The sequence below is a fragment of the Lygodium microphyllum genome, chromosome 30 (genome assembly GCF_053477565.2).
Source record: "Lygodium microphyllum isolate KBCC chromosome 30, Lygodium_microphyllum_v1.1.10, whole genome shotgun sequence".
NCBI classification, from domain to species: domain Eukaryota; kingdom Viridiplantae; phylum Streptophyta; class Polypodiopsida; order Schizaeales; family Lygodiaceae; genus Lygodium; species Lygodium microphyllum.
In genome coordinates, this window is record NC_141164.1 from 9,285,782 (window position 1) to 9,357,870 (window position 72,089).

The window sequence follows — 72,089 nt, forward strand, 5'->3', positions numbered from 1 at the left end:
TCTTTTGAAGTTCCTCCTGAAGAAGATGTACCACCATTTCTCTGCTCCTCAGAAATTAGAAGAGCAATCAACTCCTCAAAATTAGAAAATCTTTCACGGACGGAAATGGATGTTCGGAACTATGCATAATCCTTTCCTATACCATTCAAGGTCACAAAAACTAAATCATCATCTTCCACTAGCGACCCAATGGAAGCAAGTGCATCTGCAATCTTCTTCACCTTCATATGGTAGTCATTGATGCTCATACTTTCTCTTTGCACATTGTGCAACTCTTGCTTGAGCTGCATTTTCCTGGCTTGCGTATTTGTGCTATACATTTTTGACAAAGTATCCCATGCCTCCTTTGGCGTACTTGCATCTTGAATATGCACAATCATAGAGTCTGAAATGCTGATAGACAACCAGTACATAACTTTCCTGGCTCTCTCATGCCATGCTTTAAATGCCTGCATTTGCTGTTGATTGGGAACATCAGGAAGAACTGGTTCTTCTTCATTTCCTACAACGAATTCCCAATATCCTTTTCCCATAAGGAAATTCGTCATTCTGAACTTCCATGCTTAGAAGTTGTTTTTGTCAAGCTTTTCAGTAACAATCTGTGAAAGAGAATCAGACGCCATTACAGAACCCTGCAAAGAATTCTATCACTGCAAAGAACACAACTTCAGCCTCACAAGGGCAAATCTGCAAAACGGACAAAGTAGTATTTGACCACACAGTCACTTCCTAGTGACGATTTTGCATCAACAGGCAACAAGGATGATTTTGTAACTCCCAATGTCTCTGCGCATAGGCATACGATGCAATTTCTACAATAACTTTTCACCGACCTGTAGAACAGTGGTCGCATAACATAAAACATGGCCTTTTTCTGAGTGCATGCAGAAAACTTCCGCCTCCAAAACAAGCCCCGAAATGGCCTCAAATCAAAAAAACAGAGCAACCAGGGGCTAAAGCCTTTTCCCGCAGCATATATTGCCCTCTTGCTACACTGCGAAGGGCGTCTCAATCTGAGACAATGCACTCTTGCACTTTCTGGCTGTGCTACCTGCAGAGATTTGCTTCCAAAACAGAAAAATGAAAGCAACACTGGTCCTCTTACCAGAACACTGCGAACTTGGCTTGCTTTCTTGAGCTCCTTACCATGAATAAGGCTCTAATACCATGTCAAGATTATGGGAGAGAAGGAAGAAGTCTCACTTGTAGCTTTCCTGCTTGCACAATGGGGGAATACACACAAAGGTAGAGGCTAAAAACAGTTTTCCTCTTCTTAGTTGTGTAAGCCAAAAGAACTCAAGTACATAGAAATAGAAGAACCCTATATATGGGTCTCAAACCAAACTCAACTAACTAAGGTGGCATACTAACTGAGCCACGAACTAGAGTAGATAAGGATAGCTGTCGTCTAACTATTATTCATGGGCGGTGTACCAACCGCATTTGCAACAATTGACAAGTCGGTGACATAAATGCACAACGGTCACCCTGGCATATCACGAGTGGAGCTCGATATCTCAACACAACTTGACATGGATTTGTACCAGATGGATGTCAAGATGTCCTTTTTACATGGGGACTTGCATGATGAGATTTACATGGAGCAGCCTAAGGGCTTTGCAGACCCTGGCAGGGAACACCTAGTGTGTAAGCTAAAGAAGAGTCTATATGGCTTGAAGTAGGCATCTAGGGAATGGTACCATAATTTTGATGCATTCATGCAGCCACAGGGCTACAACCACAATGTTATGGATCCGTGCTTGTACACGAAGAAAACCCGTGACGGTTCTTAACTGATTTTGGTACTCTATGTGGATGACATGCTTTTAGCAAGGACAGCTCATGAGGAGTTAGATGCTCTTAAGTCTCAGCTCAAGAAGAGCTTTGAGATGAAAGATCTGGGACATGCCTCTCATATACTTGGCATGCGTATTACGTGCGATAGATATCAGGGACTACTCTATCTGTCACAGAGGGAGTACATTCATAAAGTCCTTGAGTGCTTCCGTATGCAGGATGTTAAGCCTATTGGTTATCCATTACCTTCTCATGTGAAGGCTTCATAGGCCGACTATCCACAAACAAATGAGCAGAGGGCTGAGATGGCCAAGATTCCCTATGCATCAGGTGTGGGTAGTCTTATGTATGCCATGATAGCCACCTGTCCATATATTGCTTTTGCAGTTGGGGTTGTGGCACGATATATGGCTACACCTGGCAAGAAACATTGGGATACTGTAAAGGGTATCATGAGGTACCTGAAGGGCACAACAAATATGTATATTTTCTATGGCAGTCAGGATACAAGAGTCATGGGGTACACTGACTCTGATTATGCAGGACATGCAGATAGTAGGAAGTCCACTTCTGGCTATGTGTTCACTTATGTTGGAGGGGCTATCTCTTAGATGTCTAGGGTACAGAAGTGTATGGCTCTTTCTACTACAAAGGCTGAGTATATTGCAGCCACAGAGGCTTGCAAGGAAGCTACCTAGTTAGGCCGTTTGATTGCAGACCTTGGTATGACAGATGCTATGCCTACATTGCATTCGGATTCTATGAGTGCCATTCAGTTGGCCAAGAATCCAATCTTCCATGCGAACAAGAAACATATTGAGGTGAGGTATCACTTCATTCGCGAGGTCATTGAGGAGAGGTTTGTTGACCTTGTCAAGATTACGATTGAGCAGAATCCTATAAACTTGCTCATGAAGAGTCTCACTATAGAGCGCTTTGCCTTCTTCAGGAGATTGATGGGCGTTGGATGAGATAACGTCTTTTTCCTCATCCTGTTATACATGTGTACATGTTGTACTATCTTTTCTTTTCTTTTCTCTCTCGATGGGGCATATTTGTCTTTAAATGGGAGGTTATTGGGAGTAAAGGCGCCTCCGCCTAGTCGCCCATGTATTACTACACTTTACTACACTGACAGTACCCACCACTGCACACTGTAGGTGGTTGGTGCTCGTCACAGTCACTTATTCTTTATTCTTTTGGTGACAGTTTGAATAAAGGAAGGCCAGGCCACACATTGTGGTTGTTGGAGTTCCCACTTTTGAGTCTCTCTCTCTCTCTCTCTCTCTTGCTCTTGCTCTCCATCTGCCATAGCTCTCACCACCATAGTCTCTCTCTCTCTCTTGCTCTTGCTCTCCATCCGCCATAGCTCTCAACAACAAGCTTTTTTCTCCTGGGTTCTACTTCCCTTTCAAAGTCCTCTACTATTCTAACATTGTGTTATCATAGCACCATATTTTCACCTTGAGCTTCACTATTGAGTCGTAGATGTGCAATTGTGGACCTAGTTGTTGCATTAGTTCTAACAATAGAAAAATAGTCATCCATACTTTCAAATCAAACTTTTGTATCTATCTCAACTTGGATTCTTTTTCCATTGAAGTCTAGTGGCTTAATTTCCTGAATAAGAAATTTATTCTCTTGGAGATCAATGTTCCCATAATCTTAATGTTCTTAAGGTCAAAACCTTACCTTAGATTTACAACATAATTATCAAACTAAGTCCTACCAAGACCACACTTGATTTAGCTATCCTTAGGTATTCTAGATTCAAATAACTCAATCCACTTTACCAACTCATTTCGAATCATTCCATGTTTACCCTTCTCTTACAATTTTTTTCTTTCCATACATGAAGTCTATTCAGCTTTACTTTTTAATCAAAACTTTATTTGAAATAATACCATGTGCTAATTTTCCATGAAGTAGTTTGAATTTATATCCTCTTTTTAAAATAATTCTCATAAATATAGTAATGAGCCAAACAAGAACAAGTCACTTATTCACTCATGCTCTCAAACCACATGTAAGGTACCTACCCCTAGCTAGACTAGAGGAGGCATGTAGGCAATCAGGTGGTCTCATTCTATGTCACAATGAAATGTCTAGGCCTTGAGCCAAAAGGATTGGATGTAAAGTCATTTTAGCCGCTACAAATACTGCGCACTTTTTACAACTAGTGGAAATTCTATAACATCTAGCAATTGCACTTGGTTCAATACCATTATGCATTATAACTGTAAGCAATTGCACTTGATTTTTCCACTTTAAGTTCCTAATACACTACTCCTTTAGTTTATCCCAACTCCAAACACGTTAAAAAAAGAAGCTTGCAAGCTTGAAAGGGTGGCAATAGCAATACCTTCATAGAGGGCTTGGAACATTCCACATTGGCACATCCTTCTCCCTTTTGAGATGGAAGCTTGAAGATGGACATGCTTCTCTCTTTCTCTTTCCCTTTTGAGATGGAAGCTTGAAGATGGACATCCTTCTCTCTTTCTCTTTCCCTTTCAAGATGGAAGCTTGAAGATGAAGTTGCTCGAGGATGAACCTATGTCAAGATGGAAGCCTCCTTCTACTCTCCCTTCTTCTCTTTTGGCTTCAGAATGCAGACCTCGATGTGAATTAGGGTCGTTATTTTTCATGGTTGAAAGGTTAACCTATGATTTGGTGCAAACTAATCTCATTTTGCATTTTATTATTCCCTAGCCTATCATACCCTTTTGTGACCTTGCATTACCCTCTCCATCACTTTGCAACCTTAAGGTTGCCATATATCTCATTGTCTGATATCTTGCATTGCTTAGAAAATACATTTAAGAGTGTAACTATGTATGGCCCATGAACCAATACTAAGGTTGTCATCCACTCCACTAACAGATTCATTGAAGTTGGAAGACATGAAATCATTGAGCACTTTGAGGTTCCAAGGATTTCATTTTCTTTGCTTTCTTGTCATGCAAAATGCTGAGTGTGTCAAGCTAGAACCAATGACTTTGGATGATGGTTCTAAGGGTTTTGTTATAGATACTAAAGGTACATCACTACAAGGGAATAGGCCAATAGCGACGGCCATTTGCAACACAAAAAAGTGGTGTCGCTAAAAGCGTCACTATTAGCATCGCTAATTCTAATATCAATGCTAATAAAAATGCTAATAGCAATGCTAATAGAGACGCTAATAGCGACGCATATAGCAACCCCGGTCTGAGAAAAAAGTTTCGAAAACCCGAGCGTGACCTTTACCGAGAAAACATTTGCAAGAAAGAATGAAAGAAAGAGCGAGAGAGCTTAAAGCTTTGAGAGAGAGGGGGAGGGAGCTCACCACCATCGTCATCACTGCTATCGCTATACACGAAGAAGAAAGAGAAGTGTGCAAGGGAGAAGGGAGGGAAGGTGCGAAGAGAAGGTACAAAGGGTTTCACCTTCAGGCCTTTGAGGTAGGTACATTGCCTCTTCTTGCTTTATTTTTGTGTTCTCTTGTTTTCTTTTTTTGTTTTTCTTTGCAAAGAGATACATGGAAAGAGAGGGAGGGAGGAAGGGAGGGAGAAGAATGAAGGGAGAGGAAGAGAGAAAGAGGGAGAGAAAGGAAACAAAGAGAAAGAGGAAGAGAGAAATGAGAGATGAAGGGAGGGAGAGAGGAGGATGAGTGAGAGAAACAACGAGAGAGAGAGAGGGGGAGAAACAAACAGAGAGGAAACAAAGAAAGGGAAATAGAGAGAGAAAGAGAGGGGGAGAGAAATAGAGAGAGGGAGAGGGAAGGAAGAGAGGAGAAGGAGGTAGAAAAGAAGGGTGAGGTAAAGAGAGGAAGGAGAGTGAAAAGAAGAGAGAGAGAGAGAGAGAGAGGAGAAAGAGAGATAGAGAGAATAAATAGAGACCGAGAGAGAGGGAGAGAGAAATAGGAAAACAATGAGAGAATGAGAGAGAAGGTTAAGAAAGAAAAGTGAAGGGAGAGGGGGGAGAGAGAGATAAAGAGAGGTGGGGTGACATTACTTTCAATATCTTTGTTTTTTAAGCTTTTTATTTTCTATCTTTGATTGTCTTTGCAATGAGATGAGTTGAGTGAGAGTGGAGAAGGAAGGAGGGAGAGAAATAGAGAGAAGAAGGGAGGGGAAGGAAGAGAGAGATGGAGAGAAATAAAAAACGGGAGAGAGAGAGGGGCTTCATAAAAAAGTGTCGAAACCCGAGCATGGCATTTTACAGGTTTGTAAACAAGCAAGAGAGAGAGAGAGAGAGAGAGGCCATTGCCACCACCGCCATCCACGAAGAGGGAGGAGACAAGTGTAAAGGAGAAGGAAGGAACTCACGAAGGAGAAAAAAAAAGGAGAGAAGTACGAAGGGATTCTTCTTCAAGCTTTGAGGTAAGTGCATTATCTCTTCTCTCTTTGTTTTTCTCTTTTCTTTACTTCTCTCTTTCTTTTTGTTGATGAAGAGTGTATAGAGAGAAGAAGTGAGGGAGACCAATGTGCGCAAGGGAGATTGAGAGAGAGAGAGAGAGAGAGGCCGCTGCCACTGCCAATCCACCACAAAAAGAGAGGGGACAACTACAAAGAAGAAGAAGGGAACCCGTGAAGGAGAAGAAGCAGAAGGAGAGAAGCGCGAAAGGATTCTTCTTCAAGCTTTGAGGTAAATGCATTCTCTCTTCTCTTTGTTTTTCTCTTTTCTTTTCTTCTCTCTTTCTTTTTGTTGATGAAGAGATGTATAGAGAGAAGGGAGACAGATCAACACAAGGGAGATTCAGAGAGAGAGAGAGAGAGAGAGAGAGAGAGAGAGAGAGAGGTTGCCACTGTCACTACCATTGTCATCGCATCCACTAAAAGAGAGGGGGCAACTATAAAGGAGAGGGAGGGAACCCGTGAAGGAGAAGAAGGAGGAGAGAAGCGCAAAAGGATTCTTTAAACGCCAAACTTTGAACCAAGGGTCTATACGCCTTTTTTCCCCAAAAAAGAAAATTGGGTTCTTGACCACCTAACGAGTGCGCGTGTGAAGTTTCGTCGCATTCTGATAAAAGGTTATGGATTTACGATCACATGATGGACAGTGCGTATGAAGCTGCATTGACCTAATTTTGGGGTTTAAATGGGTTAAAAGTTCATTCTTCTTCTCATTTTCACATCTTACTTTCTTTGCTTCCTTCACACCCCCAACCTCTGTCTCTTCTCCATCTTGCCCTCCTCGAGCTTGCATAGCAGGCGCCAAGCAAGCATGTCCCCATTTCTTGACCATGGGAAGGCCTCATGCCAAAGCTCGCCTCCTAGAGCACAAGGTGGAGCCTCCTCTAGTGCAGCAACAAGTGCTCCCCATAGAGCACAATGACCACCAGAGAAGAAGAGGAGATGGAAATCGGGCATTATCGCCCTTCGGGAGATAAGGAGAATCCAGCGCGGATACGAGCTTCTCATCTCGAAAAGATATTTTCATAAGGTTGTTTAGGAAGTCATGCAAGACTTGGAGCTGGAAGGAATGGAAAGATTTTGGGCACGAGTACAGGATGGCCCACCAGTAGGAAGGTAGACTGCTGCAGCTATGATGGCAGAAAGAAGAGCCTACATGATGTACTACATGTACCTTCTATTACCAAGAATCTATTGTCGGTTGGACAGATGGAAAAATAGAATTTGCAAGAATCTATTGTTGGTTGGATAGATGATTTCAACTAATACACGTGGCTGTACATTCGGAAGTACAAGGATGATGTACTCGATGTCTTTAAGCAAATGGGTTTATAAAGAGAAATGCAAGTCAAATGGTTTGTTGGAAATGTATAAAGCCCGGCTGGTTGCAAAGGGATATGCACAGCAATACGGCCTAGATTATGAGGAGACTTTCAGCTCAGTTGCCAAGATGGAAATGGTGAGAATAGTCATTGCATTAGTGGCTTCTAAGGGTTGAAATTTATGGCAGATGGATGTAAAAAATGCATTCGTGAATGGTGATTTGCTTGAAGAGGTATATATGGAGCAGCATGAGGGTTATGTACACAACCTGAGGCGTATATGGATGCTGGCTAGCAACCCCATCTATCATGCTAGATCCAAACACATAGAGGTTCATTACAATTTCATTAGAGAAATGGTACTTGCAAGACAGATTGATCTACTTCATGTGAAGACAAAAGACCAGGTAGTAAATATATTTACCAAATCACTTGGTAAAGAGAAATTTGTTCGTTTCAGGGATCTACGTGGAGTACATCAACTAGTCTGAGCTCAAGAAATGGAGTTTGAGAAGGGGGAGGATGATCTTGATTCTTTTAATCTTAAAACACCTCCATCCATTGAGATTGAGGGTGAAGAAAAGAAAGAAGAGATAGAAGATGACTTAGATGTAGGTTAAAACAAGAAGGAAGAAGTAGAGCTTAGAGACACTACCACTCCCTATATAAGTGTTTCTGGCTCCAACACCGTGGTATAACTCTTAGAAATGTCCAAATGCTCCCCCAAAAAGACTTGAACAAGTTTGGAATAAGCTAGAGTGAGCAGAAGATCAATGGGACTTATTCATACCTCAGGGTCCTGACTATAATGAAAGCTTGAAGTGAAGCTCTTTTTCTTGGGCCTAACAAGTGATAAAAAAGCTCCTTGAGTAATACTTTTTTGAATTGATTATATCTATCTTTTGCAATCACAAGCTCTTTTTCTCCTCGGGCCTAAGCAAGTGATAAAAAAGCTCCTTGCGAAATACCTTTTTGAATTGATTATATCTAGCTTTTGCAATCAAAGGATTCGGTTTTTTTTTTTTAAGTCTGATACACAATTTTTAGACATTAGGTGTAAGTGACATTGGCAAATCAATTATGCAAGAATATTTAGTGCATATAGCTAGAAGGGTGACAGGGCTGCATGCCTTGCCACCTAATTTTTTCCCCTCTGTAACCATCGCTATTTGCGTCGAAAATTTACTCTGCAACCGTCGCTATTAGCATCTCTATTAACATTGCTAACCTAATTAGCGATGCTAATAGTGACGAATCGATCGCGTCGCTAATAGCGACGCGAATAGCGATGACGGGGGTAATTTTTTCCATGAATAATTCTGTCGCTTTAAACGTCGCTATTGGGTCTATATTTTGTAGTGCATCTTTCTATAAGATACATTTAGCACCCAAAAATATCTTGGTCACAAAGGATGAGGATGTTTAACCCAGACTCGAAGTTGTTCCACAAGTAGAGGCTTACTCAACAGCTTTACTAAGTGTCTTTCACCTCACCATAGCTTCAACCAAAAGGCAATAGCCTTCATGTTGGATTCTAGAGTACACAAAAATTGTGTATGTTGACGAGCTTCCGGCAACCTATGATGGTTACATTTCCTTTGAGTTTCCACATGCCAAAAGCTTGTCTCACAATGATTGGAATGGAGCATAAATATGATGGGCGTGTTTGGGCTAACTATGTAACTTGTACTTATGATTGCTCTAGAGCAGTCCGTTTTAATCACTATGCTGGTCATCTACTATTATACTATGGATTGTCCACATCTATTGTCTAAATTAGTTGTTAATAAAATTCATTGGGTTGGGAAATTGAGGAAATGTCCACTAGTTGGAAATGTTGGGGTAGATAGGGGTGTTTGGTTTGTAGACATTGCAAATTCCCTCTAGAGTGTGTTCAGTAATGTCCTTCAATGATATATTACTATGTTCCTAGGAATTAATAACACTACACATGATGTGCAATACACAGGGTTTTCATGACCATCCTTAAATAGAGGGAGTGAGTTGTGGAAGGAAAAACATTGTTGAGGATGAAGTTTACTCTAAATCTATGGCTTGCCCACAATGTGCACCTAAACAAGTTGTATTTATCACCCAAGAGATCATGCTTGATAAAGGTTTGGATCTCGTAGGTTTGGTTGTTGAGAGGCTTGATTCATATTCTCTCTGCTATTAGAAGGAAGAGGTTGAGCAACATGTTTTACCTTTTTAGCTACAGTTTTGTACTTGGTCTCCACATGCACTTCTAGTCCTTCACTTGCATTGGAATACATGTCCTCTTTGAAGCCTTCGATCACTTTGTACATGTCCACTGAACATACTTTAATGACTTCAGTACCTTCCTCTAGATTTGAATCAACTATGGCTGCAAACTCTCCAATGGTATCAACAAAAGAAACTTCTTCAAAAACTCCTGAAATCCCTTCATCATCTTCAATCACACCACTTTCCTTCAAGCTATTTTGAACATTACCAACATATTGTCGTTCCTTCCTCTGCAAGTCTTGAAACTTTCTAAAACATGTGGAACCTTTTGTTGTTAGCCCTATAAATCCTATAGAAAAAGCATTTTTACCTTTGAAATTAGGCGAGAACCTTTTTCTTTGTGTACCATCATAGTCTCGCTTTACAATGGTACATGTAGAAAACTCATCATATCTTGATGCTCTTTGAAATCCTTGCTAATATTTGGTAAAGGATGCTCACAAAGGCTTTCTCGATTCCTCTCATGATCCACACATATGGTCAAGAACTAAACTGTGCACTACCCATCATGACTTCTTATTCTAGCATAACCAGAACCATTATTCATCACCTTAGTCTCCATATTGACTATAGTAATATATGGTTGTCCAAGAATCAAAGGGTAAGACAACATATCATGTACAAAGAAATTTGGCTCATCTCGAGCATCTCCAATAGTCACTTTCACATGAACCATGATCTATGAGTGCAACACATGCCTCATCAAGATCACCAACCTTAACTAGAGTCTGTATTGTAGCCCTGGCCCAATGATTCCTTGAATAATGGCTTCTATGAAGGACTTCAGATTCCTCATCATGCTCAAATCGAAGTTGCTTTATTTGTCTTGAAAACTAATTTCAATCCACCACGCTTCTTGCATCTTCATCTCCATGTGCATGTGCCATGTGTACCTCCTATATACCCTCTATCCCTTGGGACTTTAAGGTCTCTTCATCTCCTTGTGAGTGAGGATTGGTAGGATCTCCCAAAACTTGTCGCTTCCTCTTGATGATATCAATGATCTCCTCATGAAACTCATGTTTAGCAATTCCAAATACCTCTCCCGAAGTAAACTCTGCCTTACTAGTGAGAATTCTTTCTTTCAATATTTTCTCCACATTTGTATCTGATTCAATGTCAAATTGCAATTTGTAAGCTAGAGTTTTAGATTTACCTTTGCTTTGCTCATGCTTTTTCTCCCTTGGTGCATCATCCATATGTACTTCAAGTGGAGGAACATCATGTGGAGTTACACCACAAGGTAACTCTCTCCTTTCTTCCACTTTCCCTTGTTGCCCTATTTGATGTACCTTCATTGCTTTCTTCTCATTTGCACTATTCTTCAACAATAGCTTCATTGTTTTAGTTCCTAGCAATGTATGCATACATTGACAAAGAGTCTTGTTGTTTGTTGAGTACAATCACCAACTTGGTGCAAAGCATCCCTAGCAACCTTTCCTCTTTATGTTGTCTTTATTGCATAAGGCCAAAGCTCATTAACATGTTCAAACTTCTCGTTTATTTCAACTTCTTTCTTTGATACGTGTTCCACATGCAAACCATATGTAGTAGCTTCCATAACGGCTGAAGCATGTCTAGCCAACATATCATCCATAAGTTTTCTCGTACCACCTTTTCCAAAGTTGGTACCAACATGTAAACCCGTCTCCTGCAAAATGAATTTTACCATCTTTAAAGAAGATAACACCTTAACCTAGTGCATATTTGAACGAATCACAATCCTTTCGAAAGTGATCAATACTATCACACCATATGCATCTTGAAGCAAAACCTCGACGAGTTTGAGGTCTTTGCTAAGAGGGTTGTCCTTTTTCTTCAAGTCTCGAAAACTTCAATTGCAACTCTCGCATACCTTTCACCAACTCATCCAAAACTGTCTTCAACTTCGGGACTTACAATTATTAGGCTAGTTAGTTGTTCCATTTAAGTAAAAGTTGGAAAAATACTAGCCACAACCATCTTGTCCCTTCATTTTTGTCTCTTTGAAAGCAAAGAAACAACATCTTTTACCTCTTTCCAATTAGTTTTTAGTCCTTGTTCAATATCCTTGTCTTCCAAAAGCACTTCAAGACTTCTTTGAAGTGTAGGGTTAGTAGCCAGTAGTGAGAAAAGTTCAATCTTTTCAACCTCATGAGATTGTTGTTCCATGTTTGATAATTGAGAGTATTTATGCTCAAACTCTTGTAGCAATTTTGTAGGCGATAGCCCTTTATTGGGTTTAGCAACCCACTTCAAGAAATTCCTCTTGGTTACCCACTCTAGATCTTCCATAAAGTATTCCTCCTTGAGCACCTTCTTGAAATTGTCCCAATTGTTAGCATGCACCTATTGTATCTCTTTAATCCTTATTTTTATCTCTATAACAACAACCCGCTCAAAAATTGCTATCATTTGTTGCTCTGAGACCCTATTCAACTCCATCTCCTTTGCATATGTCTTGAGATACTCAGACACATCGCAACCTTTGAATTGATCTACCTTGTTTACTACCAATTGAAGTGCCTTTGTTATAGCTTATTCCATCCTCTCCACACTTTGTTGTTGTCACATATACATTGCAACTCCCTAAACATCTGCAACATGTCTTCTTGCCACATAGCACCTTCACCAGTAGCTGGACTTGTCAAACCTTTGAACTCCCATCCTAGTTGTTTCACATGGAGTTCACCAAAAGATATCAAGGTAATCTATGCATATGCTGAGAGTCTCTGGCTCTCACAGTGAATAAGAGTAGTAATGGATGGATAGATGTATACGATGTTAGAGAGATTCTTAAGTGAGGATCAATGGTAGTGAGAGATTAGGCAGATTCTTATATGAGAGCGGTGATGACGATAGAGATTACATAGAGTAAAGACCAATGAGAGATGAAACAACACACATACAAGAGATCAAAGACTCAAAGTATCCCAAAACCAATCCTTGATTAAGAAAACCTGTTTACAATGAGTCTTCCTTTCACCATGTCCTATTTCACCATGTTACACCAAAAAACTTGCACCAAATACTAGCTTCTACTTTGCTGCTCATACGGCAAATTTAAAGGTTCCATTGGCTCCAAAATGGGGGGTACAACCCTTGAACGCCTAGTCAATTTTCTATTGGATCACTCCTTCTCCATCCTCATTGTCCAAAGTGTTGTTTTTGTTGCCTAAAAACTGCAATCACACGTGGTGCAAATTTGGGAGTCCTTTTTTGCATGAGATCTCCAAAATTGACTAAAAAGTAACTTGCTTTTTGTATAACACCCTATTTTAGAAGTTTTCTACACCTTTTTAGGATGTTTACAAAAAATAATATCCAAAATATTTTTAAAAGATAAAATTGTCTGAAAATCCCATTAAGTTTGAACCATCCATACTATGGACACTAACACTCATGACTAATATGACATTGATTCTCTAGATTAATAAGAAAGTTGTATGATGATGCACTTTAGGGTTTTTCACATTGTGTCCACATAGCAACATGACAACATGTGCTAGGATGTGGAGATGTGGTGGCTAGATATACCAATGAACAACAAGTATGCACTAGGATTCATGTGCAAGAGGGGTATGGAAAGGTAATATATGGTTGTGCAAGAACTAGTGCATTGTGCACTAAAGTGAGCAATGTGCACTAGGGTGGCTACATGTAGGGTATTTGCGGCTAGATGCCCTAAGATAGCCTAAGATGGGGTGCACTAGTGCACGTATGCACTAGGTGTCGTGCACTATGTAGGTGCATTGTGTATATGTGCACTATGCATTGTGCACAATGCAATGATAAGAAAAAGCTAAGAATTAAGGTCATCACAATCAACCAAAGAGTATTTGGCCTTTGGGATAAATCCAACCCTCTTTCCCTCTAGCCTTTTGCATGTGATCAATGGGATGAAGTTTAATGAAGTGCACATGGTGTTGTTGGAGGTACCACTTGTACGTGAATTCACCATCACATGCCACTTCATTGTCTTCCTCTTGGCTAGTTCGTACTCAGCTTAGGGTTCATCAGTGGGCACATGCAAATGGTCTACAATAGGGCCAATATCCATTAATGGGCTTCTAGTGTGAGACGTTTCCAATGGTTCTAATAGAGAGAGAGAGAGAGAGAGAGAGAGAGAGAGAGAGAGAGAGAGAGAGAGAGAGAGAGAGAGAGAGCATTATTACATAACAGTCTCCATAAAATGTATTCCAAAAATAGAAGACTTGGGATGTGTGATAGTGAGAGAATGTGTGTTTGTTACAAAAAGCATGTGCCATGCATATGGGGGATAGGATAGGTGCTTCTCAAGCATGTAAAAATGAGTTCTTTTTAAGCCTTTAAATTTTTAAAAAAGTAATGTTATGATTTTCTCTCTAAAATCTCTAAATGCTTGTCATGTTGGATTTTGTTTGGTTTAGTGAGATAGGAATAGTAAGGGTTCTAGGGGAGTCACCTCGGGTTGTGCATGGTAAACTGTTTGCCTAATTGAAAAACTCCTACCACACATTGTTATCCTCCCCTTTGGCTGCATGTAGGGGAACATGCCTCTTGATCCAATGTATTATGCTCTTGAGGAGGGTAAGCTCCTCAAAGCTAATCACAAGGTGGTAATGGAGCTTGACTCACATGTTGAACATGCTAGAAGGCCAACCTATAATGCTAGTGCTTTTTTCAATGCTATGTGGCAGTTGACATCAACATCATCAGTGTTGCAAATAGGCAAGGATTTGGTGATGGCAAGAGAGTGCATAAGGCACATATCTTTCTCTCCTCATTTTCTTGTGTGAGGTTTTTTTGGTATTCTTCGTGACTCTATAAAAAAGGTGGGTCCCTCTCATTTTAAATCGAATCTCTCTTTCCTAAAAAATCCAATTTTTTTATTTGAGGTGGAGAAGTTTTAAAATAGGAGGCTGGAAGAAATTGATCTAGCAGCAATGTGGGATAGGAAATTTGCTAAATTTATTTCTATCACAAAGGATTTTGGGAAGAAAGAATGTTGGGCACTGTCACTCCCCAATTTCACTAGCCATGGCTACTAGGGATTCTCTCACTTTTGCTATGCATGAGTGCCTTTATGATGAGTTGCTTAGGGTTATTTTAGTTGAAATGGAAATGCTGGTGAGGAGGAGAGGATTAAGGGCCTTCATATTCAAACTTGTAATCATTGGCTCAAGTTTGTGGCAGCTGCCCCTCTCCATACTTTTTATGGGCAGTGAAGTAGAAATGGCTTTAAGATTTGATAATCCAAGTATATGAATAGAATGGTAACATTGGCACCAATGAAAATGGCATAGCTTAGATATTTTTCTCCTTCTTGTTTAATATTGTGCCAAATAGGCGAGCTGTCAATGCTAATTATATCCATAAGATTTTTGATTATCTTTAGCTAGTATACAATATAGTTTTTACTAAAAGTGTGCTAAGTCTCAATGGGCCTTTTGGCATGGAAGAAATCCATGATGTGGTATTTCAAATGAGAAAATAGAAATTGTTGGGTAGCAATGGGCTCCACATCAAGTTCTTTCAATTCTTTTGGGATACTTGTAAGAATGACCTATGTACTTTGCTGAATTGGATAAGAGATGGATGCACTCTTTCTAGCAATATGGATAAGGGGATTACCAAACTTATTCCAAAAAGCCCACATAGGCAGACTTGCAAAGATTGGAAGTAGATAACTCTTTTGAATGCATCATACAAGATATTGGCAAAGGCACTTGCAATCAAACTCAAACATACCTTGGATGAAGGAATTCATAATATGTAGGTTGGATTTGCTTATCCATTAAGCTATTTTGAATCTAATTTTTTCTCTTGATTATGTTTTGTCTCTTGATAAAGACTTTGTCATGATAAATTTAGATCTTGATAAAGTCATGACAAAGTAAGGTGGGAGTTTGTTTTGCTAACTTTGGACAAGATGAGCTTTGGGAAAGTATTTTGCAGAAATGGTCAATCAACAATGCATCTTCTTTGTTCAAAAATGGTCAATGCTTTGTTCAACAATGCATCTTCTTAGTTTTGTATAAGTGGATGTTTGAAAGGCTCCTTTGATTTATGTAGGTCAGTCCATCAAGGCTGTCCCATTGGCTCCACTTATATTTGCTATGGTCTCAGACTTGCCATTGAGAAACTTAGATTTGCAAGTAGTTTAAAAGAACATTAAAAGTCAACAACTTCCTAATGGTGCCTGTTTCATAGGACAAATGTTTATTGATGATAACATAAACATAATAGAGGAGGACAAGGGGAGCATCCAAGACTTGTTTACTGTGTATAATGTTTTTGTAGAAGTTTCAAGATCCAAAGTACGTTGGGAGAAGGAAAAGTTCCTAGACTTTCACACACAAAGTGTCTCAAAGAATTTAGGAGTGTAAGATTTTGGTTTGGAAAGAGTGTTCATATATTTGGGATGTCCAGAAGGAATTGGTATAACCATAAAGGATCAATTTCTTTGGTTGAAGCAAAAATTACTCTCCGAGTTAGATTGTTGGGCAGAGATGCCATTATCTTTTGTTGGGAAAATAAATATTCTTAAGCACGTCCTTCAATCATAGTTAGTGTTTGTTCTCCATGGTGTTCCTTTTTTCCAAATCAGCTTGAAATCAGGTGGAAAAGAGATTTAGAGAATTCTTATGGCATCAAGCAGAAAAGCATGCTTGGCACTTTGTTTACTGGGCTCAAGTCTAGTCACATTTATGCCTAATGGTTTGGGGATTAGCTATCTCATAAATAGAGCTACAAAGTTTAGTTTAAGATGCATGTAGAAACTACCATCTTGAACACAACCTTGGGCCATTCTCCTTCATAATTGGATTTCCAAGGTGCCCATTAAGAATAAGATTTGGCTTGGGTTTGGTTGGTATCATAGGTTGCTCTTTAAGGATGAGAATTTTAAGATTAAAGATTCAGAAGTTGCTTAGCTCATAGTCAATGCTTGAACACAATCTTGGGCCGTTCTCCTTCATAATTGGATTTCCAAGGTGCCCATTAAGAATAAGATTTGGCTTGGGTTTGGTTGGTATCATAGGTTGCTCTTTAAGGATGAGAATTTTAAGATTAAAGATTCAGAAGTTGCTTAGCTCATAGTCAATGCTTGGCATCAAGTTCTTCCTTTTATTGATCGAGACCTGCTTGTAAGAGGTGATGTTTCTTTGGGATTATTGGTCTAGTTCACTCTTATGGCTACAATAAATGGGCCATCTTTTTTCTTGAACAACCCAAAAAAGGCTTATAAGCTCTATCTTTAGTAAAGGCCTTATGAATTGGGTGGATTTGTGGCATCAAAATTGCTTAGATTGGTTGCTTATAAGTAAAGTGTAGGTAGCTATTCACTTATAGATAAATAACTAAACTTGCTAAAATTGACTCATTTTCCAAATTTAAGGAGGATTGGCCCTCATCCCCTTCCCTAACAGCTAGCTTTAGTTGGAATCAACTCTTTATGAGAGGCACTAAGGTTGCCATTTCAAGGTCTTTGGTGGATGTGCAGGTAGCAAAAGATTGATTACTAAAGCTCATCCCTTTTGGGTTAAATACCATCTCACCCTTTTAGTTTAGAAGCTGACTTTTGTCATATCTACCTAGAGAACAACACCTTTTATGAGGTTTAATTTGTTCTCATGGAGAGTGGCCTTGGGTAAGTTTCCCACAAAAGATATCATATGTAGATGAGAGCAAGGAAATAATGTTTGCCCCTATGCAAAATGTTTAAAGAAAGTATGTCTCATCTCTTTTGGGCCTGCCCTCTGACTAGAAGGATATGGATTCAGGTGCAGGATTCATTTGCTTGAGCCAAACTTCATGATTATATATCTTGGAAGATGGCCTTGTTGGGTTAGAAAGAAAAGATTCCCCCATTTTGTTTGAACATTGGGCAGCGATCAAAGCTCTTTTTGAAGAAAAATTGGGATGCTAGAAATAACTTAGTTTATAGACAGAAATGTTGCTTGTATTTTGATCTTGCGGATCATTTTGCGAAGTTTTGCCTTGAAGTGTAATGATTTAGAATGCCATGTGGTATGTTCTAAGCAGTACAACTCAATCCAAGCTTGACATATTTTTGTAGGGCTAGAAATGTTTTCTAATACATATTAGAAAGTTTGGTGAGATATGCTCATAAATTGTAAAATAAGAGATAGTGTAGAGTTATTGTTTGGAATAATAGGAGACATGCCTTTAGATTGTGCTCAAAACTCACCTTATGTTCAGCAAGTGGGTGATGCATATCAATCACATCCATGGTTGGGTGGTGACATTAAAGCTAGTTGGCTAGTGTAAATATATTTATGACATGCGCATTAAAAATCATACAAAAGGGATAACATGTTCGGGCAAAGATATTTGGGGTTGCTGAAGTTGTAAGGTAGCAACGCGCCTCCCCTTACGTTTTTCACCTAAGGTGATACAACCAAATCTAAGCTGTACACGGTGGCGGCTTTGCAACTTTCAAAAATTTCCCAAAGTTTCCAACCCGGCCAAGGGAAATGGAGGGAGTCGGGACTCGGGACGACACTGTCAACGAACATTCACAAGGGAAACAACCAAAAAAAAAACTCTCTCTCTCTCTCGCTCATTCATTTTCATATGGTGCCCAATACCCATCATTTTTTTGCCCCCCCACCTCTCCTCCGGCATTTGTTCCCCCCCCCGCCTCCCCCCTGTTTTACGCACAGGCCTGTTGCCTCTTTCCCCTCGCGCAGGTACCCGCTCCCCCCCCTCGCTCCATTCACTCTCACATGAACCCTCCCCTCCCAGATCGGGATTTCCTTTTCATCAGCTTGGATCCTTAGCCTCGAAGTCAGGCGGCCAAGCATCCTCGTCACCATCGCTGCGTTGCTTTCCCCTATCCGCTCGCGAGCATCATCAGCATTTGGCCTGACAGGATCGCTAGGGTTTTAGCCACATAGATCATCGACCTGGAATTGGCAGTTCAAAAGAGCCGAGGATTCCTCAGAAATCCTTTGTTTGCTCGAAGGTGCTCCCCACGACCTGTGCCACTGTAAGATTCGGCTACAAAGTGTTACTGGACCTTGCACGCGAGCATTTGCATCAACGGCCTATCAATCACGTAAATTCAGATATGCTTTCTGTTTGGCGATTTTCGATGTAATCTAGGATGGCTCTTTGATTTTGCATGTTTGCTAGAACAGAATCATCTGAGATCCACATTTGTGACGATAACATTTTTCCATCAAAGTTCCTTGAAAATTATGATCTGAGCTGTACGCTTGTTTTTCACAGAATATCACGTTAGTTCTCGCCTACTCATAATAGATACAGCACTCTGGGGCTGTTGCAGAAGTCACTATGGATCTGAAGAAAGTATTGGATCAGACAGTTCGGGAATTGTGAGTTACCATGACCCTGGCAGGCATTTGTATTTGCAATGGTAGGGTTTGGCTTACCAGCTTATGATTTTTGTTTCTTTTTCCCTCAGGAAAAGAGAAGTGAACAAAAAAGTGTTAAAAGTACCTGAAATCGAGCAGAAGGTATTTACTCTAGCTCCTGTCATAGTTTAGATTAATCTTCCTAACCGAACGAGAGGATGGTATTCCCAGATATTAAGTCTATTTCTTTTCATTCGTTCTATGTGATGAGTGGGATAATGCTAATGCTATAGATCCGGATAGACATAATCTGGTAGGCAGATCTTCGTTTATTTACCTTTTGTGTTTTTGGCCAGGGAATCCATTAGGACAAACATACTTCTGCTATGCCTTTAGATTGAAATCGTTGGCAAGTGTGGGTTTTCTTTCTTTCTTTCTTTTTTTTTGGTTGGTTGCATTGGGTTTGCCTTTAGATTGAAATTGTTGGCAAGTGTGTGTTTCTTTTTTTTCTGGGCGCTGTTGCATTGGGTTTGCCTTTAGATTGAAATTGTTGGCTAGTGTGGGCTTTTTCCCTTTTTTTTTGGGGGGGGGCGCTGGGAGTGGTTTTGGGCAGGGATCTGGGTTAGGACAGAACATACTTGTGCTATATTTTTAGATTGAAATCATTGGAAAGTGCGATACATTGTGTATTCTTCATCATTACATTATTTATAGTGTATGGATTTCAGGTTTTGGATGCTACAAGTAACGAGCCATGGGGACCCCATGGAACACTAATGGCAGATATTGCGCAAGCCACTCGGAATTAGTGAGTCTTAACCCTGCTACATAGTACATATCCACTTTGTTTCTATGAGTATGAGTATTACATTCGGTTTGACCCTTTATATTTCAGTCTGTCCCATTATGTTTTACTGGTTCCTAAAGTTCATTCTGCTCTACCACAGCAATGAATATCAAATGATCATGACAATTTTATGGAAGCGTATAAATGACACAGGCCGAAATTGGAGGCATGTGTATAAGGTATGTTTTACTAGTAGGAAGACCAGTTGATATAGTCTAACGTCAGCATAAAGGCTCAAGTTTCTGGTGCTGTTTCCTCAGGCATTGACCATTCTGGAGTATCTTGTGGCTCATGGATCGGAGAGGGTGATAGATGAGCTTAAAGAGCATGCTTATCAAATCTCAGTAGGTTTCCAGAATCTAGAGACTTGTCCCATAGACTGTGATTTAATTCCACCATTAATTTGCAGGAAAACTTACATGTTTCACTTACTTCTCTGCTCAAAGGACAAGTGGGAATATATGTGAAATTAAAAGAAGAGTTTGCCTGATTACTATATGTGATTTAATTCCACCATTAATTTGCAGGAAAACTTACATGTTTCACTTACTTCTCTGCTCAAAGGACAAGTGGGAATATATGTGAAATTAAAAGAAGAGTTTGCCTGATTACTATATGTGTTGGCAATTTTGTAGAGTATCATTCTAATTTGCTAATGTTTCGCTTGCTGCATCTGGATGCAGACACTTGCTGACTTCCAATATACAGACTCCAGTGGGAAGGACCAAGGTCTAAATGTTAGGAAGAAATCACAATCTCTTGTTGCTCTTGTAAATGACAAGGAGAAAATTAGGGAAGTCAGGCAAAAGGCTGTTTCGAACAGGGATAAGTAAGTTTGTTACTGTACCTTCTTTATGGCATGGTAGGAAAATGCTTTTCTTAGATACTAAAGAATTAAATTTGCTGGAAGCTTGTATATATTAGGTGCCACACTGCAGTCAGTTTTCGTGCACAAATTCATGCAGTGTTTGTGCTTGTTTGAAGATTATCTCTTATGTCTAATCTCTGAGAAATTTCTATGTTAAAAAATGTCTCTACTGCAGATACCGAGGTGTATCATCCGCCGGAGGAATCTATAAGCCGAGCTCATATCACAGCACAAGTGGGAGCTATGGTGGAGATCGATATGATGATGACAACTACAGTGGTGCATCTCGGTATGGGAGCCGAGACGATGATAGGTACCGAGATAGGGATTTTGATCGCTACCGAGATGATGATCGATATGGCCGGGACGGGGATCGATATGGCCGGGACGGGGATCGGTATGGTCGGGACGGGGATCGATATGGCCGTGATGGCGATCGATATAGCCGGGATGAGTATAACAGAGAGTATGAACAAGATGATAGCTATCACAGCTCCAAAAGAGGAGATGACAGACAGAGTGAAAAATACAGCAGCTTTGAGAGAGAGCGTGATCGATCATATGACGATGATGATCGTCATTCATCGAGGTGCATACATATAGTCTGTCATATGTTGTTCTTGCTTGTGCATGCTATCTATAACTAAGCCTAGTGGTTTTTAAGTAAGCAGCACTTCAATTCTGTAATATGTTATAATGCAAACTACAGGAGTGGAGGAAGAGGTGATGATTATGAAATGGATGACCGGTGAGAGTCCTATCACATGTTCTCACTTGTGGACATGCTCAAGAATGTCTAATGTGGTGTCCTGTTCCACAAGTCTGTGCTGAGAGAGCTGCTATTATTTACAGGAGAGCTGATCGCAAAGCTGTAGGATCAAGGATGCCTGCTCCTCCCAGCTACGAGGAGGCATTGGGAAGTTCTGATTATGGATATGTATCAGCAGAAGAACAAAGGTGTCCTTTGAATGCTATAACATTTGTTATATTCATTATCATTGCTTTCTTACATACAGCAAGGAATGCCAGTTGATTTACCCAACTCATGTCCATTCTTATTAGAGATGGAGGGGGTCTTGCTGCAGCTGTTGCTCGAGCTTCAAAGTCCAACACTGCCCAAGCTACAAATGGAGAAAGTACAAGTGTGGCTAAAGCTTCACCAGCAAATGTACAGTCAGTTGGTTTTGATGAATTTGATCCTCGTGCTTCCACAGGTATGCTTCCTTTCTGACCTATTCAACGGTCTTGGCTTATTTTTCTTTCTTGTTTATGGTTAGACTGTGCAACATGCAAATGCACTACATATAATCCGTACTAAGTGTATTTTGAGACCATAAGTTGCTTCTGCTGATCACAAGCCTTGAATAAGAAGCACATCTTGTCTCCACCTACTGGCTTAGACAAATTTCACTCTATAGGATGAAAAGCACCTCCTCCTGTTACCATGTCATCTTCAGCTGGCTTATGCAAAGAGGCATTTATTCTGATGCTCAAAGTAACTAACAGCTGGATTTGCTCATAAGTGTGTTGTTTTTACATATAGTCCGTACTAAGTGTATTTTGAGACCATGAGTTGCTTATGCTGATCACAAGCCTTGAATAAGAAGCACATCTTGTCTCCACATACTGGCTTAGACAAATTTCACTCTGTAGGATGAAAAGCACCTCCTCCTGTTACCATATCATCTTCAGCTGGCTTATGCAAAGAGGCATTTGTTTTGATGCTCAAAGTAACTAACAGCTGGATTTGCTTATAAGTGTGTTGTTTTTACATATAATCTGTACTAAGTGTATTTTGAGACCATAAGTTGCTTATGCTGATCACAAGCCTTGAATAAGAAGCACATCTTGCCTCCACCTACTGGCTTAGACAAATTTCATTTTGTAGGATGAAAAGCACCTCCTCCTGTTACCATATCATCTTCAGCTGGCTTATGCAAAGAGGCATTTCTTCTGATGCTCAAAGTAACTAACAGCTGGATTTGCTCATAAGTGTGTTGTTTTTACATATAATCCGTACTAAGTGTATTTTGAGACCATAAGTTGCTTATGCTGATCACAAGCCTTGAATAAGAAGCACATCTTGTCTCCACATACTGGCTTAGACAAATTTCACTCTATAGGATGAAAAGCACCTCCTCCTGTTACCATATCATCTTCAGCTGGCTTATGCAAAGAGGGATTTGTTCTGATGCTCAAAGTAACTAACAGCTGGATTTGCTCATAAGTGTGTTGTTTTTACATATAATCACGTGCAGTCTAAAGCATTCCACTCAGCTCCCAACCCCAAGGTTACCATGGCCTGCTTGCTTGAGAAAATGTAGAAAAGATCTCAGCTTAAGGATTAAGCTTTTCCCTGGAACCCCAGCACTGTTGGAGAAATGCTTACAACAGAATAAATAATTCTAATGGAGCTTGTGAGGACAGAAAGCCTGATAATTTTGGACAGCAGCTGATTCTGTACAGCAATTCATGGAAACTAGGAGTCGAATCAGGATTGAGTTTGCTATTGTGATCATCCATCACCCACCAGAGGGAATAGAGGACTTGGGCCATCTGCAGCATATCACCTAGCATAACATAACTAACACACTGTGCCATCTCCAGTAGGTAGTTGATCCCTACAAAGAGAATGCATCAATATTTCACACACAAGCAAAAGCAACAGTTTTTCAAGTATCAATATTTATAACGAGGGCGACTGACTTCAGAATCGGAGAAACAAACAAATAGGAAAACCTTGCCTCTTGTATGAAAAACAACACACTTATGAGCAAATCCAGCTGTTAGTTACTTTGAGCATCAGAATAAATGCCTCTTTGCATAAGCCAGCTGAAGATGATACGGTAACAGGAGGAGGTGCTTTTCATCCTACAGAATGAAATTTGTCTAAGCTAGTAGGTGGAGACAAGATGTGCTTCTTATTCAAGGCTTGTGATCAGCATAAGCAACTCTCAGAATCTGCCTAACAGTATCCAAATGTGGCTTCTTGGGCTTCTGCATAAATTAACTTATGAGCCCAACTGCATCCATTGAGCAACTGAATTAAATCACTTGAGTGCCTTAGAGCAAGTCAATGACTAGAACCTAAGAAGGGGTGCCAATATGCTGAAGAAATATGGCATGGCTGAATGCAAACCATTGGATACACCCCTTGATCAGAATGTCAAGTTGGACATTAGCACTGGAGCTGAAATTCAGGATGTGACTATGTACAAGCAGATGGTTGGAAGTCTGATCTACTTGACCATCACTAGGCCGGGTTTGAGGTTGAAGCATGATGCCTTTTGGTGAAAATGTTCGATCCACATCCACATGCACCCAGTTGGTTGATATGGACAGTTGGATGGACCAGTAATCAAGATGAATATTATGATGAAAGAGGTTGGCTTGCCAACTTAAGATTGCTCACGCAAATTGATTCTGTCATCTGATGTCCTCACCTCTGAGGATCTGCAGTGCCAGTTGATGAAACTGTGAAGCAGAGGATTTACATCAAGCAAGATAATACATGGTATTGATATTCTGTGAAACCTAGAGGTGTTAGGTACAGTGTTGATGGGATTTGCAGTGCTAGTTGCTGAGATCCTGTCTATCCAGCTAATCAAGAGTGCATGATATTGTATCCTTGCCTTGCAAAAGATGATTTCTTCAGCTTGTCAGATTGCTGGGATGTCATGGTGCTGAGATATCTGGATATAATGAAATGTCATTTTATTATATCTGTATTGATCTCTGGTGTGCTGTGTGATGAGTCTATTTCAGGTCTAAAGCAAGGGTGCTAGTGTATGTATGTGCTGCGTCTTCGTATGATCTGTGTCTTTCTAGTTTCATTTATTTCATAGTAATAAGTTGTTTTTCTGATTTGTGTATGCATCATTTGGTCTTCCTGTTGATTTTGCAGCTCCAGTGCCTGCTGCTCCAACAGTTGCAGCTCCGGCAAATTTTCCAACTGAGGATTTGTTTGGTCCGGTGGACACTGTGAATGGTATGAAGGCTTTGCCAGCTCCACCTGCTATATCAAACACGACAAGCAATGCCAGTGATTACTTTGGAGATTCTAGCACAGCTGCATTCACACCAGCTGCTGTCATTTCTAGTAACTCATCTTTTCAGGTGTCATTCGTAGCTTTTTACTAAATATATTAGCAGGGCACTACACATGAGCACACAACTAATGGTGTGGCCACGGATTTACAGAGTCTTGATGCTGATGTTTTTGGAGATTCTCCTTTCAAAGCAGAGGGCCCAGCATTCTCTGCTAATGCTATTGCCAGCAACCCTCCCCCTCCAAGCTATGGTACCAATCTAGCACCAGTTAGTAGTGGCACTGAGCTAGCCACTAGGGCATCTGGTGACAGCAATGGTTTTAATTCATTTGCAGTTGCTTCTGCAAATCAAACTGCTATGGTTTCATTTGCACCTGCTCCAGCAAATCAGACTGCAAATGCTTTGTATGGTGGGCTTGAAGTATTTGGGAATGACACATTCACCTCTTTCGGGGGCTCTGCAAATGGTTTAGGTACGACTTCTGTATCTAGCACACCACCACTGCCTCTTTCCATGCCAACAGCACCACAAATGAACTTGATGCAGCCAGCAGCTGGATGGACTTCTTCCCAACAGTCTAACCCAAGGGGAAATCTGCTGCAACCAGCAGCAGTGTCAGCTCCTCAACATGTAATTCCAGCTACCAACCAAACACCAAAACCTAGTATTAACTCCTATACAGAGCCTCAACAGAAGGAGAAGTTTGAGACAAAATCTACAGTATGGGCTGACACGTTGAGCAAGGGTTTAATTGACTTGAATATAGCTGGACGTGAGTATTTTCCTTTATTTCTACATTGTTCTTTGGTGATTTGTGATAAATCTTTAGTTGATCTGTATGTGCTTTCTATTTTCTGCAGCTAAAACCAATCCTCTAGCTGATATTGGTATTGATTTTGATCTCTTGCGAACTGAGAGAATAAAGGAAGAAAGAGCATCAACTGCCAAAACATCAGCTACCAATATGGGGAAGGCTATGGGTTCTGGTTCTGGACTTGGCTTGGCAGGAGCAGGTGCTATTGTTCCCCCTGCTGCCCAAGTAATGATGAACTCTGTGGGAATGGGGATGGGCCCTGGCATGGGTATAAATTCTATGGGCATGGGTTCAGGGATGGCCATGGCACCTGTCATGCATATGGGAGTAAATCCAGGAATGGCTGTGAGACCTGGTATGGGGATTGGTCCAGTTCCTGGTATGGGAATGGGTATGAATCCAATGATGGGCATGGGGATGGGCATGGGAACTTATCCAAATTCACAGCAACAGTATAACGGTTATAGATAGTTTAGTAACTTGATTTTACCTTTACCCAAATTTACAAATTTGTTGAGGTTGGTTTTTGTCTGCCAACATAGAAGCTAATAATTTGATGTAGTGGCTCAATCTGATATCAGATTCTCGAGCTTGATAAGTCTATAACTTGAGGCTTATAGTTTAGAGTGCAGTACTACCCTTATTGGAAGTTTGTAAGTAGTAGTTAAAAGAGTATGCACTCTTGGATTCATTAATTTGTATAGAGATTGTCCCATTTTAGGGGGAAGTTTCTTAATTTCAGGTTATTATTTTGTACTAGACTGTTGTAACTGTGAGTTTACATGCTGATGGCTTATTCAGAGCTAATCCTACTGTGAGGGCCCTTACAAAGCCAATTAAGGTGTACTGTGATCTGCAACATGATAAAAACTAGGTTTTGTTTGTATGAAGAAACTTGGTCTGATATCTTTAATGAAAAATTGCTATATGTAAACGTTCTGAACAGCAGTACGACTAAATAAATCACCTGATGTGCCAACAGGGTCTTGGAGTAGTGGTTTGAGTTATTTGGGTGCATGAGTTCAGACCTTGCACCCTGCATATTCCTTTAGGCATAATAAAATGGCTATAAGCATCGTGACTCCTCTCATGTAGACCTTTTGTTTGGTTTGGCCAAAGGTCTAATGACATGATTTCAAATCCAGCGTAAGAATTTATTGCACAGCTTTCAGTGCAAGCTGCCATTAAAGCTTTGGAGGTTATCATTGCGCTGGTAGAATTGGAGCTAGTGACAACTTAGTTGTCGTGTAAGGAGGGTGAAGGTGGATATCATTCTTATACAGAAACGCATCTGCTCCTTTTAAGTCTGATGGGGGAGTGCGACATAGCAAAGTTTGACTTTGCATGTGTGTGTATTTTTGGTTCCATATGATCTTGCACATGATAATTTGTGGTTCATGGTGTGGGTGATGTTTTGTTTTGAAAGATCACTTGGTCATGCTGTTCCAGTATAAAAGGGATGGAGAATTCAGTGGTTGTGCAATTGACAAGTGTTAAAATCAAATATGGTGTTTAATCTATATCTATCGTCTATCTATACTAATTATTGTATGATTTTCTGATGTAATCCACTAACCTTAGATTTCTGTCTTATTCAAGGAGAATCATCTCACACACACACACGCGTGCGTGCGCACGCACAAAAGCAAGATCCTATTGAATCCATCATATACTGAATCAAGCACACAAAAGGTGTACAATGCATTCTTTTCCTTGCAAAGTTTTAATTAAGAACTGAAATATTTCTAAAGGGTCAATTGGCCAATTGGCCAATCAAGTAGACATGTATTAAACAATGTATGAGCCAAAAAGCTACAAAAAACATAGGATTGCAAAAAATCAGAAAGAGGGATTAGGAAGTGTATGTTTAGGGTTGTGTGGATTATGTCCATCCTTGGAGCATCCATATCTTTGTGGATTGCATTAGTTGGAACCATGAATTTAACTTTGCCATAATAACATTCCTTGAACATGGTTTATCTGATTATGACTAGCAGTGGATGAATAAAAAATAAATGCATTGCATGTGGTTAGGAATGTGGAAGATAGTACGATGCTAAAAATGAAGATGACAAGGATGTCTCAAGTGTAAAGTGACGATGGATGGCATCTTCCCAAAACCCAGGAATGGAAGATTGTATATTGACATGTACTTGGAAATGGATGTTGGTGGTCAAATAAAAAGTAATTGCATTGTATGTTTGCCCCAAAGATTAGTCCAATTCTAAAAGTGAAAAAGATCTAGATGCCTCGATTGTAAAGTGGTTGTGGGTGGCATTGTGCCAAAAATCTAATGGATGTGGATGATTGTATGTTGATGTGTCATTGGGAAACGAAACTCTAGGTTTATCTTACAATTGGGCAATAAATCAAAGATGAACAAAGGTCTTAGTACATGTATAGAAGACATGTCTACCATCGGAGATCTTGTGATTGTGTAGTACTATCCCTTGTAGGGAGATCATAGTTAAGAAGCCTAAGCATCCACCCACAAGGGATATATTGTGATCTCTTATCCTCATAAGGGATATACTGCGATCTCTTATCCTCAACCACAAGGGATATACTATGATATCTTATCCTCAACCATCTTATAATACACTTTATTGGTTGGTCATTTTAGGAAATTTTCCAAGTGTGTAAATGCCTAGTTTAATTACGAGGAGGAAAGCTAAAATGTAAGCAAAGGGGAACATGTTGCTTAAGCCATATCTCTAAGTTTGACAAAATTGGTCGGTAACCTTGAGGAAAAAAGTATTGATAGATAGAACATCTCATATAGTTAACAAACCTAGTTGTGCCATTTGATTAGACTTATTACATTCTATATGCTTATCAGGACAATCTAGCAACTTGCATGTGACCAAAACCTTAGCTTGTAACAAGTAAGTCTCCTCTCTAGCGTTTGGGGGACACCAAGTAGTGAAGTGAAGGATCTCTTACCAAGAAGCAATCAAGTATGAAAGAAGAAAAGACTCGTGTTTGGACTACTTGAGTCGAATTCATAACATTCCATTGGGAGGCTTGGATTTTATAGTGACCATGCGAGTTAAAAATTTCCTCAATAAAAGCCATAACAGTGTATGTTCAAGGATGTTGCTCACATAAGGATTGTAACATGTTGCCAAGAGACCCATATCTAATCCAAATGATTTCTTTACTTCCAAGAGGCTCATTGTTAGGGGTAAAGGTGCTTGTGCCTATGCTGCCTTATATTTACTTCATACCATGAATGCACACATGTACATTGCAGCAAGGTGGCAGACTCTCATCACAGTCACTTTATTCTTTATTTTTTCACTGACTGTTGGATAAGGGAAGGCCAATAGTCACACATTGTGATTGTTGGAGTTTCCACATATGGTGTCTCTCTCTTGTCTCTTGCTCCATTTGCCATAGCTTTTGCTTCCTTGTGTGTGCTTCCACTCGAGCTTTACCTTTCAATTGGTATCAGAGCCAACCAATCAAGGATATTTTTTATCCTTTGCTTCAGTTCGGATTCACAGCTTTGGCTCAAGGTTCCATGGTAGTCATTGTTTCTTCCTCCCAAGGTATGCATTGAGTCTTCCCTTCTCCTAGATTGTTCTAGTTTACTCTCGGGTTGTCAATGAGCTTTCTAGGACCTTCTTCATCCTTTGCTCCATCCTCGATTCAAAGCTTCCGCTCAAGGTTTCATGGTAGCCATTGTTTCTTCCTCCTAATGTATGCATCGAGTCTTCCCTTCTCCCGAATTGTTCCAGCTTACTCTTGGCTTGTCAATAAGCTTCCTAGGGCTTAGTTGAGCCTTCTTGAGTGGTTATTGAGTTGAGGAGCAACCATTCTATCCATTTTAACTGGATATAGAGTTTGCTATAGAAGTCGTGGACAACTATGGTAGCTTGACAACACTCATATTTTGATCATAACTTTTGCATACGATATTGAATTTTGGCTTTCTGTACCTAAAAACGAAGCGCGATGAAAGCTATAAATCTAGGCACTCACAAAGATGATTTTGTGTAGTTTTTCAACCTTTGTTTCATGTAGAACACTTTGTTTCATACAAAACAGAACAACTTTGGTTTAGATAGCAAACAATAAATTCCATAATGCATGTCTGATGCTTTGAAAATACTATTTTGACACTCGGATAGTATGGTTATGCTTTTAGAATGATACTTGGATTGTTTAAAGCTTGATTAACTCAGTTTTGTAGAGGTTTATTACTGTCATCATAGTTTAGATAGCAACCATACAACAGTGAGCTTCATGCTTTGAATGTTTGTTGTGTCTACATGGTATTTTAGGTATGCTACATGTCTACGATGATGTCTAGCATTGATATATGAGACTAGATATGGTTATGACATACTTTGGTACTTGGATTTGAGTTACATTTGATGTACTTGGGCTTTTGTTTGTTGCTTTGAGCTTTTATTCTTATTCACTTATGGATATTAAAGCTTCATTTGACTCTTATGCTCTTGGATGTATTTGTGATGCGCTTGGGCTTCTCGGATGCTTTAATGTATATGTCTTTAGCTTTACTTGCTTAATTTTCATTTTGGATTCAATTCCAATTGGAGACAATTGTATTTACTTAGCAGAGCTTGGTTCTTTGAGACAATGAGACTCTTGGTTTATGTATATGCTCTCTTGTATACTATTAGATGTAGTTTACCTCCACTTGTGGGGTGATTTGATTATGTATGCTTTAGACATCGGTACTTACCTTTGTGAGTAGTTTGTCAATGATGTATATGCTTATAGATATATGGCTTACTAACAATTTGAGTTTGTGGACAATCTTTGGTGCTTAGTCATTGCTGGTTTTATTCTTTGTATCTTGGTTGCTACTTGGATATCCCTGGAAGTGGGAGATTGTTTTTTGTCTATTTGTCCACAGTTGGATTGACATATGCGACCATCTTTATTTCAACATGGTTGCAATTATAGTTTTCAGTATCGTCTTAGGCAATAGACATTGTATTTTGTCAGCTTATTGTTTGTTGTAGGTGGACGGCTCTATACTTTGGTATTCCCTCTTGTTTTGCCTTTGTTTTGGATGACTTTTCGTGGTTGATTTGCAATAATTTACAACAGCCCATTCTCTTGGATTTTACGTTGGTATACTATCATTATGGCCGGTTATTTGAATGATAGTGCTATTTTAATATTGAAAAGCTTGGTGGCACTAACTTCACCTATTGGAAGATGCAGATATGGCAATACCTAGTTCAAAAGAAGCAGGTTAGGCCCTTGAAAACCAAGACTGTCAAGCCCGAAGGCATTGATCATGATACTTAGGATGCATTGGATGAGCTATGTAAATTCACTATTTTCAATGTTGTGGCAGTTGAGGATAATGCTTAGCAGTTATGGGAGAAGATATGTAATCTTTATGATAAGCAAAGTTCTATTGTAGAGATGTATTGGTTGAAACAACACATGGAGCTTCACATGAAGGAAGGGGCTAGTATGTCCGTGCATTCGAATGAGTTTCACTTGATTTTAGCTAGTTGACTTTGCAAGCCATGGAGTTTAAGGTTAATCTTCCTCCCTTGTTCTTGCTTGTGACACTTTCTGAGTCATGTGACACTTTTCTAACTCCCATGTGTACTAATAATCCTAAGGATGGTTTGAAACTGTAGGATGTTAAGGGTGCCTTACTCAAAGAGGAGGTAAACAGAAATAATGTGTATACAATCCATACTTCTCATGCATTGAGTGTTAGGGGTAGACATGATGGTAAGAGTGATCATGACCACCGTGGTAGAGACTCATAAAGGTTTGAATCTTGCGGGCAGTCTTGTAGTAAGTTTCATGGTCGTAAGGCCTCTCTTACATATCATTATTGTGGGAAGTAGGGTCATATTAGGCCATAGTGCCATAAGATGCGCGATGATAAGTGGAAGGAGAAAGGCAAGGGCAAAGTGTAGGATAAGTCTAATGATTGTATCATTGTTCTTAAGTCCAATGTGAAAATTGAGGAGATAAATGCCTTGCGAGCCTAAGTCATGATGATTACATCTTGGCAATTTCTTCTCTTTATGCTAGTCAATTGACTGATGCCTCATCCACTTTTCCTCAGTGTTGGCTACTTGATTTGGGGGCTTCTTTTCATGTTATCCTACATAAGGATTGGTTTCATTCCTATCAAAGCATGATAGGTTTTGTGAGACTAGAAAATGACTCGGCATTGGATATTATTGACATTGGTGATGTTAGATTGCAATTTGCTTCAGACAATACTTTTGTTTTGCATGATGTATGCTATGTTTTGGCTTTGAGCAAAAGCTTGCTCTCTCCTGGACAGTTGGATGATGTAGGGTATCATGTATCTTTTGGTGATTCATGTGGAAAATTACTTGTGGAAATCTTATCTTTGCTCGAGGTGCCAAGGTTGGCAACCTCTATCCCTTGCTTGTATCTAGCTCTATTGACCATGTTTTGGATGTGGTTGACATACCATATGTATCTTTATGGTATCATTGTCTTGGGTACATGTTCTTAAAAGTAATGAAAATGCTTTCTCGTTTATAGTATCTTCTACCCCTTGACTATAAATGTTTTGATTCATGTGTTATTGCCTTTATGGTAGGCAAACATGTAGTTCTCATTATAAGTCTTATATTACGCGCATGGGTGAGCCTTTGGCTCTTTCTCATTCTAATGTATGTGGCCACATGCCTTTCAATCACTAGGAGACATGAAGTATTTTGTGACTTTTATTTTTGATGATTATTTGCATAAGGTTTGGGCATATACCATAAAGTAGAAATTAGTTGCATTGGGTACCTTTCAGTGTATTGGCTTGCTCTTGTTGAGAATTAGTTTGGGTATAGGCTGAAATACCTAAGGTTAGATAATAGGGGTGAATATGTCTCTAAAGCATTTGAGCAGTTTTGTGATGAGCGGGGTATTAAATATTAGTTGACTGCCCCTATACCTCACCCTAGTATTTTTGGATTGAGGTAGTTACTACTGCCGTGCACTTGATAAATAGGTCTCCATGCAGTACTATGATTCTGAGGTTGTAGAGGAGGTATGGTCTCTGGAAAACCTTCATCATATGCTCATTTGCATGTATTTGGATGTGAGGCTTTTTGCCATATTTCCAAGGACAAACGTAATAAGTTGGATCCTAAATAAGTGAAACACATCTTTCCCGGTTATGGGGATGTAGGTGAGATGGGCTATCAACTATGGGATCTTCAGGCTAGGAAGGTCATTCGTATCCATGATGTAAATTTCCATGAGAAGAAGATGGATAAGTAGCCTAAGCATGTGGTTTAGGTGTCAAGAAGAGGACAGGAGAGAGAGAAGAAGAAGAAGAGAGAGAGTGTAGAAGAGAGAGAAATACTGCAAGAAGAGAGAGAGAGAGAGTGACGAGGAGAGAGAAATACTAAAAAAGGAGAGAGAAAGGCAAAAAGAGAGAGGAAGAAGCCATGAGAGCTTGAAGAAGGAGATGAGGAAGAAATGAGACTTGTATTATAATTTGATTGTCCAAAAATCAAGTCCCTAACACCTTATATACCAGCTAGTGTAGCTAGTATTTTCCCATTATTAAATCCCCCTCTCTTACATTCCATCCCCATGTAAAAAGTTTTTGCCCTAAAAAATAATTTGGGCACTTATGATAACTGGGCAGGAGCAAATCAGAGTACTACTCTACTGCATTATTATAGGGGTTTACAAATGAATGAAGAGGTATTATTGCGTATGATGGGTCATTGGGTTATGTACGATACATGGGCCTTATTGGGGAATTATAAAAATGAATTTTGACCCAAGTATCTTGAGTAAATGCGAGCTGCAGATCGTGGACAGCAAACTGTCTACTACAGGGCCCTGCTATAGTAAGTCTGTCATAACTTTTTGTAGGAGACTCCGATCGGGGTGTGCCATATATCAAGATGGAGCTCCCAAGGAGTGCTTTCAGCCCATGTATGATTTCCATTGTTGTCCATAGTATAGAATAAAATCTTCTTTGAAGCAGAGAGCTGTCTGCAGTCAATCTGAGAGAAAACAGGGCCATAGTTAGCTAGATTTCAGCCAAATCTGCTTCTAATAGGTATGGAAACTCTTCCAAAACTGAAGCTGGCCTCCAAGAAGCTTCCTCAAGTGGTAAACCTTGCTACTTAATCAAGTATTCCATGATGGAGCGAGAGCGAAGCTTCTTTTCCCTTTGTCCTATGACTTGCTTGGGTATGTATTGAATGATGCCTTCTTCATCTATCGGTGGTAGCTCCTCAATATAATCCACTGATGATCCAATGAAGGGCTTCAATTGAATCACATGGAAGACATTATGAATCTTTGTGGATGGGGGCAATGCCAACTGATATGCCAAGTCTCCCACTCTTTTGACAATCCGGTATGGCCCATAGAACATGTGAGCTAACTTATTGCTGGAGCCATCCTTAAGGGTGGCATATCTGGACTTGAGCACCTTCAAAAGCACCAAATCCCCTTCTTGGAACTCAACATCCCTTATTTTGTCATCAGCATAAAGCTTCATTTGATCCTGAGATTTCTTCAAGTTGACTTTACATTGTTGAAGTAAGGCCTACATTCTATCCAACTCCTTGCTTTGTGGGTTTATTTTATCATTGAAGGTAACCGTGGGAAGGGGCACCTTATAGCCATACAATGCCTCAAAAGGTGAAACTCCAATGCTGGAGTGTGTAGAGTTATTATAGGCAAAATCAGCCAAATGCAACCACGAGTCCCAAGCATTCTGCACATCATAACAGAAATGCCTCAAGTAAGTTTTCAGCCACTTGTTAACCCTCTTTGTCTGGCCATCGGTCTGTGGATGGTAAGTAGTGGAAGGGGCTAACTGAGTGCCCATAGAGTTGAAAACTGCCTACCAAAAGTTGCTCATGAACTTAGCATCCCGGTCATGCACAATGACCTGTGGTAAGCCATGTAATCTAAAAACATGTTCCATGAATTGGCTGGCTACTTGAGAAGCATTATATTGAGTCTTTGTAGGAATGAAATGGGCTGCCTTGGTGAGTTTGTCCACAACTACATAGATGCTGTTCCATCCCTTCTTGGTCACCAGTAGGCCAGTTATGAAGTCCATAGTAATGTGTGTCCATTTGCCTTCGGGCATAGGGAATGGCTGCAGTAAACCAGCTGGTTTTAAGGTGTTGTCCTTGTTTTGCTGATATGGCACGTAGCTCAAGACAAAATCTTTTACATCCTTCCATAGGCCCTTCCAATAAAAGCTTTTAGCAATCTTGTCATAGGTTTTAAATATGCCCAAATGACCAGCTGTAGGTGAGGAATGCATCTCTTGCATGATCTTTTGCTTGAATGGAGAAGTTTATGGGATGGCAATCCTACCCTGAAACCATAAGAGACCGTTCTTAAGCTGATATGGAGAGTTTTTTTCCATATGCCCTTGCTGTAATTTCTGGAAAATGTGGCTGAAATCAGCATCTAACAAATAGGCCTCCTGAAGCTCTTCTATCCAATCATTATGAAGTTCCATGATGGCCGAAACTTTACAAGCCCACATTCTAGATAATGAATTAGCAACTATGTTGTCTTTCCCCGCGTATGTGTAATGTCAAAGTCATAGTTCTGTAATGTAGCTACCCATCTGCATTGTTTGGGGATAAGATTAGACTGAGAGAGAAAATACTTGAGGACCCTATGGTCACTCTTGACCCTAAATCTGTTGCCACAAAAAGTAGTGGTGCCATTTCTTAATGGCATGAAGGATGGCCAGCATTTCTTTGTCATATACATTCATGGTCATCTCATTTTCAGCAAGTTTGCGGCTCTCAAACGCTATAACCCCATGCTCCTGTAACAATACAACCCCTATGCCTTTGCCACTTGGTATCACACTGAATGGTGAATTCTTTCGAAAAATCTAGACAAACCAAGATGGGAGCTGAGGTAAGCAATTCCTTGAGCTGATTAAAGCTCTTATCAGCTTGGCATCCCAGAAAAAGGCCTCTTTCTTAAGCCTATCCGTCAAGGGAGCTGCAATAGTGGCATAATGCCTAATGAATTTGCAATAGAATGATGAGAGACCAATAAATCCTCTAAGTGAAGTGGTACTTGCAGGTGTGGGCCAACCTTTTATACATTGCACTTTCTTAGGATCAGCCCTAATTCCATCTTCACTAACAATGTGCCCCAAGTATTCCACTTCTGTCTGCATGAAAGAACATTTTGTCTCCTTGGCAAAGAGTCTATGCTGCCGCAATACATCGAACACCTGCCTCATATGCCAAAGGTAATCCTTTAGTGATCTACTATAGGTGAGGATGTCATCAAAGAAAACCAAAACAAATATGAAAAGAAAGGACTGAAGTATTTTGTTCATTAAGCTCTGAAAGGTGGCTATGTATTAGTTAACCTGAAAGGCATAACCAAGAAATGATAAAGTCCCCCAATCAGTCCAAAATGTTGTTTTGACCTCATCCCCTGCCCTCATGCGGATTTGGTGGTAGCCTGGACCTCAAATCTATCTTTGTAAAGTACTTAGCCCCCTTGAGCTCATCTAGAAGTCATCTTTGTGTGGAATGGGGTACATGTTCTTCACGGTGATCTTATTAAGATCCCTGTAGTCTATACACATCCTGAAAGATCCATCCTTCTTTTTGACCAATAACACAGGGGAAGCATATGGTGAAGAACTAAGCTGAATAAATCCCATGTCCAGTAATTCACTGTTATTTTGAATTCTCTACAAGTGAATGAGCGGTCCCGCACTGACAAACTCCATATACAGAAAGGAAAAATCCATAGTTATAGTGCCCAAAATTTTTAGCCAATCACAACCCAAGACAACATCTATAGGCCCCATTTCCAATGTAATTAAATCCATTTGCTGTCCAAAATATTCAACAAGCTGAATATGAACAGTAGGGCATACTTGCGTGCTAATCTCTTCATCCCCATTGGCAACTTGCACCTTCAATGGCTCCTGTAAATCAGTGGGAAAACACTTCAACCTGCCCATGACTGCTCTATTAATGAAACTATGAGTGCTACCACTATCTACAAATATAAACACATCCTTCCCATGAATTTTACCCTTAATACGCAATGTATTAGGGCTTCTGGATCCTATCCAAGCATCCATAGATATGGTATAAACAGTGGCAGCATGTATTTCAACATGTAGTTCATTCTTTCTACCCATATCCCGTGGTATATGACCACCGGGGTCAAAAGGAAAAGAGTCAGCGGGGTCAAAGAACTCTTCTTGACCAAACTCTTCATCAACATCATCCGTTTCAACAGTCATCATAAAATCATGTGCATTCTCAAGGTCCTCCTCTGAGTCCTCAAATACCAACATGCTGTGAACCTGTGCCTTAGCATTTCTAAAATCACATTTTGAGGCATGATCAGATGTATACTTCTCACCACACTTGAAACAAAGCCCTTTTTCCTTTCTTTCTTTATAAAAATCCATGGGAATGGACTTTGGACTGCCAAAGGCTGAAGCATTTTTATTTTTGTTCTCCCCTTGCCTATTATCCATTCTCGGGTTGTTTGCTATCCTTAAATTACTTTGTGGTCTTGAGGCATTAAAAGTGGGGTATGTGGGGATCTTAGGAGTGTCGAATGGCACATTACCACCACCATAACTTGCCCCAAACTATCATGGCCTTACAACACCTCTTTGCTGTCCAAAATATGACTGCATAGGCCCTCTTTGCTGCCCAAACACTGGATGAGATGCCCCTCTTTGCTGTCCATGCTGAAATGAAGCATCCCGACGATACTTACGAGAGTACCTCCCAGTCAATTCAATAGCTTTGAACAAATCCAATGGATTTTGAGCTGAAACATCAGTCGAGAGTTGGGGATCCAGCCCATACACATACTTGTGTAACTTGACATCATCACTAATTGACTCAACATATATGGTAAGGTTGAGGAACTGATTTGTGTATTCTCTAATAGCAAGACCACGCTATTCACAGCCATACCATTGGCGGGCAAGCTTTTCTTTTTCCACTTGTGAGACAAATACGTGCACCATGAGTATCTTGAATGCTTCGCACGAGTTTACTTGCTGGTTTTCTCTTTTAATGTACCTCCACCATGTATGTGCAAATCCTTCCAAGTGGAAGGTTGCAAAATGGATCTTTTGGTCATCACTATGGGGCAAGATGTCAAAATAATCATCAAGCTTGGAGAGCCACTCTTCGAGTTTAGCTGGAGATGACGATTGACCATTGAATTTTGAGAAAATAATCTTGTCTCTTAGCTCTCTTTCATGATTAGGTGGCTGTCCCATATATCCAAACTGAGGCTAATCCATGTGGCTGCCCAAAAATGAACCATTGTTAGAGAAATTTCTGCTAAAATATGGTTGAACTCACATAAATGGCATGGGCCCTTGTGATGGCTGAAAATTACCCCTCATTGCATTGTTCATGGGCTCCTCTTGCCTATGTGAAGGCTCTCCCTATTCAAAAGTGCTGTTAGGGATGTCCACTCTCCCCAAAATGCCTTGGGAGTTCATATTTGCTGCATTCACTGATGGGCCAGTCACTCTTTCATCATGCATACCCAATCTATCCTCATATTCCTTCCCTTTCATTTGGAATTCCATCCACTTAGTGAGTTGGGCAGCAAGGGTGTCCATAGTGGTCTTCATTTGACCAATGCCTTGCATCAATTCTCTATGCCTCTCAGCATGCCCTGTCTCATGCAAACTGAGGGTGTTAGTGAGCGCTGTGGGAGCTTTCGCTCAACCGCCAAGACCCACGGACCGCTTATTGTTTCAAGCGTTCCAAGCCGAGCACTAATGGCTACCTCTCACATAGCCGATGCGCCATCCATATCTATGGGTGTAGTGAGCTTACCTCCATGCCGATCGTGTTACCTCCTCTCCCGTGCACGGCGGTAGCTCCACAATCCAAGTGCAAGCTTCAAGCAAGCTCCATCCTCAAGCTCCACGCTCCAAGCTCCATTGCCGTGAGCAAGACAAGAGAAGAGAAGAGAAGAGAAGAGAAGAAGAGAGGAGAAGATGGAGAGCTTCTCCTCCCCGGTCCCTCACCCTCACACACTCACTCTCTCTCTCAAGCACAAGCTCAAGCAAGCAAGAAGAAGAAGAGGAGAGCCACTTTTGGCCACACATAAGAATGAGCTTCTCATTCACTTTTCAACTTTATATACAAAACCCTAAATCCCTTTTGCGCGATCATCCCCTTATCCCCTTTTTTACATGGCCGGCGATGGCCTAGTAGGCCCTTTTTCCCATTGTCCTTCTATCTTCCTAGCTTCCTTTCCACCGCCCATCTACATTCACAAATTGCACGGGTGAGAGCCCGACGCTCCTTAAATTAAATCATGATGCACTTGTGCTCTTTTACAAAAGTATTGACTTGCGCTTTTCCTTCTGCGCCTTTCTCCCTTATTTAGGACTTTTCTCCTTGTGCGTCTTTGTCTTCCATTTCACTTTGCCTTGGCCTTTGTTTTCTTCTTTAGCTTTTCCAGATTTTTCACCTTTGTTCGTTTGAGGGTTAACATTACCCCTCTCCTAGACGGGTGCCAGTCCCATGGCACTCACCGTCGTAGGTAGCAGGCTTTGGCCTGCACCGAAGACGTGGGTGGCAAGGACGTCTGTGGTTGCCATGGAGGAGTGTTGGTAGTGGTGGAGAGGAAGGTCATTGGGGGCACGTTGGTGGCCTAGGTGGCTAGTGGTAGGGCTATTGGAGTTGGTGGGAGGGGTATTCTTTGTGGGGATTGCACTTGATAGAGTACAAGTGGCGGTTTGTTGGGGATTTTGCACATGATGATTCTTGGCGGGCTTATAGGATGATAAAGGGTAGGAATTCAGAGTTGAGTGTTGATGAAGAGCAAACGATACTTTCGTTGGAGTCTTCAATACCTGCAATTGGAAACCTCTCATAGGTGGTCTCTCCCTAGGGGTAGTGCTAGTCTTCTCTATCGTGCACAAGACATAGTTTAATTAGTTTGGGAGACATGTCGAACTCTAAGCAAGCTGAGAGTATTGTCCTGTACTTGAGGACCCAAACTATGTATATATTTTGGTGCAGATATTATATGAGTGCTCATGCATACTTAGATATTATGTAGTTAGAAGACCGCGGGCTGGTTTCTCATAACAATGTGGGGATGAAGCAAAGCTGTCCATGTTGAGAAGAAGTACACGTGAAGGTGTATGCGACATCCTTCGTATTGTGACTGCAAGACGTAACATAATTGAACACAGGGACACTGCACTATCGGTAGCTGGTAGCTATTGGACCTGCGTGATGAGGACAGTGTACTTTTCATGGCCATTCGTGCGGTGCTTACCACAATTGATTGCAATGGTATTAAGAAAGAGTGCAAGAAGGAATTGTGTGAATGGGTCAGGGTGACAGGTCTAACCATAGACAAGACAAGCTCCCTAGGTATGTCCTGCCCTTGATGTGTCCTAAACAATTGTGGGTGATGTTAAGGGGCTAGGGGATTAGGGGCGGAGCCAGCCGACCAAGGTCACTAGACGCACCTAATTTGAGGACCCCTAGGTGTTATGTTGTGATCGTGGGTGCTTCTTATCTTTTCGTTCTTTTCATTTCTTTTTTGCTTTTCTGATTTCTCTTTTTTTAAAATTAATGTTTTTTTTTGCTTGAGTAGAACCATTGCAATATGTTGAGGCTATTAGCCTTTCAATGGGTTGGGAAATGTCAAGCTTCAAAGGCTCATGAAATGGATATTACAGTGATGATTGTGCCCTAGCCTCGTTGTTAGAGAAGCAGTTGTTGAGATGGGGAGATACACTTGAGATATTACAAATCTCTTTGCAACATGAGATGTCGGTACAATTGAGGTAACAACTGTCGTGAGCCAATTGTAGAGCTTGACCCAGAAAGAGAGCGTAGCCCATGACTATGCTTTGGATCATGCGATGTGGACACTCGTAAGGGTGATTCTTCAAGCTCGGCAGCGTGGTTTTCTTGCGGTTGTTTGTGAGGTTGGTGGTCTTGCGGTGACTTGGGCATTAAACACGTTCGCACGAGAACCTATGTCATCCTACATCCACTTGTCACTTCATGAGAGTATATGCAAGTCGCATGTGTCAAGTACAATGAACAAATGCAATCATATCAAGATATTACTTTTTCAAAATCCTATGATGCTGATTGCGATGCCTATTCCGGTGCTTGTTAAAGACTTGGCATATATTAGCAATAGGTGAGGAAAGTGTGTACGAGTGGGGAGCTTGCCCCTTTAACCATCAAAAGACAAAAAGTTATGGCAGGATGGCCTTTGGTAAGTTGCTTGCATATCATAGGAGCTACTCTATTTGCACAAGGCGGGGTGAGTCCGGGTGGTCAGGCGATTGAGGCTCTGTTGTGTGAGGGGCTCCTGTGGGGTTGGGCAGGGAAGATGTCGGCCGGGACCTGGATGGTGTAATCTCTGGCCGCAACTGTTTCCAAAATGCTTTTGAACAATGCATTGAATTCTTCCTTATGTCGAGCTGCCCTTTCTACCTTTGAGCACCTGGTGTCCGAGCGTCTATTGGGGGCTCACACAACCGGTGTTGCCACGCCTTGTGTGCTTCTTTGAGCTTCTATTTCCCTAGCTTGGGGATTCTTCGGCCTACGTCTGGGGCTGTGTCGCTTGGGACCTCGTTTCTTTGCATACCTTTTAAGGCTAGGCACGTAGCGCACCGGCGGAGGATCTTGTGCTGCATGTTCCCTTCGACGGGCGGCAGAGAGCGTCTTTGCAAGCCACCTGCCCTGGGTGCTCCATGTCTTCCTTGTAGGGGGGCCTAAAAAATGTGAACCAAGGATTAGGCCTTGATACATGATAAAACCATTCGCATGGAAGGGATTATAGTGTGGGTTATCAAGTGCATATGACGAGAAGGGGAGGGGTGAGGCATGCAGTGTTTATTGTAGAGGGATGGCCCCCATGATGATGTTCATTGGGCCTCCAACCATTAGCAGATCTTGGCTCATGCTAAGTTACGTGGACTAGTTGTCATGGAGTCGGGTAGAGCTCATCCTCGGAAGGATAGACCGAAAAGGGGGAAAGGTGTGTAGAAAGGGACGGTACCATGTCTACACCATCAGAGATGTTGGTTAGGGCTTCCTATGGTGGTAATGAGGGTTGCATGCTCTCCACTTGGAGGTGGGAATGGTCACACAACTTCTAAATGTGTGGTGAGAGGAGGACCTGAGGAGCTTAGCCTTTTGAACCCAACTCTTCTCCCTGCGCTTGACTATTATTGCTTGTGTGTGTTGATAGTGTCTATACAGGGTCACAAAAGTCATTGTTTATTTATATACATATCTATGAATCCATGTCACTTCACGAGGATAAAAGCCAATTGTAGAACTCCGGATTGTATTGGAGCGTGGCACATGCATCTAGTACTCGTGGCAGCTTACTCAATACCGATAGATATTTTGCAACATCGAGTAGCATGGAACCTTTTCCGAGTCTATTGGCAACATGTAACTCCTCCTTAGTGAGAACCTTATCAGACAGAGAGTTCTCTTTGCTAGTTTCAGCTAAGTCCGTACCCTGAATGGCAGTCAGCACTCGAAAGGAAGTTGGTGCCACATAGGTTGGGTCTCTTTGAGACCGCCATTTGGCCAATCGTTCCTCTGAGATTGTCATGATCTAGGCTCCTAGTTCGGCCACGTGGTTTTCACACCAACATTGTTCAAATTGACTTGACCCTCTGATAGTCGCTTTAGTTGTTCTATCTCTAAGAGATTTGGTTGGCAGAGGACATCATTGAATGTGACAATTAAGCGTAGTTCGTCGGCTTCCTCGTCAGAGATGAGTCGCATGCGTTCATACAGGAGTGTGTTATAGTGCTCGTCAAGATGTTCTTGCTCTTCCCAAGATAAGGGAAATGGCAAGTATTCTTCAAGCTGCTCTTTAGGGAATGCGCCCATGTCTGCCAGGACATAGATACGTGCGAACACTTTGAGCTTAGCATCCAACTCAGTTAAGCATTCTGTGACACTTCTATGTTCAACGAGGGCTTGCTCGGTTGCTATCTCATGCAAGGTTCTAGGAGTTTTCCTGGGCTTTAGCATAGTTGGGGGATCAGGCCTAGACGAGCAAGTTTGGCCAACGCTAGGATTTCTTATGCTCTTGGGGTTTCCATGTTTCTCCTCGGGTTTTGTTATTACATCATGGTTCTCCTTGGATGTGACTAGTATAGATTTGTCACCATGTTGTGACAGTGTTGTATCCACTCTTGATTGGTCAATGCGGGTTCTGTTGTCAGTGGATTGAGTGTTGCAAGCAACCGTTGATGGTAACGACTGCTTTGATTTCTTAGAGCACACAGATGTGTCTGAGGTTTCACGGCTATTAGGAGAGGCATCAATGGGGTCATTGGTGGATGGACTCGATGCTTTTTTCCTCAGCGCTCCAGCACTCTTGGTGTCAATGTTCTTGGGATCCACAACCACCTGTGACTGCTGTTGTCTTCGTTGTTTTCTCCTCTTTTTCTTGGTTAGTGAAGGTGCATTTCTCAATGACTCTCGACCCTGGACTAGGTCAACCATTGATGTACTTGGTTGGGCCTCAGCATTCTCTTTCTCTAGTGTGTCCTCATGGGACATAGCAAAGGCCTTCTGAATAGCCTCGCTAGGTTGTGGGGGTACAATTGCCTCCCTTTTTGGGGAGTCTAGCTCTTCAGCCAATTCCCTTGTGTTTAACTCCTCCAGCCTATGCTTTAGGCACTTTGGAAGTGCTGGAGTTGTCAAGGTAATTGGTTTGACACCTCCTCCACAGGTAAACTACTAAGGACACGTTCTGTAAGGGGCATTGTCACGGCCAAGGGCTGTGACTGTTGTGATCCCTGATTGGAAGTAGTAGCAGCTATTTCAATGGGCTGGCTACTCTTGGTGGATTGCGGTGTCAAGTCCTTAGGACGATTGGAAGTGGTCATGTCTTTTGTCGCCCTTTGAGCATTCATCTTTGTAGGTCGAGCATGAGTTGATCTAGTCACATTATGTTGCACGGGCATATCCTTGGGCCGAGAGCTACGACTAGTGTCATGTCCCACCTTTTGGACATTTGGAAGCTTAGATGGAGATAGAGATTGGGAGTGAGCAGCCACCCTTGACAACCGCTGCTGTGCTTCCTGTGTCCGTTTGGAATAAGAGGGTGTAGGAGATCTAGGACTCTTAGGTGGACTTGGCACTGGCTGAATGATTTGCTTGAGGCTATTAAACGATTGCACCATTTGCTTTGTTGAGCGATCAGCCTTGCCATGAGCAATGTTGTGCCTATGATGCCTGTTATCCTCTTGAAAAATCAAAGGCTCTTTGGGCACTAATGGATTTTGTGCACGCTCAATGGTTACATATGACATCTGCTTATTAAGCATGCTAGGCTGAGGCTCTTTCTTTCGAACACTCATGTTTGGTTTCTTGCCTCGAGACTTGGAGTTTCTCTTAGATTTCCTCCTGTGCTTCGTTGCTTTTGATGCAATCTGGCCTTCAGCTGATAGAGGTGGTTTAGCAGGGGGTTTTGGTACCCAAATCCATTGGTTACCTGCGTAATACCCTTGAGCACATAGCAACGCTTTGATATCCATCGCGGTGTTGTGTTGACCCTCCATTGATGCCTTCGTCTATAAGGCTTGGGCTTCTTTTGGGGTCTTCTATGATATTTGTAAGTCCAAAGCCCATCCTTGTCATTGTCTCTTGACCTTCTTGTTTCAGGCATGGCCTCACTCACTGGTTCTTATTGTTTGACCTATGCTTGTATCAATTCTTCCAACAAGTCCTTGCTCTCGTTAGTAGGTTTGACTGTTATGTCAGCACCTTCCTTGCCTTTCCCTCGAGGTTCGATGAGGTTACCCTTGCTAAAGGTTGTGACTATCCTAACACCCGGTAGTGTCAGGTGTATCCTCTGTGCTACATAGTCAGCCTCACACTTGGTCGCCCTTTTGAAGGGTCTTCCTAGGAGGGTTTCTTTCCCACAGCTAGCACTATTTGGAGGAACATGAAATAGGATATGCAAGCTTTCAGTTTCAATTGTTGCAAGGATTTTACACTTCCCTATGAGTGCTTGTGGGTGTCCCCCGTAAGGGCTAAGAGTTACATTAGTCAGTGTGAGCTTTGGTTGGCCTAGTAGGGTCCATGATTCATAGGTCAAGATATTAAAATCAGCTCCTTTATCAATCAGAGCATCGATAGTATGCTCTCTTTTCGCGGTGAGTTTGACCCTAAGATAAGCATGTGGTACTACGTCTTCGTCTTCTGGGTCTTGGCTTGTAAATTTAAGCCTTCTGACAAATGCCCTTGAGTCCCCAATTGCACGACCAAATGTGGATTCTCCACTGATGTCTTGGATCATCATTGCAGTGCCATTCAAGGAGCATCTATCGTCAGGACTGTCATATCTAGTCATTTCGCTGTTGTAGCTCGATGTTGTTGTTGCTTTTCACCTTTACTAGATGCAGTCCGAATGTAATACGTATGTGTTTTTGCAATGTGGCCTTTTTTCCCTTGTTGGCTAGATTGGCCCATTGAGGTTCTAGGGTCTCTGTTTATCTCTGTTCAGGTATGGGATTTTGGTTGCTCTTTTGCAAGTGAGAATCCATGCTCATGTAGAGCCATTACTACACTAGGGTCTAATTTGGAGGACCTGTCACGGCGCGCGTTTTCTCTCCAACCTACTTGGGGGAGGTGTGGAGGGGGCAGAGCCCCCTCTGTGGGGGTTCGGGGGGAGCAGTCCCCTCGGCCCGCAGGACAGTTATGGTAAACACCATGTGCAATTTGGAGGACCGTTTATAGCCAAATTTTGAACTACTTGCTCAAAGTTTCAGCCCAGTGCTGGATTTGTGATGTGCCTTTAGCTCTACGTAGTCTTTGGGGTCAATTTCGGGGTTTAGATGCGTCAAAATTTGTGTTCTAGACACCTGTCCGATTTTGATAGTTTTTTGTCCGATTCTTAGATGTCCGATTCTCAGGAGTTCGATTATCAGAATCGGACGTCCGATTGGCCCAGTGGTCCGATTTTGGTCACGTCCGATTTCTGGAATCGGACGTCTGATTTGACAGGCATCCGATTCTGAGTGGTCCGATTCCTTGTGTCTGATTTTCAAAATCGGACGTCAAACAAGGGTGGTCCGATTCTGGGAGTTGAATCGAAAGGGTGGTCCAATTTTCAGAGTCGGACGGTCTGACTCCAGAGATAGGGCAATCCTATTCTGGGACTCCAACGAACTAGTTCGACTGTGCGGCCGACGGCCCGCGAGTTGCACGCGATGCCTCTAGGTTGACGTCTACTTCACCGAATCGTGCCGTGCCATCTAATTAGATGCAAAGCAATAGAGGGAACTGCCTGGCATACTTGGAAACGATGTGGCACTCGAATCGTTCAGCACTTCAATAGTCTCCCCACTGCTCTCTCTCTCTCGTTGGCTCTCAAACTCACTCTCTTCTCAGAAGGCAGGATGTCAAATGTGGTCTTTCCTGGTTCCCTAGGCCTCTTATTGCCCCATCCCAGCCTGCTAAACCTAAGAAGTTAATCCCTCATACTCTTCCAGCCAGAAATCTGAATATGTGCCCCTATTTCCATGTTTGAGCCTGCTATACAACAATAGAAAACCCTACTGTTTGCTTCTTTTTCTTTGTTTTTTCTTACCCTAAATGCATACAAATTACAAAGCAATTACCTACACTACTCTAACATGCTTTTCCAAATCTAAAAAACCAAAAACCTACTTTCTAAGGAGATCGAATACCTCTTCAAGCTCCCTCGCTTCCTACCTATCTAGCTCAAGCACCGGTTCAGGAAAAACCCTACTTCAATGCTCGATTCAAAGCGCGCAAGCGCTCAAGGCTTGAATCCGTTGGTCCCGGCAATGGAACCAAAATGTGGGAGCTTTCGGTCAACCGCCAAGACCCACGGACCGCTTATTGTTTCAAGCGTTCCAAGCCAAGCACTAATGGCTACCTCTCACATAGCCGACACGCCATCCATATCTACGGGTGTAGTGAGCTTATCTCCATGCCGATTGAGTTACCTCCTCTCCCACGCACTCCGGTAGCTCCACAATCCAAGTGCAAGCTTCAAGCAAGCTCCATCCTTAAGCTCCACTCTCCAAGCTCCGTTGCCGCGAGCAAGATAAGAGAAGAGAAGAGAAGAGAAGAGAAGAGAAGAAGAGAGGAGAAGATGGAGAGCTTCTCCTCCCCGGTCCCTCACCCTCACACACTCACTTCCTCACACTCTCACACTCCCTCTCTCAAGCATAAGCTCAAGCAAGCAAGAAGAAGAAGAAGAAGAAGAAGAAGAGGAGAGCCACTTTTGGCCACACACAAGAATGAGCTTCTCATTCACTTTTCAACTTTATATACAAAACCCTAAATCCCTTTTGGGCGGTCATCCCCATTATCCCCTTTTTAACATGGCCGGCCATGGCCTAGGCCATTTTTCCCATTGTCCTTCTATCTTCCTAGCTTCCTTTCCACCGCTCATGTACATTTACAAATGCACGGGTGAGAGGCCGGTGCTCCTTTAATTAAATCATGATGCGCTTGCGCTCTTTTACAAAAGTATCGACTTGCGCTTTTTCTTGTGCGCCTTTCTCCCTTATTTAGGACTTTTCTCCTTGTGCATCTTTGTCTTCCGTTTCACTTTGCCTTGGCCTTTGTTTTCTGCTTTAGCTTTTCCGGATTTTCCACCTTTGTTCGTTTGAGGGTTAACAAGCGCACTGAGGCATCCCATGTCATGAGAGTAATCATCATCTTCCACCTCAGGGTTAGTTTCAGTCCTCGAGACACGTGCATCCCTTATTTGTTGTTGGAGGTCATCATTTGCCTTAGTTTTTCCCTTATTGTCTGCCATGGTTAGGTGCAGTCGTGTTAGACCACCTAGCACTATTTTACCTGTAACTTGAGCTAGGAAGCTCCAATTGGTCTACTATTTTGTTCAAGTTGAAGCCACGGATGCCCTCTTCGAATTGAGCATAAGCACGTGCTCCCTAGTCTTATACAAAAAATTCTATAATAGGAAAAGTATTACTGTACTGTGTAGTCCAACACCTTGTCTATACCTGTAGGAGGCCTGTTTTGACTTGTAAGTATCTTGTAGGGTCCAACTAGAGCTCCAAAAATAATCAAAGTCCTTAATAGGACCTGTGGGCACGCTGCAAGACCTGCACCTCAGTTCTTGGGAGTAGGTACACTTCTGTAAATGCAAGCAGATCACTTACAGCACCCTGCGGAAGTCAAGAAAGGGATTGCAAGGAATCAACTTTTCAATGCATGATTGAAAGGTCATCCCACATGGCATAATACATTGCCCAACCATCCAAATTCACTATTTGTAACCTTATTCCAGAACTGAGCATGTCATAGACATCTTTTAGCATAATTTTCCCATGCATAGGCATCTCCCATACATTCCAAGCATCGTATTCATTGCCATTGATTGCATATGTATTCTCATTTCTGCAAATGCATCCTCAGTAGCATTTTCCATAGATTTGTAGCCAATAATACATCCATACATCAGTTCCAAGTCAATATCTCAGTTCTTCAAGTGGGTACCTGCACCTGCAAGCAACTTCGGGCTCTGGATCACCGGGAGGTAGGCAAAGTTCCCCTTGGGTTGGGTTGTGCACCCCTTTAGGGTCTTTGATGGCAAGGGGGGGTCACCCCTCTTTTGTCTTGCCACCTCGCCTGGCATCGAGCTTTTCCTCACCCAGAATATACATGGTAGACATTTATTAATTAAACACCTAGCATGAGATGCATTCGGAAGTGGGAATTGAACCTTTTCGTGAAATGTATGGAATGGAAAATTGGGGTCGAGGGTAGGGCTTACCAAGCAGTGACTCACTGCTCACTTACCCTTATACAATGGATAAAAAAAATAAAAATCAAGTGACTCAGTCAAGAAACAACAATTCAATCGGTTAAGGTAAGCACAAGCAATAATCCTTAATGAGTTTCAGTATGAATTTACCCATTCCAATGCAATGAAAGTGAGGCAAAATGATTGTGAAGAGTCGAATAGCAAAGAAGCATCAAATTTATCTCCTAATGCCTACTTGAGCTCTTGCATTCTCTCAAGCAATTGGTTATGGCTCAGCAAGAGGATGAATTTGAGAGAATAAGAGTTCAAGAACCAAGTACCTTATGATGCTTGATGAAGATGGCAATCAAACAATGGTTCAACCTTTCTTGAGTGCTCCAAGATGCTCCATTATGCTCCAATAAGCTCCATGGTGGCAATGCTAAGCCAAGAGAGGGATCTTTGAGCTTGAAAAAGAAAAGTTCTTCAATTGGAATGGAAGGATTGAGCTCTCAATGTACAGCCTCCCGATTCTCGTATAGAAACTCTAATATCAGTGTAGACCTAATTGATCTCACCAACCAAGACCAAAAGCACCAAATCTGAATTAAATAGCTGAAATACCATGTAGACACAAGAAGACTAATTTGTTGGACACTGGATCTTCTGATATATCTCTCTGCAAAAGCCTTTAATCTTAGAAAAATAGCATAGAACAATTATGGAACCCTTCAAAAGGTCTACGAAAAGCATCATGCAACTAGGAACAATTTTGCCCAGCCCTAGACAACTATGCTCCATCTGAGGATAGCCATGTTCAATCTTTAAATAAAGTCAGGTGCTTGAAGATGCTGTTAGACAAGATTCGTGAAAGCTGTGTATTGCAGATGTAGCTGTGGCCCTCTTGTTGAGAACAACTTGAATCTGGTATAGAACAAGGTCTTTGAGTTTAATGTAGAGAATGAAGAAACACAGGCACTTGTACTTTAGGTGATGGATGAAGACAATCTAAGGGCAGATAAATTGATGATCTATATAGAATTTCTTGCTCTGGTTTGTCTTTAGTTTCAACAACAGCAATGAATGGCTTGAATGGATTGTCTAACTTTTCATCACCGTTTTCTGATCACAATGCTTTTTAATCCATCTTAGCCTCCATTTGTTTGTGGTGGCTCATTGTGGTAGAGCATGAGCTTGTCTTCAAACACATTCTTTAATCCTCCAAATAAGCTTATGTGGCGTTCTCTAGCCATTCAATATGTAGATTCATCTTCATTTTCAGAAAAGAAGGCTTTATAGAGGCTCCTTAACAAGGCGCGTGTAGTGAGGAAGACAAGAAAAAGGAATTGGTTGTATAGTATTTGTTGCACATGGATATCAATGATGAGGTTAAGTTTACTTAGAAGATTCAACATGATATGGTAGAGTGTGGCCCAGCTTGGAGAACATCAAGGCTAGCATTGCCGCAAGGAAACTGGATTTTGATGCATACATAGATCCCCAAAAGCAATATGCAGATGTAGTAATCCAGGTCCTGCCTACCCAACTAATCCCAAATGACAATGAGGGCAAGGTGTTGAGAGTAAAGATGGTAATGAAGGGAGGAGTTCCAAATTTCACCCCTATGCATCTCTTTGATGAGACATCAAACACAGCTGAGAGCTCGTCAATGCTTGCAATCTCAATCTCACCTGAGTGGTGGACTCCTCTCCCGTTGAAGTCAATGAACTCTTGAAGGGCTTCCTAGGGCTTCAAGTTCGAGCACACCACATCTAAGTCAAATCAAAAGCCATGGCCGGAGCATTGGAAGGAGTGCATAGGTTCGAGCCAATACGCCATAGCCAAGTACAAGGGGGTTCTGTCGGGCAACTTCAAGAAGATCCTGTCAGTGCAACTTAGGAACCTGGTGAAGTAGAACAAGCTCTTGAAGGTGAAGGCCTCGTATAAGCTGTCCGAGGAGCTGAAGAAGACGGTGACCAAGCCCCTAAGGGTGCCCAAGCCTGCCACCAAGGCAACACCCAAGAAAGCGGTTCACCTCTGTTTGCCCTTACCTCGCAGCAGGATCCGCAAGAGAACCGGTTTCTCCTCTGAGTTAACTGATAGCTCTTCTCTGAAATCCCCCCCGTTGCTCCTTCACCTTTGTCTCAAGGATCATGTCCTGCCTCTCATCACCTGGATAGTTCCTCCCTATCTTTCTCCTCTCCATCTCGAGCACTCAAGAGTAAGGTTGGAAGCTCTTTGAGACATGTCCCTTCCTTAAAGATTCCAAAAGTAGTAGAAGCAAAAGCCATAGAAAGGAGAGATTGATGCTTCAAAAATGGAGAGCATGATGGAAACCGGTAGTGATACTAAGGAAGAATGGGCTGATCTCCTCCATGGAAGCTTGAGAGGAGCTTGAAAAGAGAGAGAGAGAGAGAGAGAAAGACTCTCCCTGAAAAGTAACAGTAACTATACCCTCTTCTACTCTTGTTACCACTGTTTTTTAGAAATTTACCTTCAAATTTGGCCCGAAATGACCCACAACCTGCTAAATGTGGTATTCCAGCCTCCAAACTTGGTCCAAGTCTCCATTAATGCTCCAGACCTATAGTCCTTGTGGTCCAAAATTTCTTGATAACTGCACTGCTGCTCCATGTCATGTTTGTACCTGTGTACTTGTGGCTCTTAAATCTGTGCGACTAAAAACGAGGAACTAAATGAAATATGACTAACTGGATCAAGAACCTGAGAAGCTTTGATACCACTTTTCAAGAAGAGGATAGGAGAGAGAGAAGAAGAAGAAGAGAGAGAAATATTGCATGAAGAGAGAGAAAGAGAGCGATGAGGAGAGAGAAAGACTAGAAAAGGAGAGAGAAAGGCAGAAAGAGAGAGGAAGAAGACATGAGAGCTTAGAGAAGGAGATGAAGATGAAAGGAGACTTGTATTATAATTTGATTGTCCAAAAATCAAGTCCCTAACACCTTATATACTAGCCAGTGTAGCTAGTATTTCCCCATTATTAAATCCCCCTCTCTTACATTAGGTACACAGAGTGATATTTCAAAAGAAGCCTCCTATCACCATATAACTAGCTAGACAGCTTACACTTGATGTTTTGATGGTCCATGATCATGACGTTGGACAGGATGTATAGACCCCATAGCTTGTTTTGTGATAGTGTACTAGAGATAGATGCTAGCTTGATCAATTTGCACCCTCCATGGACTATGTTATGGTGATAGGTGCTAGTGAGCCTCTTACCTATGATGATGCTATTTGAGTGATTTATGAGGGGCGACATCCACCTGGATAAGATAACCGAAGTGTCTAGTGATGTCTCCCTGAGAAACATTCCCTCCATTTTAACCCAAAGCATGTAGGTCTCTCTTTGTACAACTTTTATGCATTGATGTTGAGACATGAGGCCAACCCAAAGAGGCTTTGAATGGCCATTGCTCCATCCATATTAGGCTTCTCAACCTTAAGAAACATAAATGAACCATTTGCAATAAACTATCCCAAAAGCTTAGACCCACCATCACTTGTTGTTAACTTATTGAGTAGAAAGAGCATCAAATGAGTTACTCATGCAAACAAAAAAGGACTAGGGGGGCATCCTTGATGAAGAGACTAAGTGAGATCTATCTCTTTACACCACCACATTAAGTGCTATGAGTCCCTCCACACATCCCCCTCTCGCCCATGCATCTCTCTCTCTCTCTCTCTCTCTCTCTCTCTCTCTCTCTCTCTCTCTCTCTCTCTCTCTCTCTCTCTCTCTCTCTCTCTCTCTCTCTCTCTCTCTCTCTCTCAATGTGGAGAGGTTCATCATGGTAGAAGCCATGAGTTTTGACTTGCATGCCATACAGGCCAAGAGGCCATGGAGAATAATTCTTTCTAGCTAGATGTCAAGCCACCATAGAGATATAATGCAACCAATATCACATGCATGTATTTGTGCAATAAGTCATAGATCATGTAGTAAATAGATAAAATCCACAATCATTTGAATTCTATAAATTTTGATAAAATACTATAGTTTTACTGGTTTTGTACAAATAAATCTAGTGCACCTTATTCTAAGTAGCCTTATAATAAAAAAATAATATTTTATTTTTTAAAGAAATACATCTAAAATAAATCTATTGCACATGTGTGCATGCACAGTGCTTATACTTATGAGGGTATACAAAATATAATATTTTCACGTTGTGTAGCATATAATTTTTAATAATATTTTTATGCTATGAAGCATATAAATTTCACACATCAAAATGTGCATCCCAAAATAATAATTAAGTGTAACTTCATCTAATAAATTTCTCACCACAACACAAAACACATTAGTATCATTTCATCTATTTACCAATCATAATGCAAACAGTATCACACGTACATGTTTGTGCAATAAGTCATAGATCATGCAACAAATAGACTAAATCTATAATTATCTAAATTTATAAAATTTGTTAGAATGCCATTAAAAATATACTTTTATAATATTACTAGCCTTCATCACATAGGATAGCCAATAATCAATAGAAAAATGTAAAGAGAAAAAATGATAAAATAGAAGATTATGAGTACAAAAAACTTGCATGATACAAGATTGGGTATGATCTCTCCCCATGCGTGGGTGAGTACCTCCCCTGTGCATGTGCTTATAATATTCAATTAAGCTTTTATACTCAAATACATCAAAAGCATATTTTTGTATCCTTACTTTTTTTTTCTTGCACGACTTGTGTTTGTGCAAACGAATCTAGCAAGCATATTCTAAATAATTGTGCATGTGCACATGGAAAGTCATTGCACTTATGAGCGCATACAAAATATAATATTTTTATGATGTGCAGCATGTAATTTTAAATAACATTTCCATGCTATAAAACATGTAAATTTCACACATCAAAATGTGCATCCCAAAATAATAATTCCATATAAATCCATCTAACAATCTACTCACCACAATGTAAAACACGTTAGTGTCCTTCCATCTATCTACTAAGCATATTACGACCAATGTATTACACACACACATTCATGCAATAAGTTACAAATCATGTGGTAAATAGACCAAATCCACAATCATCTAAATTTCATAAATCTTAGCAAAATACTGTAATAAATATAATTCCATAACAGTTGAATGTTGAATTTTTGTATCCATAGGTAAGAGAGGGAGAGAAAGGCACAAGATGGAAAAAGACACGAGAGAAGTACTAATGTGTTTTGTGTTTTAGTGAGTAGATTATTAGATGGAATTATACAAAAGTATTATTTTAGGATGTAGATTTTGAGGTGTGAAATTTATACGCTTCATAGCATGGAAATATTATTGAAAATTGTATGTTAAATAATATAAAAATACTATATTTTATATGTGCTCATAAGTGTAAGGACTTTGTGTGTGTAGATGTACAATAGATTTATTTTAGATGCACTTATTAGAAGGAGCAAAATATTATTTTTTGATTATAAAGCTATTGAAAATAGGGTGTGTTAGATTTATTTGCACAAAAGCAAGCTGTGCAAAGAAAGAAAAAATAACAATAAAAAATATACTTTCAATATATTTTAAGTACAAAAGCTTAATTAAATATTATAAATAAATGCATGGGAAAGGTGCTTACCCATGCATTGGGGGAGATTGTACCCTATCTTATGTCGTGCAAGTTTTGTGGATTTATCTTCTTTCTCTTGCAATTTGTTCCTTCATATTTTCTATCAATTTTGTCAATGGTACGATGAAGGCTACCAAGATTAACAAGGCACTGAAGCTCTTAGATTACATGCATACCAATGTTTAATTCTTCTCAAAATGATAGAAAATAGATTTCTACTATTATTAATAGAGGTAGTTGGATCACATGTAACAGGAAACACAAAAAAAAAGACAAAGATATGAGAGCTCAATCATCTTTGCTGTTTGGAAGGGTAAAATCAAATACATTAAACTTGGAGCATGCAAGATTAATGTAAAAGAGGTACTAGTACAATGTGTCTTTATGCATAGACAATTGTATTTGCAACATGGAACTTCAAACCTTTACATGCATAGGCCTAATTTTAAATATTTAATCATTAATATATTTTTGTAGACTTTCCAATAGGTTTAATTACGATGGAATTCATTTGTTTTATAGATGCCTACACATCTGATATTGAGAAATACACGATTGGGTCTATTGTTAATGTAATTGATGTTCCATGTTTCATTTGGACAAGAAATGTACAAAGATAGGAAAAAAACATAGTTGGCTAAGAATGGGATTAATTTATGATCATTTTTATGTTTTCACCACAACATTGCCAATGGGATACAACATCCCCCCTTTATTTGCGTAAATTTCCAAGCTTTGAATGGCCTTGTCAAGCACTAGTAAAGGCTACATATGCAAAATATTTTCGAAGATGCAAAGAGCATTGAAGCCTAATATCTCAAGTAAGCTAAGAAAGATCACTTTGTTTATATCTATTAATGTATTTATGGAATTTTTTTCCAGTGTTGAGACAAGGAGATCAAAGGCCATGCCCTCGATGAAATGACTACATATTCATATCTTATAGTTCATTGACGAAGGATGGGATACTAGAGTATAAGGCAAGATAAATAGTAAGATAGATTGTGAATTAATTGATTGTAAATATATGATGACTACCATAGATTTCCTCCTTAGCTTTTATGATAGCATATGAAAATATGTTAGTGGTAGTTTGGTTGTTTTAGACAAAAAACTTGGTGACTTTAGTAAAGACCCTTTGTTGGATCTTGTTATATGGTTCAATAAGTGCATCAAGTAGGGATGGACTTGTAGAATGAAAATATTGAATTGTCAAGATTATTTGTGTTCAAGCTTAATGAAAAAAAGGTAAGTTTCTATATCACCCTATACAAACTTATGTGTATACTTTAATGAGAAATGTTTGTGTTGAAAATTTTGTAGATATCAAAGAGGAGGAAAAAGAGCACACACTCCAAGGCATTGAAGCAAATCTCTCTTTATTTTTAGCATAATTACAAGTATAGATATTGAAGCAAATCTCTCTTTGCTTTCATCATAATTATATACATAAATTTGTCAGAGAAGATACTAAAAAGCTATTACTTTCTAAGAACTTTTCCTAGGAGTGGCACTCTTTCTAAGAGTCATTGAGGACTTTTGGGTTTTCTCAAACAATTTATTTTCCATAGGTGTTGAGGGCATGCCTTCATGTAGTGCAATTTTGAGCACCTCTTCTTCCTTGTCCACTTCCTTAGTCTCCATGTTCTCATTTTTGGCCTATCCTATTGTGAACCTTCTTTTTGCCTTGGGCCTCTTTCTCTCCCTTTTAATTGAGTATTGTTGGTGGTCATATACTTAAATAGCTTTGCTCTCAAACACCACGCATGCACATTATTGTAACAATCTTAGAAAATAGTATACATTTGATAGAAAAAGCATTAGTTTACCTTTATTTTGCAATGGTCTAGCTTTTGAGTACAACTTTATCTTAAAGTTTACTTTTTTTAAATGTTACCTTCATAAGTTTGTCATCATTAAGAAAAATAAAATGAATCAATATTCTAACATTTGCAATTACTACCAGGCCATATGAATGACTATATGTTGATAGGGAGTTTGAAATAGCAAAGAGTGAATATTTCAAGTTATTTATGGTAGTTTGTATAATCAATATCTTAATAACTTTTGATCAAGAACTTATTGCAGTAGGTCCTTAATGAAATTTCGTATATTCCTACACTTTACCATAGTTTTGGCTATAAAGGAAACTAGTTGTACTCCATCGTGACAAGTAGATCAAGAGGTATTGAATGCATTTTTTCAAGTATTTCAATCAATCTTTTTGCACCTCTACATAAAATACAATGAAATTTAGGATACTTAAATAAGTAAAAAAAGTTCAAATGATGAGGGAGGCATTGAATTACTTAACTTACATCTTGGCATTTCCATGGGCTCCCCTCAAAGAATCAAGAAAAAAATATGAAATCTATGCAATCAAGCTCCAATGGGGTTTGAGAAAACAAAGTCACATAAAAAGAATTAATCAAAAGAAAAAAAAAGAGAAATTAAGATAGAAGAGATAAAACGCTTACTTTTCGTTGCATGGAATTATAAGAAGTTCCATATATCAAACTTACTTGGATTGAAACATTTTTCAAGTCCAAGTATGCCAAACTCATTTTTTCTCATGTAATTAGAGATGATAGGATCAAGTACTTCAACTTTTGCCTCTATATATAGAGGAAACTCATGTGTGTCATGCACTTGAAAGAGGAAGTAGTGTGATTAAAAATGTAATTAAAAAACACCACACATACTATATTCTTAAAAAATAAGTAATTTGAGTATGCTATACCTTAGTCCAACAAGAAGAATAATATCACTCTTATCTTTAAGGATCTCAATATGCTCTTAGTCGAGGTTTACATAATCCTCCCTCTTGCCTATATCATACGATAGATAGCAACTCACTAGAAATTTTTTTATATTATATACTTGCAAGTAGATTAGGGAGCTCATTTTCTAAATATTGGAGCTTTTCTGCATCTTGTTCATCTAGTTTCTTCCTCTTGTGATGTGTTCATTTCTCTACTTGTTATTCTATAGTCTTTTCTTCTTTTTCTATTACTATATCCCTTTATTTGGAACATCCTCAATTTTGATATCGTCTTTTGGATTTTGCTTTCATTATGGTGACACATTAAGAATATCATATTTTGTTGAGTTTGTTTCATGGATTGGCTCAATAATATTAGAAAACCTATATCTCAACCTTCTCAAAATGACCATATCCTTATCCATTAGAGACAGTTAACACACATGAGTAACACAAATGTAGGCATCTTGGAAAAACTCAATCACAAGATCCTTTGTAGCTCCTTTGGGATGCAATCAGGAGTTGTCATTGTCCACCTTATACTATTGAGGTTATGTTTATCCACCTTATACTATTGAGATTATGTCTATCACAGATATGCTTGCAAAGTCTTTGAAATGGGAGCATTGGGATTGCAAGATTGAGAGCTTTCATTGTCTTTCTTATTTTTCAAATCGTGAGAAAACCTTCTCCTTGGTTTAATTAGCCTAGAAAGTTTGGTTGGCTTAGAGGCTTGATGAATTTGATGGGGTAGTTGTCTCGATCATATTTTTGCTTCCTAGTAGTTGGCTTTGTTCTTGCCATGCTCAAAGTGCTACGCACAATAGAGGGAAATGGAAATTTCATACCCATATGTTGATTTATTATGAAAAGTAAATTTATCTTATGAAACACAAAATAATATGATAATTTATTTTTAGGGGTTTTCATATTTTGAACAATATTACAACCTATAAGATGTGCAATCAAGCCGAAAACATTGGCTCGTAGACAGTCAACAATATCCAGTCTATGCAATCTATTTGTGTTTGTTCAGTGTGCCTTCACACACTTAGTTATCCCATTTCCATTGACATCTCTATGTGTCTATCTAACCTACCTTTACACATGAAACTAGCCCATTTTCTTAAACCTCACTTGCATTCTTCTTTTTATTCATTCTATAAACCAACATTCACTTAGCCTACCTTTACTTATACATAGGACTACCCCATTTTCATAAACCTCGCTTGCATTTTTTCTTTTCATTGACATCTTAAACTTAAGCTCACACTCAATCAAGTATATCCAATCTATGCAATCTATATGTAACATCTTAAACTTAAGCTTACACTCAATCAAGTATATCCAATCTATGCAATCTATATGTGACTATCCAGTCTACCTTCATAGACTCAACTACCCTATTTCCATTAACATCTCCATACATTTAGAGAGGATAATTTAGACAGCTTGATATCTTTAGGTTAGGAGCAAAGGAATGATGAAGTTGCAATCCGATATGATTAGGGATTATGATATTTGTGAGCTTAGAGTAAACATACTGCTTTTGATTAATCAGTTGCTCATTTACACAAATATGGGCTTCTAAATCCTTGGTTTCAAAGAACCAAAAAGCTTCAATCAAGTTGAATTCCTCAAGGATTCAAGCTCTTAAAATATCCTTTTCAATGTGCTTGACTTTTTTAGCGTCCCATTAGTTAAAGTTATTGTGCAATATCCAACTTTCCTCTTGGATTTCATATCAATTTGCTCTAAGAATAGTCTTTAGGGTAATTAGGGCAACAACATGCCTAAATCAAAAGTTGCTGGATCCATAAGCTGTAGCTTGAAATACCTTGTGTGCCATAAGTGGATAACAAAATTTCTAAAATTAAGACCAAATCTTAGTCCATTGATCATAATCCTGAATAGCTTAAGAAAATAAAATTTCAATTTTAATATAACGATAGAGAGTAATTTATAATTAAGTCTCTAATACAAAGTGGAACATACTCATAGCTACATTCCTTTAGGACGAGTAGCCTTCGGTAGTTGTCTAGGAATCAATCCTAGTCATCACCATATGTGCCAAAACTTTTCGCATTTGGACTTCGATGATTAGGCAATTCTTAGATCTACCTTGCGTATGAAGCAATTGTCCACCTGCTTCCTTTTGAGACATATATTAGTGTTTTTAACAAAGCATGCTACCACACCGTTCGTAACACATAAAAACAACATTCTTAGTTAATACTTGCACTTGGTTCCTTATCATGTCTTTATTTTATGTACAATAAGCAATCCATTGAAAAACAACTATTCATTGATCTATCTTATTTCCATATATACAATGCTCCAAGAGTGAATCAACCCATAAGTTGAGTTCCATTGTTGCATTTTTCTTCTTGGGCCTTCCAATGCTAAACCATGTTAGACTTGCATAGGTTTCCAACCCTTTCTTAGTATTGAGACAAAGATTATAACCCATATTAGACCCCCACCAGTTCTCGCCCGCCATAAGGGTGAATCTTCCTATATGAAGGACCAAAATGTACCTAGTGGTGGTGGTTAGTTGCATTGGATTGTCTACAAACTCTAGGTGAGGAGAACCCAGGTAGCCCTAGGGACGACAACACATTTGAAAGCAATCACAAATAAATGCTAATTCTCAACCAATCAATCTTTTCAAAACAAGATTGAAAATAAAACTTTTCTATAAATTTACAAATCAAGCTTGTCTCGTGTGTTTATATGTATTTAGTTTTCCATATGCATGAATGTATCCTTTCCTTCTCTTTTTCATTCAGAATCAAACCCAAATATATTAAATTTTATTTTTTACTCATGCGTATGAGCACCCTTTATTCTCTATTTTAATGTTTGTGAAAACAATCAAATCATTGTGGATACATGTGAACTAATGAACGTACTTAGAACTCGTGTATGCGAACGTATCTTATTAAAATACCATGATCTAAATAGAGAAAGAAGCACCATTTTCGGCTCTTAGAAATACTACTCAAATTTACACAAGTAATTTAAAAATAAAAAATATTTTAAAATTTTAAATTTACAAGGAAAGCTAGACTTATAATTTGATTAGAATTCCCTAACCTAGAAGTTAATAAGTTTTTAATGCAAATTCACTATATTTCCTAATAATATAACTAATTTTTTCTAATTGAGAATTCACAAAGCTAACATTTTTAATTGTACTTTTTGTAACCCTAATTTTTAAACTAATTTATTTTAATTATTTCAAATTTTAAATATTTTCTTAAAAAATTTAACATTACTTTTGCTATATTTCTAATTTTTAGAATGTGAAAATGCCATAAAATTAACTTAATGATTATTATATTAATTTTTAAAGAAATTTATACTAATTAAGGTAAGTAAAATCTAATTTTCAATAAAGCATAAAAATACTTTTAATTTATAACAAATATTTACTAGAGCATTTGGCTTCCTTTTCTCCCCCTTTTAACCCTTATCCCCTTAAAGATTACTAATCTTAATTTATCTTTTTTCTCTTTTTAAAAATTATTATAATTAATTTACATATTTTCCTTTTTCTCTCTCTCTCTCTCTCTTTTACACACACACACACACACACACACACACACACACACACACGGATAGAATACGTTAAAAATATTTTTTAAAAAATCATAAACAATTAGGATATTATCAAATATAAATTTTAACATTTTTTGGTAGGATTTTTTAGAAATATTTTTAAAAAGTGTATATAATTTGATTAAATTCTATAAGATTCCTTGAACATTAAGAATAATTCCTAAAAAAAGGCAAACAAATTTGTGGAAGTTTGCTTGCTCACAAATAAATTGGGACTTTGGTTTTTGGTATATGAATTTTTAATAATATATTATTTAAGAATTAAAATTAATTCCTTTTAATTATAAAGATTAAGAAGAATATAATTAACTCATTAAGAATTCATTTTAGTCCAAAAAAATACTATTTGTCCTAATTTAAACATTTTCAAATGGTGAATCAAGTATATTCACTTGAATGAATTTGCAAGTATGTTACATATGGGAGAAATCCATGGATAAAGAAATGGCTGTGCTAGATGTAAATCAAACTTGGATTTGGTGCTATTCTAATTTTGAAGTGCACTCCTTCAAATTAGCTGGTGATGATGAATGACCGCTATATTTGGTTAGCACAACCTTATCACGTAGTTCTCTCTCAACAAAGCCTTACTGTCCATTAGTTACTTGGGACTGCATGTCCATGTAACTACCATTGGGGTTTGAAAATTAGAGGCACTCCTATGATAATTGGTTTGCAACCTTCCTAGAGGAATAGATGGCTGGCTTCTAGTGATTTGAGGAGGATTTGACCTCTTAATGCTCAAAATGGGCTCATCAACCCTAAAAGAAGTCTCCCCAAGCTCATAAGTACTATGTGATATCCCCTTCTTCCCAATAATACTTGGCAGAGGATTATTATCTGATGGTTGAAATGACTATTTATCTCTACTCTCTTTGTCTGCCATTTGTGCTGCCACAAGCATAGAGATTTGAGCACTAAGTTTGTCCAAAGAATCTCTAGTGGAAGAAGCAAACTTCTCTAAGGAATCCTTAGTAGATTGGGCCATGTGCTCCATGACTTCCTTGGTTTGCATATTGGATTGAACCAATTGTTCAACCACATGATCCAATTTAGAAACTAATTCCATGTGTTTAATGGGATGCCTAGTCTCATGGTTACAAAGAGTGGCATTAAGAGTACTATATGCACCATATTCTTAAGAATCTTCATCATCATGATATACTTCAAATATTTCCCCAAGTGCTTTCCTAATTTGTTACTAAACATCATCATTAGGGTTGTTCTTTCCCTTGTTTCTAGCCATTTCTGCTCACTAGTATAGTGCAGCCCTAGTAGACTCCCTGATACAAAAATGGCTATAACTTTTGGCCTTGATATCTAAATCAATAACTTTTTGATGAAAAACAAAGCCAACAAATAGCTCTTCAAGATGATCTATAACACTCATTCAAAATCAAAATAGCGTATTTTGGAAATATTCTTTTACTACCGTCTAAAATAGTCATAGACCCTGTAAAAGCATTGTTTTAGTGTATCCACCTCCCCTAAGTCCAAGATAAGGTCTCCCAACCTTATGGTGCCATGAATACAACCTATAATACCCTATATAGGTCCTAAAAATTCTCTCAATTACTCTGTAACACTTGTAACCAAGTCAAAAGTCTCCCAAAAGTGGCCCCAATTCATTATTTGAGTGAAATACTCTGTGTAAGAACTGTAACTAGTCTAGGATAACATGTAACAACTGTAGATGACTGAAAATTCACCCAAATGAGGGTCCAAATTCCCTATTACCATTGAATATACTTGTTCCCTATTATAAGGAGTACGATGTGGTAGAAAATTTCCATGTACTGAACCTGTATAATCCGTGTAAACTGATCAATGGAGTCCCAATCAATGCTACCTAGTTGAAATCTTTAGATTCTCAATGACTCCACTTGTGATATCTGTGGTGAGGGATATAATAGCATGATATGATCTTTACACGGGCTCTTAATCATCGAAAAGTAGGCAAAGTTCCCCTTGGATTGGTTGGTTGCACCCCTTCAAGATCTTTAATAGTGGGGGAGGGTCAACTCTCTATTGTCCTACTATCTCCCCCGGCATCCACCTTTTTCCTTGGTGGGAATATCAACACGGCATGAGCATTCTAATTAAGCAAACAAGGATGAGATGTATAACTGAAATTTTCTTTTAGCCTTCAATGATATGCAAGATTGATTAATGAAAAATTGGAATCAAGAAATCGGGGTTGGTTGAGGGTCTTACCAATGCAATTCAGTGATTCACTAATTGCAAGTACTTACCCTTTACAATATTTCTTTCTTGGGCAAAGAGAATGATACAACCAAATCATGCTTGAATTTCAATGAAAATGGCTTTGACCAATGAGAAGAACACTAATTTATGATCTATTGATCAATTCAGGGAATAAATTGATCAAGAATTTTCCATCAACAAGTGGACATGCTTTAAAAAAAGTGGATATTTAGAGATTTCAGAGATTAAGCAAGTAAAATACCTTGATCAAGCTTAAAGAAGATGATTGATTCACTTGGAATTAAACTCCAATCCAATGGTTGAAGAAACTTCCATAATCCATCATGAAGCTCTAATAATCCATTAAATTCAGTCCTACACGCTTGAAGAAGATTAAATTCATGAAGAATCAATGCCCTAAGCTTGCTTGAACCCTTGAACATCGAAGATTCAATATCTTTGAACAAAAGCCCCAAAATATAACTCCATTATGAGCTTCAAGAGGCTCAATGTGCTTAAACTTCTCCAATTCTTCAATCTTCCACCTCAATACTTGCTGGAGCAATGTCCTTTGACCCTGAATATAAACTTTCTTGAGTAATCTTGAAGGATTTAAAAAAAATTCAGCAATAGCTTGCTATCCATGGTCATTGGGAGGAGAAGAAACCTTGAAGAGACAAAGAAATGTGTTAATCTTTCTACCATTTTTGATCCATAGCCAAATAGAACACATCAAGAGTAAAAAGATGCATAATCTTGTGAGATTTTCTAAGATTCTTGACCATTGAAGCTGCCTCTGCCATAGGGTTTGAAGGACTTGGAAGAGAAGCTCAAGAGGTTGAAATAGCAGCTGCCCTACCCTTTAGAGATGGCCAACTAAAGCTTGATTAAGAAAAAGTGAAGCAACTCCTGCTGAAGATGAGGAAGAAACTGCTGTGATGGCCAATGCAAAATGCATTTAAAAATGCATTGATGATTGCTGGTCTAGGTTTTTATTAATACCCCTCACAACCATGCTCTATAGACTAAGCATAATGCATAAATAATTTGCCGCTTGATCATAGAGAAAGATCATCTCCACACTGATCATGAAGAGAAGTTTCTTGTTGACCTCCATGGAAGCTTTAGACAAAGCTTGGAAGAGAGAGGGGAAAAAAAGTATGTCTTGAAAAGTAACTAAATTTTTAACCAAAACTAACTCTATTCTCTGTGTCCATAACCATTTTACCTCCAAAATGGCATGTTATGGATGCACAACCTACTATTTTGTCCAAGATGCATCCAACTTTAGCTTCAAGTAGTCTAGTTAACTTTGACTAGTTGTCCTTGGTCTCCTTAGTCAATTGCACTTGTCCATTTTCCAAATAGACACCTTGTCCTTGAGTAACCAAGAAGTAACAAGCATGTGGAAGAAATCCAAGAAAAGATTGAACCAAATGGATCAAAGACCAATGCTCTGATACTACTTGTCAAGGAGAGGGCTGAGAGGTGAGAGAAAGAAGAGTAGAAGAGAGAGAAAAGAGGAGAGAGAAAGACTAGAAAGATAGAAAATAAGAGAGAGAAGAGAAGCCATGAAAGCTGAGTGCAAGGAGGTGAGATGAGAGAGTAATTATATTATGATCAAAGATGTCAAAACTTACATGTCTCTCACCTTTTATATCTATGTCAGTGTGACAAGGTATTATTAATAACTCTCTCACTAAAACACGTATTCCTTACTTCTTATAAGATCCATGCCTTGTGGGGGGTTGGCCTATCTACCATGAATGTTTAAGTGTCCCTATGCATGTTTATGACAATTTCATATAGTTTTGTGCTTTTGTTATTTCACATTGCTAGATTGTAGACACTGCTTGGGTAATTGTACTATCTAGGCAAGCTCTAGTGTATGGACTATTACTAAGGATATACATGTATCATTGGAAGAGGTCTGTTAACCCCAGGTTGAGATGGCAGAAAAATGAAGGAAAAAGCAAAAGGAAGATGGAAAAAGAGCAAAGACACGCAAGTGGCCTCTAAAGATGAACCGGGGCAAAAAGTGCAACCTTAAATGAAAGGGCGCCTCAAAAAACTCGGAAAACTTTTGTAAAAGAGCACCAGGCTCCCTCCTGTGCCAATTGTAAAATATTAGATGGGTGTAGGCTAGAGGTACAAGGCTAGAAGAGGGAAATCGAAAAAGACTTTGCCACAATGGCTGGTCATGTAAAAAAGGGATGGGTATCCATGGGATTTTAGGGTTTGTCTATATAAAGTTCAAAAAGTGAATGAGAGATCATTATTTGGTGTGTGGCAACAAGAGTCTTTTTCTTCTTCTCTCCTTCTCATCTTCTTGTTTGTGTGTGCTATTGAGAGAGGGAGTGTGAGAGGGTAAGGGAGTGAGTGTGTGAGAGTGAGGGATCAAGAGGGTGAAGCTCTTCACCATCTCCTCTTTTCTTCTTCTCTTCTCTTCTCTCTTTTTGCGCGCGCGGCTATGGAGGATGGAGCTTGGAGGTGGAGGAGGCTTGAGGATGCTTGAGCTAGCATCTAGGATCGTGGAGCTACTAGCGTGCATGAGAGAGGAGGCAACTCATATCGGCACTAAGGTAAGCTCACTACACTCGTAGGATCGATGGCGCGTCGGCTAGGTGAGAGATAGCCATTAGAGCTCGCTTGGAATGCTTGAAATAATAAGCGGTCTGTGGGTATTGGCAATAGAGCGAAAGCTCCCACATTTTGGTTCCATTGCCGGGACTAATGGATTCAAGCTTGAGCACTTGCGCGCCTCATATCGAGCATCGAAGTAAGGGATTCATCCCCGAAACGGAGCTTGAGATAGGTAGGAAGTTTGGTTGTTTTTTATCTTCAAAACAAGTAAGTATTATGGGTTATTTTGTTTGTTTGATGATTAGGAAACATGGAGAAATCATTTCAGTATTTTGCTTTCGATTCTTGTTGCATTTAGCGTAGGTTAGGATTAGGAAATCGAACCGAAAAAGGGTAGGGTTTACTGTTGCAAAACAAGGCAAAAATCGTGCAAAAATGGCAAAAAGCTCACTTGTGGTGCCCAAGATCAACAAGTGAGTGATTGGGGGCATTAACACCATACCCAGGAAGGGGTATAAGAGCCAAGAGGCCAAGGAAGGACTCATTTGCAACCATTTCAATGAGAGAGAGAGAGAGAGAGAGAGAGAGAGAGAGCTATTGCCCGATTCGATTCGATCGCACCAACGACGAGCCCACCACTCTATCTAGGTATATGAATCCATTCTCTTACCCCCTTAGGTAGGATCTAGAGGTTTGTGCCTGATACCATTGAGTAAATCAAAAGGAACGATCGAAATCAAACTTGCGCTGTTGACATGCGCCGCGCTCGGCCCGTCCGAATGGTCACTTCTGGGCCGAGTCCCAGAATTGGCCCTCGGCCCCTTGCCATTCGGCCCATTCAGCCAAAACCCTAATCGGCCCACTCGGCCCAACCCTACTCGGCCTGTCCGAGTCTACCATTCGGACCGTGGACCAATTCGGCCCTCTACCATGTGTCAAATTTGACCCTCGGCCCATGCGCCTCGGCTCGTCCGAATCCACCCTATCCAAGTCCCAAATTCAGCCCTCGGCCCATGCACCTCGGCCTGTCCGAGTGACCCACTCGGACCCTGCAATTTGGACCAGTTGGGCCGAGTGTAGATTTTTACTAAATTTTTGGAAATTGGACTTGACCCGGCTAGAACTCAGCAGTGCAAACTGTCGAAAGCCCTTAGGAGGCTCAGAACTTGATTCTGGCACATGGAATAGGCAAAATTGTAGAGCGCAGCCGCTTAGCAGCTAGAAGTAGGCAGTTGCGAGACTCAGAGACTTAGACGCAAACCACTAAGTGGTAAAGCTTGATTGGACCGAAAACTAACGAGGCAACATATTAGAGAAACCCTAAACCCTGCCAAGACGGCCAGAAAATTGACCAACAAGCCTATTAGGCCGAAACAACGCGAGAGCATGTAAGACGCCTAGAAAAGTGGTTGCTACACTCACCCTGAGTTTCCGCACTTGAAGTACACTTAAGGAAACTGAAAGCCTGATTGAGCACAAGTGCACTGGGAAAGACACACACATTGAGTGGCAATAAATTGAGGACTGTATTCAATAACTGAAGGAACTCACCCAGATAAACCACTCAAGGAACCCACCAGTAGGAGAGGACCCAAGACATAGACGAACCATCAACGTGCAAAAGTAGGACCAAGCAAGGACGCCGACGAAGTGGATTTGACAAGTCTATTGAACCTAATCGATAGCTTGGTAGAGCACGATAACTTGACAATGGCAGAAGAAAGTTTAGACTGCAGATCTAATGAGGAATTCGACTTAGGAGCCTTTCCAGATGCTATTTAGCAGAGCTGGTCAGCAGTTAGGACGTTCATGCCCGGTATGAGCATCGCAGTAAGACATCATTTGCTATCATCGCAGATCTAGAAGAGGAGAGAAAGTTGGCCCGCAAAGCATTGCAAGGCATGGCTGAATACAATAGGGATCAGCAGGAGGCTAGGAGCCAAAGGTAGAGCATGGAGTTGCGAGAGGGGCAGCGGGTGCTAAACCTGGCTGGCAGAAATCAAATAGACCATGAGAGAGCACTAGAAGGAGACTTAACGCTGAGTGAGCTTCTCATGAAGCGGCTGCTCGATAACACGGCTGTAGAGCAAAGTGCCACGGCTCTAGCAACATCCCTGCTCGTCACAGGATTAGAGCAAACCAGGGCTCAAAGAGCCAGTCTAAAATCCCTATTGTTGCCAAGCAACTCGATAATTACCAACCCCATGATGATCCATATAGCTTTGTTGAGCAGTTCAAGCAAGTCTGCGAAGCCAACGGCCTCAACGACCTGACTCAACGCTCTCAAGCGTTCGGGCTTTGCTTGGGCGACAAGGGTAGGACGTGGTATATGAGCCTAGATAACGTAGAGTGAGCCAACTTCGATGGCCTCAAGGATCTCTTTATTAAGAGATTTGCCAAGCCCGAATACTCCGATAATCTACTAGTATGCTTGATGAATGCCAAGCAGAAAGAGAAGGAGGACATTCGTGATTATGTGACCCATGTGCGGAGCCTCTTCAAGACAATCCCTACTAGAGAATGGCCGACTGAAAGAGCAGTATCAACTGTATTCATCAGCGGGATTCAAAACGAGGAACTATATAAGGCTTTGGCAGGCAACTCGAGCTTGCAGTGAGATGCGCTAGCTAGGGTCTTTCAGGAAGCCATCTGAGTTGACGATCAGCTGAAGGAGTGGAGTTCCAGAAGCACAAACCTAGAAGAGACCAACTCGCGAAGCTCGGAGAGAGCGTCAGCCTCGAATAAGCGATCAGTCTCATCATCCTAGGATAAGGGGAAAACCACCGAGGCAAACCTAGACTTGGCTGACGTTAAGATGGAACTAGCCAAGTTGCAAGACATGTTGAGAAAACCAACGCAACCACACGTCCAATGCGTGTACAGTGGCGGAAACCACTTGCTAGTCAAGTGTCAAGACCCTAGGTCAAGACCTTGCGCTAACTACGGTAGGTTCGGTCATGACATCGCGCATTGTAGGTTGCCAAGAAGACTCCCATACTCACAACCATACGGTCAGCCTTACCTAGCGAACAAGTCGCAGCCATTTTTCAGAAGGGGAGCCCCATTGGCCCTCCCTGCGCCTAACAACATTAAGCCGGTCGTTCCTAGGATGGAAATAAATCCTACAGGCATTCCTAGACCGCCTGGTCCTTACGTAACCCATCCACCGAGTGACACTCCTGTCCACTATGTGGAAGAACCGAACGAGGAAGAAGCTTACATATGCCCTTACATCTTGCATGATGATGAGGGCAACGCTGTCCTCATGGATTATTGCCCCATACCGGTGATGGCGTTAGCAAGAGGACGAGGTAAAGGCCTAGGAGGGCAGATGTAGGATCCAATCACCTGTTGGACTTATGGTCATCACCCAGGTCATGTCTCATCACACTGCCCTGAAAGGGAGCAACAAAATAGGGAAAGGCTGACCAAAGGTGTGCTGAGTGTGGAATCACCCATGTCTTCGTCGATTGCCCAAGGCGAAAGCCATCATCTAGCTCAGCCAATGAGCCATCTGTCCCATTGGGGCTGTTTGGTGTCGAGAACCATGATGGGGAGGCCACACCTATCCCATTGTGGATCATGACCCATGCCCAAACGAAGCAGGCCGGCATCTCTCTGCCAGGACCTAGCAATCTCGATGCAGCCTCGATAGGGAAGAAGAGCCATAGACAGAGGAGAAAGAGGTCGAAAGCTAAAATCGCACTAAAAACGAAGGGTGCTACAACTCTGCCTGCTGGTAAGAAGGTCTCTAACACAGAGGCAGAGACGTCAGCTCCTAAGATGGCCGAAAAGGGAAGCTCTAAGGTAGGGGAATACCCACATTCGAAGCGACAGTTAGAGGCCATAGAAAAGGTGAAGGAATGGGTGAAGGAAGCCCAAGAGCATCTAAAAGATGCTAAGCCCATCCTAGAGGACGAAATCAATGACCTCTCCAGCATGAGTACGCCAACCTCACCTCCACAACCAAAGTCGGGAGAAGCAACTGCACCACAAGCAGTGCTGCTAAGGCCAAGCCTCGGCACTACACGGCCGCAGTTCAGTCACGGCCACTAGTCAGGACGATCCAGGCTAGGAGAGAGATGAACACCCAATGATCTCCTGACCACGTTAGTAACTACCCTTATAACACTTAGCCTGGGAGATCTGCTTAGGTAGCACCCCACCCTATGGCAAGATCTTAAGCAGTGGGTTGAAGGGTCACAAGAGCAGGTCACAGCAGACCCTCATGACCATGATGGAGAGACGCAAATACCGAGTTTGACGTTGCACTCTATGCCTAAATCCTTGCACATCAATGCCTTCTGGAAAGGTTCCGAGATGCATGCGGTCTTACCGATCTTAGCCCTAGGTGATACAATGAGAAAGGGAATCGTGGACACAGGGGCTGGGGTTAGTGTGCTTAGCCATGCAGTGCTTCAGACTTGGGGGAACCCACCAGTTGAGACTGCTAGGTTTAATGTCACACTAGCAAATGGTATGAGAGTCAAGCCATTCGGGGTGCTTAAGAATTGGCCAATGAAGATCACAGGAGTCCAATTCTCCATCGACTTTATAGTCATGAAGGAAGTGGATTACGACATCCTATTAGGCTGACCCTGGATGCGCAATGCTAGAGTCATCGAAGATTGGGGTAACGGCTTGATCTTCCTTGGCAATAGGACGGACGCCGTGAGAGTAGAGATGGACACCTGGAAGACCTCACCGGTCGACTTAGATGCCATCTCTGTTATGCTCAAGGGTAATGCTTAGGTCAAGAAGTCCTATGGCCCCTTGACCAAGTATATCCCATGCTCGGAGGACGAGCGGGATTGGATGCATGTCCTTGCTACAATCAACCTGCCGTTCTCTGATCACGAGGCGTATGAGCAAGCCATCAAGACAATCGGCAAGGATGATGACACACCCTCCGTACTAGTCTGCATGATGACAGGAAGCCTTCGTGGGAAATCGAAGCCCGTCAACTCCCAAGTCCTAACCAACAAAAGGGAACTCCAGGAGATACTGGAACACCTAACGGACAAGCTAGCTGGCAATCCAACTGCGAATTTCAAACCACTCCAGGATCTCTTAGATGAATCCAAATGGCAAGGGACCAGAGTGCATGACTTAAACCTCATGTATAACTGGGCCCTGGTTCCTGACCAACGACCAGAGATATACCAAGCCCTAGGAGACGATAAGTAGTCTGATGAAGAGAATTCTAACGACGAATACGAAGACTGCCAATCCTTCAGTGATAAAAGTGAGGGTGAAGTAGATACCATGGAATACGATGCTGAAGGACAAGAAATAGAGCAAATACGCGTAGACTCCAAGCCGCAGAAAGGAGTATCTTTAGGATGGAGTGAGGAGTCTTGCGCGTGGAATGTGATCGCGCCTGGTTGGAACACATGGGAGCCATAGACCTTGAGCAAGCAGGCCTAGCCCAGCCAGGAATGACATCAGTGCTTCGGACTGAATCACCATCTAAACTGTGCCCACCAGGGGAGACCACCTCTTCTAGCAAAGACAGAGGGTTCGACTCTGAATCGGAGGTTAGTTTGGATAGTGATCCAGAAATCCCTAGGCCGCCCACAACCAGACGCACCAACGGGGACCTACCCGTCCACGTGAGGTGCAGACGATCAAGGCAGGAAAAGGCGAAACAACCTAGAGATACACAAATGATAGAACAACAAAAACCGCAAGACCTCCCTAAATGATTTACGAAATTCAAAAAAGGGGATAGGGTGGTAGTCCTGTTAAAAGTGCCAAACATCAAGTGCAGATGAGCAAACCAATCGAGGGACCAGCCAAGGTCAAAGAGGTGGACCTAGCCCACGAAGGGGAAACACATCGACCAATCTTCATTGCCGATGACCTGACTAATGAAGAAGAAACGAGTCTTGTTGCTCTCTTGCAAGAGTACATAGACGTGTTCGCTTGGTCCTTAGAAGAGCTTAAGGGGGTAGATCCGAGTGTCATGACTCACAACACACCCATGACGCCAGACGCAACGCCGGTCAAGCAGTGACTATACCCTATGAATCCAAAACATGCTCATGTTGTCAAGGAAGAGATTGATAAGCTGATGAGAGCGGGATTCATCTACGAAATTGAGCACACAGATTGGGTATCGCCCATAGTCATCGTGATGAAGAAGAATGGAAAAATTCGAGTGTGCATCAATTACAAGAAGGTGAACGCTGCTACTAAGAGGGACAACTATCCGTTGTTGTACACCAAGCACATGCTTGAGAGAGTGACAAGCAAGGAAGCCTATAGTTTTTTGGATGGCTTCTCAGGCTACAACCAGGTGCAAGTGCATCATGCATATAAGACGGCCTTCGCCACTGAGTGGGATGTCTTTGCCTACATAGTCATGCCCTTCGGGTTGACATGCCCCTGCCACTTTCCAACGCCTCATGTGCACCATCTTTAAGGACATGCTTGGCAAGGAGTTAGAAGCCTTTGTCGATGACCTCTGTGTCCACTCGACCTGGATCGAACACCTAGACAAACTCTGAGCAGTCTTTGAGCGGTGTCGCTTATATCGTCTCTCCTTAAACCCCTTAAAGTGCCAATTTTGGGTGAAGCATGGATGCATCCTAGGGCATGTGGTGTCGAAGAACGGCATTGCCCCACTGACTTCTCGAAGGTCAGGGTCATTGTTGACCTTCCACCCCCAAACAACTACAAGGGAGTTCAATGCTTCCTAGGTCATACTAGATACTATCGGCGGTTTGTATTGAATTATGCATTGATCGCCAGACCCTTGTACAAGCTGCTTATTGTCTTCGAATGGACTGAAGCATGCCAACGGGCATACGAAGACTTGAAGAAGGCTCTAACCACAGCACCAATCCTACGAGCCGCAAATTGGACCATTACCTTCCACGTGCATATCGATGCTTCTAAGTTTGTCG

The 72,089-nt window shown here is 40.7% G+C and overlaps 1 protein-coding gene across 1 annotated transcript; it reads left to right on the plus strand.

Annotated features, from left to right (window-relative positions):
* The first annotated feature begins 18,389 nt into the window (after nt 1–18,389).
* LOC148009540 (clathrin interactor EPSIN 2-like) lies at nt 18,390–26,415 on the plus strand. Its single transcript, XM_087672373.1, has 14 exons — nt 18,390–18,818; nt 18,992–19,098; nt 19,188–19,239; nt 19,806–19,885; nt 20,025–20,103; nt 20,185–20,268; nt 20,608–20,753; nt 20,968–21,381; nt 21,502–21,540; nt 21,645–21,749; nt 21,855–22,006; nt 24,697–24,908; nt 24,993–25,614; nt 25,703–26,415. Exons 2-14 carry the CDS (start codon nt 19,058–19,060, stop codon nt 26,125–26,127), a joined length of 2,451 nt encoding a protein of 816 aa, XP_087528499.1. The 5' UTR covers nt 18,390–18,818; nt 18,992–19,057; the 3' UTR covers nt 26,128–26,415.
* The last annotated feature ends 45,674 nt before the right edge of the window (nt 26,416–72,089 follow it).

What these genes read in the sequence shown, in the direction of transcription:
- LOC148009540 (XM_087672373.1), top strand. Translation starts at nt 19,058, where the DNA reads ATGGATCTGAAGAAAGTATTGGATCAGACAGTTCGGGAATT. An exon ending in GCGCAAGCCACTCGGAATTA is followed by an intron (nt 19,886 to 20,024) that starts GTGAGTCTTAAC and finishes GCTCTACCACAG; the next exon opens with CAATGAATATCAAATGATCA. An exon ending in GCTGTTTCGAACAGGGATAA is followed by an intron (nt 20,754 to 20,967) that starts GTAAGTTTGTTA and finishes TCTCTACTGCAG; the next exon opens with ATACCGAGGTGTATCATCCG.